The sequence below is a fragment of the Ascaphus truei genome, chromosome 20, assembly GCF_040206685.1.
Source record: "Ascaphus truei isolate aAscTru1 chromosome 20, aAscTru1.hap1, whole genome shotgun sequence".
Classification (NCBI taxonomy): Eukaryota; Metazoa; Chordata; class Amphibia; order Anura; family Ascaphidae; genus Ascaphus; species Ascaphus truei.
Window position 1 is genome coordinate 12542333 of NC_134502.1, and position 72089 is coordinate 12614421.

Here is a 72089-nt window from a genome sequence, read left to right on the forward strand (position 1 = left end):
TATGTATGTTCACATTTATGGTTATCACTGTACTGCACTTTTATATGGGTGTTGTTTGTGCCACATCTCACATGCTTTTTTATTGCATTGACTAGCCTAGGATGCCATTAGCTGATGTTGCTAGTATTGACATTGTATACACTCTTTAACATTATTAGGCATTTACATATGCCTTATTCAGCCTGCTTAGGCTTATTTCTCTTTCCCTTTGACTTTAGCCAGTTGTTACATGGGTTAACATATGTTTATTTGCTACCACATCAGTTATTTAGCATCACAACCAATAGTCTTGCTCTGAGACGCTCAGATCGCGAAGGTCCACTTCGCCTGCAGTTGCGCTTATTATTTATTTCCCGCGGTTCGCGCATGCGCAATGGTCATCTAGTCAGCTCCACACGATTTTCCTTCTCCCTTTACCAGCTCGCGGCTCGCGCATGCGCAGATATGCATTTCAGTAGTTACATGCGCCCCCTCTGGCTTTTTGACACGCGACGGAGCTGTTTTGACTTATAGCCTATAACCCTTGACCCGCGCATGCGCAGTGAGTGCGTTTCACGGGATAGAATCATCATTGCGTCTCAGTTAACGCCTGACTGCCTGGTTGCAATGGGAGGGTCCTGCATTTAGCATGTAAGTTTTTGTTTGAATTAAATTATGTGTTGCACCTGTCTGTTTTGGTTTGTTAGGGTATATATATATGTGTTCTATTGCACTCTGTATGTACATCACCTTGAGAAAGGTCCCGTGTGTAGGACCGAAACGTTGGATTTGATGTCTTACTAAATACAACTCTTTTTTTGACTACCTCGTGGAGTGCTACCTCTGATATTCGCTCATCCGGTATCGTATTGCATATATATATATATATATATATATATCACACAGAGTTGGTGCCGCAATCAAAACCATCCCCCATAAATCAAAATAAATCACTAGGCCAGATGTAGGGGTTAAATTTACCCTCTGGCGGTGCTAACAACCCAATATGATATACGAACACAAAAAGAAAAAGAGGGTTTGTTGAAAGCACACGAAAAATATGTGAAACTACAAAATGGATTTTATTAGCAATACAAAATTAAAAAAAAAATAATATTAAAATATACCTAAACACATACTAAATGAACACTGCTGAACCAATGAATACACAATAAAAATGTGGAGACCCAAAATATGTAACATGCAAAATACATAGGTATGATAATGCAAATCCAGGGGAAAATAATTTCCCCTGGAAATGCAATGGAGATCGGCCGATCAGCAACACATGATAATACAAATGACTGAAAAAAAACGCACCTTATTTCTGAATTTCACATGTCTAAAATCGGGGTGCGCCTTACAATCGATGTATTAAAAAATGTAAGTTAAAAAAAGTGTCTACAGTACTAACCCACTCTTTTCACTTACCCTATTTCAGGAGAGGTCCCATGTCAGCAGAGGACAAATCGGGCGGTGGCGGCATGAGAGGTCCCACGTCTGCAGATGGTTGAAGATGGTCACTGGGCAGGAGTGCGGCGGCAAGCCAGGTCCCAAGTCTGCAGCTGAATGAAGAGAAGAAGACAGCAGGCGGGCGGTGGCAGGAGGAGATCATAATAGCAGGAGAGCTGAGCAGGAGCAGAGCGGCATAGGGGAACGGCTTGGGAGGTGCACACTGTAACACCGGACGTTGACCGGTGTCTGACTTCCGGTTACAGTGTGCTCCTCCCCACCCGTTCCCCTATGCCGCTCTGCTCCTGCTCAGCTCTCCTGCTATAATGATTTCCTGCCACTGCCACCGCATGCCCGCTCGCGGTCGTCTTATCTTCATTCACCTGCAGACTTGGGACCTATCCTGCCACTGCACACCTGCCACACTCCCGCCGCATTCCCGCCCACTGTCCATCTTCAACCATCTGCAGACGTGGGACCTCTCCTGCCGCCACCCGCTTCGTCCTCCGCTGACATGGGACCTCTCCTGAAACATGGTAAGTGAAAAAGTAATTTTCCTCAATTGTAAGGGCCACATCGATGGTGCGTCTTACAATCGAGGAAATACGGTATATATGTATATATATATATATATATACATACATACATACATACATACATACATACATACATACATACATGTATACATACATGTATACATACACGTGCACAGTGGCTTGCAGAAGTATTTCATTTTGGATATATAGGATACCGTTCGGATCAAGGTTAGATTAATGATCAAATGTGCAAAAATGTGTGCGAATAAATTGAAGCAATTGAACATTCTGTGTCATGCGGTATTATTTATTAAGCTCCATTAGACGTTTAACACATTCGAACGAGCGTCAACTCTCATTCAAGTCAATGGGAGTTAACGTTCTTTGGACACGTTAACCCGTAACAGATTTTGTAGCGCTGGTTCCCCCTGTCCTGTCTGTCTCCACTAACCCCCCTCCCCCCCTGCTGCGCACAGGTGATTGAACATTTGTAATTGTTGCACTTGTTCCCCCTGGTCTCTCTCCCCCCTCCTGTGAGGTGATGTGCAAGCGGATGATGTTTGGTGTGGTGGGGGGGGATTCAGTAATCATTTATAATTGGGCTACTTTTGGGCTATTTCCGTGATGTTATTGGGCGGGATTTTTAGGAACTATCTGGCAACACTGGGCATACCCCACTATACGGACCTTCACTTTACAGACACTCACGAGTACGGACATATTTACCATAGCACCATTCCCCTGACTCCGTACGCTCACTTCGCAAGTACGCACAATTCAGCCTCCCAGACCGCCGTAGTTGTGTGATGCACTGATTCCCCTCGTCCAATTGGAAAATGGCAGCTCGCGCATGCGCCTGTGAGTAGGACACAGGCACGTCCTGAATAGCAATACCGGCTCCTTACCTCTAACGAAGTGAAAAAAGATAGTGCTTCACTTTAAAGTAGATTTTCGCATTACATACACGCTCTGGAATGCGGGCTATGCCTGTATGTATGTATATATAATATAGCGAGCATTAGCTTATAAGGGTTCCATGTAAAAATGGATTTCAGACAAAGGGTGTGCTCATTTGCATGCCATTTCCCAGAATCCCTTGCTACAGTTGGAGCACTGTATGCTAGGTAATAATGGTGAAAAGCAGGGTTGCAGACCTGCCTAAGACATGTGAATGTGCTCACACGATCTTTTTATTTGATATACATACACACACAAGCATAGTGGAAGCGCCGTTCCTAAATCGCTTTCTGGATATCTATATTTAAAAAAATAAACTCTGCCAGGGTTTTCTCTATCATTTCAATGGGCAGCACAGGGAAGAGTAGAGCCAGCAACCCACTCAGAGCTCCCACCCAGGGATTGTCCCTAAAGCCTAATTCAGTAGTTTATAAAACAATGCATGGGAAATAGAAAGCAAGCGACCCAGTTACAGAAGGAAGCTACTGTATGCATGTCTTCAGCCTGCTCCAGAGCCCAAGCTATCATCATGTTCAGCTTCCTGCCCTTTCACTGCCTGCTACCAAGCCATTCTTGTATCAACTGTTTTGTTTTCCACACTACTTAATAAAGTTTGTTGAAGAAAAATACTCGCGAAATTTCCTTTGAAACGTCACTGCAAAATCAGCCAATCGATATGCGAAGAGCAACCAACCGAGAAGCAAGAAACCACGCCCCCTAGCAACACATGAACACTGCCTCTAGCAACGAGCTGCTGCCCAAATGTCACGCCCCTCCAGTAACGGTTTTTACCGCCCATAGCAACAGTGATGCTTGGGTGTAAACCACGCCCCTAGTAACCGACCGCACTGCCCACAACGATAGAGTGGAGAAGTGATGTATCCTCTCTCGCCATTGGCCGGATGTCCTCGCCCCCTAGCAACTAAACCCCGCCCCCTAGCACCGGGTTTCCTGCCTCTCCCATGAAGTCACGGGCGGCTATAGCATCACAACCAGGAAGTCGCCAAGGCATACGGGGGACACCATACGATCGGCGGTGGCGGGACAAGATGGCACCATCCGGGCTCAAGGCGGTGGTTGGGGAGAGTAAGTCTCTGCTTCCACCTCTCTACCCCCACCCCGGGCGTGTCTGTTTACTTATGGCGTCATTCGTTACCGACGTCACCGCCGATTGGGTGGCAGCCGGCGCCTTTGTTTCCTATCGCAGTGACGTCACCCGCTTAACCGTGATTGAACCCCTTGTTCGGTTATAGTGGTGTCCCGGTTGGGCTAAACCCGGATGTGACGTCACACCCATAAAATATTGGTTGCCTTAAAGGGGCCGTAGTTAGGGGAAGGGGTGGTTGGGTCGCACCAGGGTGAGATTTGGGGGATATGGGCAGAGTAATGGGACCACCCCCTCTTCCCCCCCCGGTCATCACTCTCTACATTTGCACTGTCAGGCTGTGATGTCACTGGTTCAGGCAGAAAGTGACATCACAATCGGAAACAATAATGACGTGGTGGCTGGTACCCTCGATACACAGAGCAAAACAAATGGTTTAATTTGACATGTTTAAAGGTGTATTTTGACATAAAAAAGGGAATATTATTATTTTTTTCTTTAACCCTTTGGGTGCTCCTACGTCATGGGGTCGGGTAGTCCAGTGCCCAAGGAGGATCTTTTTCTTCCAGCTTTGATGGAGTCTGAATGCGCTCAGCGAGGACTCTTCCGTTTTCATTTAAAGGGCTGCCGCAGCTCACGTGATCGCATTTTCAAGGGGTTAATATGTAAACGGCTATTTAAATACAGTACAACTTACAAGATAACTCTCTATCACCTTTATTGCTCCCATCCCAGTAAATTCTCAGTGTCCACAATTAGATTTTAAGCTCTTCGGAGCAGGGACTCCACTTCCCGAAATGTCACATTTTGGCTGAAGCACTTCTTCCCATTATGTGTTATTGGTATTGTTTGTTATTTATGTGATTGTCACGTGTGTTACTGCTGTGAAACGCTATGCACATTAATGGCGCTATATAAATAAAGACATAGATACTGCACTGTTAGTTGGTGACAGTCCTGCTGTTTTCATCCTTCACGTTGTCTCTGTCCCTATAATTCTGCCCTGCGCACAGGGATCTCTCTCTGTCCCTATAAGGGCTGTTATATAGTGGCCGCGCGCGCTCTGCCGTGATAATTGGCTGAGGTTAGTCAGCCTTTCTATAATAGCGCCGTGCGCGCGCACGCAGTGAGCGTGGAGCCAGCCGACGGGAGAAGATGGGGAAAATAATGAATTTGTGCCGCTACCGGCGCTGTTTTATTTAATCTTTAATCATTAATCTTTAATGATCAAAGATATTAAAATAATGGGGGTTAAAATCATAGACAAAGGACACACACTTACAATCCTATGGCGAGTACATATGGTGCTCTGGATCCAGAATTAAAATGAGACAATTGAGTGGTATTAGATCAAAAAATCTCTAGGGTTCTGATATGCAGATTGCCCTTGCAAAATGGTATCTCTAACCAGTAGGGGTGTAGGAAGAAAAGGTGCTCAGAGGAACAGTTAGGCTTTTCCTATAGTAGGTGCGGGTGCACGCCTGTGCGAACACGCGTGCACGTTATATATATATATATATATATATATATATATATATATATATATATATATATATATATATATATAAATATATATATATATATATATATAGTGGTTGACAAATCACCCAAAAATCTACTCGCCGAACCAAAAAAAATCTACTCACCACCTAGTCCCACCCCCAATCCCGCCATGCTTGGGCAGCCATGAGGAGGTCGCCACGGGGTCAAATCCAGTCGCCATGGGCCTGTAGGTGAATGGATTTGTCGAACATTGTGTGTGTGTGTGTGTGTGTGAGTGTGTCAAAGTTAAAAAAAATAAAAATTATTTTTATTGTGCAACTTTTTTATTTTAAAAATATTATTTAACTCATTATTAACTCACACAATCTCTATACACACACAGTACCTTCACTCACAGCATACACACAAAAAGCGTGCGTAACGTGTACGCGTGTTCGCACAGGCGTGCACCCGCACCTACTATAGGAAAAGCCTAACTGTTCCTCTGAGCACCTTTTCTTCCTACACCCCTACTGGTTAGAGATACCATTTTGCAAGGGCAATCTGCATATCAGAACCCTAGAGATTTTTTGATCTAATACCACTCAATTGTCTCATTTTAATTCTGGATCCAGAGCACCATATGTACTCGCCATAGGATTGTAAGTGTGTGTCCTTTGTCTATGATTTTAACCCCCATTATTTTAATATCTTTGATCATTAAAGATTAATTTTTAATTATACATTAACCATTCAGAATAGGGATCACGAGTGCTGACAAGTGAGTTTCTTTCTCTTCTTGGTTTGTTTGTAATTCCTGCATCTGACATGAGTCTGTTTGATCCCGTTACATAATACACATTAGCAGTGTTCGACAAACCTATACATTTGCACGCCCCGGGCGAGTGGATTTAACATCGTGGCGAGCTCCTATTGGCCCAAGCAGCACACGTGTGGTACTAGGTGGCGAGTAGATTTTTTTGTTCGGCGAGTAGATTTTTTGGTGATTTGTCGACCACTGCACATTAGTCTCCGCTCCCTGTATCAGACCAAAAAACAGGATTTGAGCTGTATGGGTCCCTTATTGATGTAAAGAAACACGGAAAAAATTAGTAATATACTAATTTTTTTTTTTTTTTTTTTTTTGAACCAACAAAAGTTGTGTGTAAAATCTTTCTTAACGCATAGGGCATTTCAGTTATGTATGTGTACGTGTACACAAATACACATACATTTTATAGTGGGTAAAAAAAGTCACAAAATAACCTCTACTGTACACAGTGTACAATAAATAAAATTACCACTTGTGGGTATATTTGCATGTCTCGGACAAGTCTGCTACCCTGTATTTCACACTGATGAGGCCCCAAAGGCTGAAGTAGCTATCTTTGAGTAGGTTTACTGGCCATGCACGTCTTTTACCCAGGCTTTGCTGAAAAGACATGTAATACGGCAGGCATAAGGTTAAAAGGGTCCATGTTAAAATGGACAGGAAGCAAAAAGTGACACTGTGCTCATTTGCATGTCATTACCCAGAATGCCTGGCTGCAGTGGAAGCATTGTATACTAAGAGATAATGGGGAAAGACCAGTTTGCAGACATGTCTGGGACATGCAAATGTGCTCATACGTGCTATATGTGATGTTTATGCTGTTCTAGCTAATAAAATCTTTTTTTTCCAACTTATCTACTGTGTGCTGTCTCTACTTTATCAGCCCACGGATGGTAACGTATTTCCTATTTATGCACCAGGCCATTACACCATATATAATTGGAGTGCTGTGCTGGCGTATATATGGCTTTATTTATTCTCAAATGGAAATATTACTGGATGCTCATTTGCATGTCTTGGACTGGTCTGCAACCCTGCCTTTCACCATTATCGCCCAGCATACTGTGCTTCCACTGCTGCAAGGGATTCTAGGAAATGACATGCAAATGAGCACACAGTAATATTTCCATTTGCAATATGCTTTACGGTGGAGGTTTTTTTTGTCACTTTTTTTGCCCACCATAACTTAACGGTGCGCAAACTGGGGGGGGGGGGGTGCAGGGGGAGCTGCAAGGCCTCTGTAAACCTTTACTTACCTTGGCTCCACATGCGTAGCGATGGCAACGCGGTGTGAAATGACGCCGCGAGGTCATGTGACGTCACGTTGCTATGGCAACGTGACGCCGACGCCAGTTGGGGTGTGGGAGGGCACGAGGGTGAGGTGACCGCCGGCAGGGGAGCGCGGGGAAAAAAGTTTGCGCCCCTCTGACTTAACTATTGTGTGGTGGATATTTATTTATTTATAAAATGTTTTACCAGGAAGTAATACATTGAGAGTTACCTCTCGTTTTCAAGTATGTCCTGGGCACAGAGTTAAGATGACAAATAATACATGGTTACAAATACAGGTACATAAGTGAACAGGGTATACATTATATACATGCACAGTTAGAGATAATATATATATACTAGCTGAGAGCCCCGGCGTTGCCCGGGATGTTTGTGGTGTGGGTGTGGCATTTGGGTGGGGAGTGGTCCACGCGGCCCATGTGCGGTGGTACTGCTGCTGTGGCTGTACTGATGGTGATTGTATCGGTGTGCTGATTTGGGAGGGTTTGGTGCTGATGTGGGGGTGCGGATGTGGGGGTGCCGATGGGGGAGGTGCGAAGGTGCCAATGTGTGGGTGCTGATGGTGTTGATGGGGGCAGGGAATGGTGGGGAGCCGAAAATGCCAGTGTGCTGGGGGGGGCATGGGATACCGGTGTTCTGATGTGGTGGTGCTGGGGATAGTGTGTGTGTGTGTGTATACATGTGTGTATACATGTTTGTGTGTATACATTGTGTGTACGTGTGTGTGTGTGTGTGCGTGTGTGTGTACATTTGTGTGTGTGTGTACATGTAAATGTGTGTGTGTGTGTGTGTGTGTGTATACATGTGTGTGTGTATACATGTATACACACACACACACACATGTATACACACACACACACACACACATGTATACACACACACACACATGTATACACACACACACACATGTATACACACACACACACATGTATACACACACACACACACACACACATGTATACACACACACACACACACACATGTATACACACACACATGTATACACACACACACACACATGTATACACACACACACATGTATACACACATGTATACACACACACATGTATACACACACACACATGTATACACACACACACACACATGTGTACACACACACACACACATGTATACACACACACACGTATACACACACACACACACATGTATACACACACACACACACACATGTATACACACACACACATGTATACACACACACACGTGTGTGTGTGTGTATACATGTATGTGTGTATACATGATGTGTGTGTGTGTGTGTGTGTATGTATACGTGTGTGTGTGTGCGTGTGTGTGTGTGTGTGTGTGTGTGTGTGTGTATGTATACGTGTGTGTGTGTGTATACGTGTGTGTGTGTGTATACGTGTGTGTGCGCGTGTGCGTGTCTACGTGCGCGTGTGCGTGTCTACGTGCGCGCGCGTGTCTACGTGCGTCTGTGTCTACGTGCGTCTGCGTGTCTACGCGCGTCTGCGTGTCTACGCGCGTCTGTGTCTACGCGCGTCTGCGTGTCTACGCGCGTCTGCGTGTCTGCGTGTCTACGCGCGTCTGCGTGTGTATGTATACGTGTGTCTACGTGTGTATGTATACGTGTGTGTATATGTGTGTACACGTGTGTGTGTATATGTGTGTACACGTGTGTGTGTGTGTGTGTGTATACATGTGTATGTATACGTGTGTGTATACGTGTGTGTGTGTGTGTGTGCGTGTCTACGTTCGTGTGCGTGTCTACGTGCGTGTGCGTGTCTACGTGCGTGTGCGTGTATACGCGCGTGTGCGTGTCTACGTGCGTGTGCGTGTCTACGTGCGTCTGCGTGTATACGTTTGTCAACGTGTGCATGTGTGTATACGTGTGTCTACGTGTGTATGTATACGTGTGTATGTATACGTGTGTGTGTGTGTGTATGTATACGTGTGTGTGTGTGTGTGTATGTATAAGTGTGTGTGTGTGTTTGTGTGTGTGTGTGTGCGCGTGTGCGCGTGTGCGTGTCTACGTGCGCGTGTGCGTGTCTACGTGCGCGCGCGTGTCTACGCGCGTCTGCGTGTCTACGTGTATACGCGCGTCTGCGTGTATACGTGTGTCTACGTGTGTATGTATACGTGTGTGTACACGTGTGTGTACGTGTGTGTGTGTATACATGTGTATGTATACGTGTGTGTATACACGTGTGTATACGTGTGTGTGTGTGTGTGTGTGTGTATACGTGTGTGTGCACGTGTGTGTGTCTACGTGCACGTGTGGGTGTCTACGTGCACGTGTGCGTGTCTACGTGCGTGTGCGTGTCTACGTGCGTCTGCGTGTCTACGTGCGTCTGCGTGTCTACGTGCGTCTGCGTGTCTACGTGCGTCTGCGTGTATACGTTTGTCAACGTGTGCCTGTGTGTATACGTGTGTCTACGTGTGTATGTATACGTGTGTGTACACGTGTGTACGTGTGTGTGTGTGCCTACGTGTGTGTGTATACGTGTGTGTGTACGTGCGTGTCTACGTGTGTGTGCGTGTCTACGTGTGTGTGCGTGTCTACGTGTGTCTGCTTGTCTACGTGTGTCTGCGTGTTTACGTGTGCCTGCGTGTCTACGTGTGCCTGCGTGTCTACGTGTGCCTGCGTGTCTACGTGTGCCTGCGTGTCTACGTGTGCCTGCGTGTCTACGTGTATACGTGTGTCTACGTGTGTATGTATACGTGTGTGTGTGTATACGTGTGTGTGTCTACGCGTGTGTCGACATGTGTGTGTATACGTGTGCCTATGTGTGTGTGTGTATATACGTGTGTGTACGTGTGTGTACGTGTGTAGGGCAGGGAGGGTGGGGGCGAAGGGCAGGGAGGGTGGGGGCGAAGGGCAGGGAGCGAAGGGCAGGGAGGGTGGGAGCGAAGGGCAGGGAGGGTGGGGGCGAAGGCAGGGAGGGCGGGGGCGAAGGTCGGGGGCGAAGGGCAGGGAGGGCGGGAGCGAAGGGCAGGGAGGGCGGGGGCGAAGGGCAGGGAGGGCGGGGGCGGTCGAAGGGCAGGGCCGGGCGAAGGGCATGGCCGGGGGGGGCGAAGGGCATGGCCGGGGGGGGGGGGGGGGGGCGAAGGGCATGGCCGGGGGGGGGGTGAAGGGCAGGGCCGGGGGGGGGGGTGAAGGGCAGGGCCGGGGGGGGGGGGTGAAGGGCAGGGCCGGGGGGGGGGGGGTGAAGGGCAGGGCCGGGGGGGGGGGGGGTGAAGGGCAGGGCCGGGGGGGGGGTGAAGGGCAGGGCCGGGGGGGGGGTGAAGGGCAGGGCCGGGGGGGGGGGTGAAGGGCAGGCCCTGGGGGGGGGGTGAAGGGCCGGGGGGGGGGGGGAGGTGAAGGGCAGGGCCGGGGGGGGGGGGGGGAGGTGAAGGGCAGGGCCGGGGGGGGGGGGAGGTGAAGGGCAGTGCCGGGGGGGGGGGAGGTGAAGGGCAGGGCCGGGGGGGGGAGGTGAAGGGCAGGGCCGGGGGGGGGAGGTGAAGGGCAGGGCCGGGGGGGGGAGGTGAAGGGCAGGGGGGGGGAGGTGAAGGGCAGGGGGTGGGGAGGTGAAGGGCAGGGCCGGGGGGGGGGGGAGGTGAAGGGCCGGGGGGGGGGGGGGAGGTGAAGGGCAGGGGGGGAGGTGAAGGGCAGGGGGGGGGAGGTGAAGGGCAGGGGGGGGGAGGTGAAGGGCAGGGGGGGGGAGGTGAAGGGCAGGGGGGGGAGGTGAAGGGCAGGGGGGGGAGGTGAAGGGCAGGGGGGGGAGGTGAAGGGCAGGGGGTGGGGAGGTGAAGGGCAGGGGGGGGGAGGTGAAGGGCAGGGCCGGGGGGGGGGGGGAGGTGAAGGGCCGGGGGGGGGAGGTGAAGGGCAGGGCCAGGGGGGGGGAGGTGGAGGGGAAGTGGAGTGAGGGGTGGGTGAGGGGAGGTGAAGGCCGCTCACTCACCCGTCCGGCCGTTCCCTCACCCGTCCGGCAGCTCCCACGTGGATCTGAGGCGGGAGGCAGCGTGTTGTGGCCGCTCCCCCGCTGTGTCCCTGGCGCGCGCTCGCTCACTCCGCTCCCCCGCTGACTGTAGCGGCGCCGGGGGGGGGGGGGGGTGGAGGGGAGGTGAAGGGGGGGGGTGGAGGGGAAGTGAGTGAGGGAAGGTGAAGGGGGGTGAGGGGAGGTGAAGGCCGCTCACTCACCCGTCCGGCAGCTCCCTCACCCGTCCGGCAGATCCCACGTGGAGGGGGGGGGGGGGTGAAAGCGCGGGAAACGGAGAGGCGGAGGAAGAGGCGGAGCCTCCGGGACCGGTGGGGAAGAGAGCGGGAGATGTGCTGCTAACACTGTGAGCCCCGCTAATGTATGTAACACCGTGTGTGTGGGGGGGTTGTGTGTGTTTAGTGATGTGTGTGTGTATAGTGATGTGTGTGTGTGTGTATAGTGATGTGTGTGTGTGTGTGTAAAGTGATGTGTGTGTGTGTATAGTGATGTGTGTGTGTGTATAGTGATGTGTGTGTGTGTATAGTGATGTGTGTGTGTATAGTGATGTGTGTGTGTGTGTATAGTGATGTGTGTGTGTGTGTGTGTGTGTGTGTGTGTGTGTGTGTGTGTGTGTGTGTGTGTGTGTGTGTGTGTGTGTGTGTGTGTGTGTGTGTGTGCCCTTCACTCCGCCTCAGGCCAATGAGAGGTGTGTGGGGGCGGGCGGGCGGCCCAAGGGAGCAATCTCATTGGCCTGGCCCAAGGTCCAATGAGATTGCCGCTAGGGACACGGGGAGGGGCACAGGGAGACACATACAGACCCGGACACATAGGACACTTTCAGAAATATATAGTAGATAGACGCATGTAACGGTTACAGACCAGATTAACATGTGAGACGGCTTTAGTTGAAAGAACTTAGACTGGTGGCGGCTGTGAGTCTCCAAAAACAGATAGTCGATACCGTTCTGTGGCTAACTAAATGCTTTTATTTGTGCAAGATTCGAGATACACTGATCTCTTCTTCTGGCGACGTTACAATGGATTAAGCCAAAAAACTTTATTGAAACAAAGCATCTGTGGGTGAAGCCTATCCCTCCCCCATGTGCAGTATGCGATTTATGACCTGAGGTGTTAAATGGTCCCTGAATTGTGTGTGTGTGTGTGTGTGTGTGTGTGTGTGTGTGTGTGTGTGTGTGTGTGTGTGTGTGTGTGTGTGTGTGTGTGTGTGTGTGTGTGTGTGTGTGTGTGTGTGTAAAGATACATTTATGCAACATATCATGGGACCCACAATAAAATCTGAGCGACGATTCGCATATCTCTCACACACACCCTCGCCCTCCATATCTAAATAGACTGTACATCGGTTGTCACAGAATTTCCTTCCAACCGCCACCTCCATCCTGTCACCAACACCCAGCAGAGCACTTCCTCATTTTTACTTTGTTTAGTATTTCTCTTCCCTTTTTTTTTTGTTCTTTTTATGTATTTTTTAAAACTTTTTCTTATTTTTCCTCTCCATTTTGTTTGTATTTTTTTTTGCCTGTTTTTCTTCTATTCTTTCTTTTAAATCCACTCTTCGTTCCCCCTCCCCCACTTATTTTTAAAATATTTACTCTGTCCCATTCTCCTTTTTGCTAGTTTTAACATCTATTATGGCTTACTAATTAATTACACAATTATTACTGTGAAGCCGGCCGACAGGGAAAAGCACATTTTTCGCGCTGCTACCGCCGCTGGTAGTATGTGTGTATGTATATTTATCAACATTGCACAATAAAAATAATTTTTATTCATACATGTCGTTTTTTTTTTGTTTTTTGTTTTTTTTTAAATATTATTTAATAAATTATTAACTCACACAATCCATATATACACACACACACAATTACCCAGTGACACACACACACACAGTACCTTCCCAGCCTGTCGCTCCCGGCAGCACGGACCGTACACACAAAAAGTGTGCGTCACGTGCACGCGGGTTTGCACCGTCACGCGCGCCCGCACCTACCATAGAACAAGCCTTACATAAACCTTGGCCCCTTGCAGACACAATTACGAGAACGCCCTCCTACTGTCTCTGTACGTTCTTCCTACCTACCAATTAGATTGTAAGCTCTTCGGAGCAGGGACTCCTTTTCCTAAATGTCACTTTTATGTCTGAAGCACTTCTCCCCATTGTGTGTTATTTGTATTATTTGTTATTTACAGTATGATTGTCACGTGTATTACTGCTATGAAGCGCTATGTACATTAATGGCGCTATAGAATTAAAGACATACGTACATACATACTCTTTATGTGTGGGGGGAAGGAGCGGCTCAGTGAGTAAAGACACCGACTGTAAATAAGGTTGCCAGGTGGCTTCTCCAAAAATACTGGACACAATGGTGAAAGGTGCAACAGGTCACCATGTCCAGGGAGGAAAATACCAGACACATACATGTCCAGTATTACAGTTCCTCTCATTTTTTACTAGACAGAATATCCCAATACAGGACAGTCCAGTTCAATACCAGACACCTGGCAACCCTAACTGTAAACAATGACAATGCGTTTGAATCTGGAACCTGGTTCAAATCCTGGTGTCGGCTCCTTGGAGCGTAGGGCAAAGGGAGTGCCTTATGCACCGAAAACATAGATTGCAAGGTCACCTGTGGGCAGGGACTGTAACATTCCTATGTGCTGCGTACCATGCACTATACTGTAATTGTGAAGCGCTTTGGGTCCCATTGGGAGAAAGGCGCTACAGGAGGGCCCCGCTCATACGGCGGGTCTCGTTCCAGGCTGCCGCCGTAAAGCGGGGCCATACTGTACTGTATTGTACCTTTTGAAAACAGAGATGCAAAGCTGTTTCGCTGACAAATGGCATCTGACAAGGAGTTGCGCATGCATCAAAACTGTTGTTTAGTGACAGCCAGATACTTTGCTGCTGTGCACATCATGCCGGAAAAACGGAACAAGCGCCGAACCTAATGAATATGGGTATACATTGGGAAACGCCGTATGAGCGGAATGCTGTAAAGCGCGGTCCTACTGTATATGAAATAAAGATATTATTATTATTATATCTTGGCTAAGTAACAATCAAACTGCTTAGAGCTCTTAGGCCCAGATGCACAAAAGGGTATAAAGCTCTTAGGACCAGATGCACAAAAGGGTACTAAGGACACCTTTGCTCCCATTAAAATGAATGCGAGTTAAGACGTGCTAAACAGGGTTGCCACCACTCCAGGGACTACGGAGACACCCGGAGACCACGGGTTTAGCGGGGTAAATCTCCCCCTGCAAATCCCGTCAACATGGCTGCGCGACGTCAAACGGTGCCGCGCTGCCAGCAACGGGCGCTATGTGACATCGCGGCATCACGTGACGCCCAGTTGCCATGACAACTGCACGCTGTGCGACGTCACTCAGCATTATGTCACCACGGCAGCGGGGCGTCACGGGGGCGCCATACGGCACCCCGTTGTCATGGCAACTTGATGCGTGTGTGACGCCGTGACGTCACATTGTCATGGTAACGTGCGCCATGTGAAGCCGTGCTGACTGAATCTCGCAGGGAACGAGAGGATGCTGCCGGTAAGAGAAATACATATATAAAATAAATAAATGTTAAAAAAAAAATGATTTTAAAAAGTCATTAGCCTTCAATATAAGGTGGCAACCCTGGTGCTAAAGCTTAGCACCCTTTTGTGGATCTGGGCCTGTATTGATTGTATGTGAGTTTAACCGGTTAATGAAAGGAGCTCTTAATGTGCTATAAGTGAGACAGAGGGCAATGAAACTGGTTAATGAATGAAGCTGTGAATGTGTTCTATGTGAGCTACAAAGTATTTACACATGTCAATGAATTATTTACATAATCGTAGCACTCATCCGTTTTATCTATCATTTCTTTTTGCAATGTTCCTTTTTTATTTAATTTGTGGATGATTTTGTTTTGATCCGGTTGTAGCATACCATGTATTTATTCTGTTTTTGGTACCGGGGTGCATATAAGTTGCTCATTGGCTGAACTGACATTGTTCTCCTGCTGCCCACAGAAATCCTGAGCGGCGTGATCGCCAGCGTGAAGAAGGACGGGGAGTGGAAGGTATGACGTGCCGTATAGTGCTGTGCCGAGTATCACCGTGCGCTTTTCTCCTTTAAAAACTGCAAAATAGACAATTATGGAGCCCCCCAAAAATGGAAGTGCTCTAACTCCCTTTTAACGCCCAAAGATGCACCTCCAATGGGGAGCAGGTATACAGCAGTGTCTGCTTCCCTATCTAGAAGACTAATGTTGTTTACAGCTGTGACATCATCAGTAAGGCCTGATGTAATAGATGGGCCTGGGATACAGCAGAGAAGGTAAGGGGTGGGTCTGATGACATAATACTTTGAGATGTGTCTGATGATCTAATGAAAGGGCTAGAGTTGTCTTATGACATCATGTATGTTAATTGTGACACCATCAAAGGAATAGAGCAGTAGGCCGCGCTTACAGTGCCGGCAATGCGACGTCGCCCGAAAACAAACGCATTTCCGCCGCCACCGCGTGCACTTATACAGCTGAACCCCGTTATAATGCGATCCTTGGGGTCCACAGAATCAGACCGCGTTATAACCAGGATTCCGTTAAAATGTCACCTTTAACCGGCATCTAGATCTCTCTCTCCTCAACCACGTGCTCTCCTCTCTCTCCTGCGCTGCGGGCTCTCTGCTCTCCTCTCTCTCCCCCGCAGCTGTCGGCTCTTGTGCGCGGCGTCATCTGTGGTGTAGAGGTAATGTATTGGTACCAGTATATGGAAGGTCCTGAGTTCGATCCCTGCATGTGTAAAATGTTTTGTCCATTGTCAATAAAGCATTGAATGTTTAAAAAAAAAAAAAAAAAGACGCAGCGCAGTAGAGCCGAGAGCTGCGGGGGAGAGAGGAGAGAGATCTAGATGCACGTGGACACAGCACTATGAAGTGAGGAGAGACCTGACAGCTGAGAAGAGAGATGTAAGTTCTCGCACCGCGCCAAATGGAGGCTTTCAAATCGGAAGCCACACTCAGACCGCGTTATAAGCGGATTCGCGTTGTAGCAGATCGCGCTATAACGGGGCTGAGCTGTAGTAAGTGCGACGGAGCGACGTCGCCGTCGCGAAAACTGGTAGCCGGCAAAATTTGATTTTTCAAGGGCTGTCGTCTCGTGACGGCCCTTGAACCAATCAAATGCCCGGAAACCCGCGACGCTGCCGCCCGGCGAAATATAACTTTTGCCGGTGAAGACGGCAATGGGTGACGTCACCATCGACGTCACTAGACACGCGGCCTTATGATATCAGAAGGGTAGCCGTGCATGTGAGGGGGAGGCTGGCACTACCGCTGAGTGTGCTGTTTGTGTATATGGAAGGTGTAGCAGTGTATGTCGCTGCCCGCACTATCATCTCTGCTCTCTCTCCTCCCCCCTCCCCCCAGGTCCTGCTTGTAGATCACACCAGTATGCGTATACTCTCCTCCTGCTGTAAAATGTCAGATATACTAGACGAAGGCATCACAAGTAAGTGTGTACAGGGCAATGACATCATGAGGGTGTGATGTCATAGACGAGCTGGGTTGGTGTGCAGTGGTCTGATGACATCATAAGGAAAATGAATGTGTGGTGGGAAGGGGGGGGCTGATGACATCATAAGGACTGTGCGAAATCATGGGCAGGGAACTTGGAGAAGGGAAAGTATGATGGCATCCTACCAAGTTGGCATCCTCTCCAACTTCCCCGCTCCTCACTGCACCATTATTTATACACCTCTCTCCCAACAGCTTCTTTACCTGTCAATAAACAACACCCACACAAATCCTCTATTCACACCCTCTATCTATGGGATCTCCCCATAGCCTGAAGCCAGACATACACACCTGATCTCACTCATGCCTCCCTGCCACCTCTTCCCCTGTAAATGGTGTTAATCTTTTCATTTAACACTGACCTTCCTTAAATTTTACCCCACAAATCAAGCATCCCAATAGCCTGCACTCATGGCTATTGTCCCACATTCAGTCACTCCTACCACCCATTGTGACCAAGCACTGCCATCTGCAGCACTTACTCCCTCACCTGCTGTCTCTGTAAGTTTCCCATTAAACCTCTTAGATTGTAAGCTCTTCGGGGCAGGGATTTCCTTTCCTATTGTCTGATTTTGCTGCACTTATTGTATAATTATAATTCCCTGTACTGTATTCTTTGTGAAGAGCTGATACACTTTTAGCGCTATATAAATAAAGACATACAATACAAGAGCAAGAGCTTGTAGACAGGAGATTTGCGATGACAGGGTTCTGATGACGTCATTAGGATAGATGGGGGATGGTGACATAGAAAGAAGTTGTATGCAGAGGGGGTCTGTGGCATCAAAAGGGCACAATGTGAGCGATGGCTTTATACGTAATATCAGCGCGCTGAACCTTGTGACCTCTGCATTGGCCTGAGGTATCATTGTCTCCAGAAACCACTGGGTAGAAGTATAGACGGGGACACTGTTTTTGTGTGCATAGTATTCTTATCTTCTTATCAGATTTTTGTGGTGTGTTCTCTGGGAGGCTTGTGACCTCCCTTGGGTAGCGAGACCCTGTTGCCCTTAGAGACCCCAAGGTTGTGACGACCCCTGATACCCTGCAGTTACCGGGTGTGGGTAGGTGGTACACCAGATATAAGCGTGTAGCTCTGGGGTGGTCCCAGTTGTTGGCTCTACCATTGTAAAAAATACAGAACACCAATAATCTCATATTGAACCCCCCAAATAACCACTGTATGTATGTATGTATGTATGTATGTATAGGTGTCAAAGAGGAGTAAAATAGAGAAAAACCTGGCGCCAAATTGTCAGTGGAATGTCCTGTACTCCTCAAGGGATCCGCACACTTGTTCGACAGACCATGCAAAGAAATAAACACAAACAAACAAAAATCATAGCGCAACACTGTAGGGTGAGCAGTAATGCACTAATATATACAAACAATTAAGAATCCTAGCGACAATTAAAACAACTATTTATTAAAAAAAAGGAACTATGCCAAGACAAAGGACCGCAGGTCATCTGGGACACAAAAATTGGAGCCCTACTTACAGACAGCAAGGCTTAAACTCGCATGGTAGGAACAAGTCCTAGATAGAGATGGTCTCCCTGCCGGGTGATGTCTCTGCTCCACTGCGGCTCAAACTCCAGTCAGTCCCTACGATGGTGGCCGGAACCTCTCCGGCCGTGGAGGCTGGTGTGCGGGGTCCACAGCTCTGCACCGCGTGTAGACACACGCCTCACTTCCTCCTCCGGAGCAACGGGAAGTCTCTGCGCGCCCGCGCGCGATAGTACCCGTGGCCTTAAAGGGACAGCTGGCTGGCAGAATGAAAAGCAGGTCTCCAAAGCCAAATGACCTTAAACGTCCAAAGTCAATCAAACAGTGGCTGTGCCACTAGCCCTACGCGTTTCGTAGATGTCACTCTACTTCCTCAGGGGCCAATAACACAGGCTGAAGATCTCTGTGCAGCAGGGGGTGGGCAATGTGAGGGGGGCACAGGAAAAGGGACTTAGAGGCTTCAGAGCCTATTCCTCAGTTTGTCCCCCCCTCAGTGCCTGAGATGTGCACTTTATCCCCCCCTCACTGTGTGTGTACTTCCTTTTTAATAAATAGTTGTTTTAATTGTCGCTAGGATTCTTAATTGTTTGTATATATTAGTGCATTACTGCTCACCCTACAGTGTTGCGCTATGATTTTTGTTTGTTTGTGTTTATTTCTTTGCATGGTCTGTCGAACAAGTGTGCGGATCCCTTGAGGAGTACAGGACATTCCACTGACAATTTGGCGCCAGGTTTTTCTCTATTTTATGTTATTCTGTTAGTACTGGCAGTATCACCGGGCAGCCATCCTTTATTAGAAGTTTTTTTTTTAATATCACACTGTGTTTTACACTTTAGCGCTAGTTCACATTTATTTTCACCATGTCAAAGAGGAGTGCTACTGAGCATGGCAATATATATTTAAAACCAGAGACAGAACATGAAACACAGACAGAGCTTAGTGCTACATCCATTAACACAGATACACGGTACTGTGTGTGTGTGTGTGTGTGTGTGTGTGTGTGTATATGTATATGTGTGTGTATATATATATATATATATAATATATATATATATAATGTGTATATATATGTGTACAGGTTTGTCGAACACTGTATGTGTATATATATATATATATATATATATATATATATATATATATATATATATATATATATATATATATATATATATATATATATATATATATATATATACTGTGTATATATATATATATATACTGTATATATTATATTATATCTTTTGAATAAAATGGTCTTTTAGTTTAACTCTTTGGCCGAAGTGTTGTAAGCCCTTGAGCCCCTCCAAGGCAGACCACGTCTCAAGGGTCCTAACACTAATATAAATTCTTAATAACCTGTGCATTACCAGGAAGAATGATTTATAATAAATCTGTCAAAATTAGTTGCATAGTTCTAAGTCTGATTGAAGCTTTTATTAACCTGTACATTACCAGGAAAAGCACTCTGTATTACATTTGTCACAATCAAAAAGAAAAGTGTCCCACTAAAAGCACTCAAGCAAATAATTATATGGACAAAATGTTTATTCAAGGACATGGACTACACAAAAAAGATACAAAAATGTAAAACAGTCCCCTAGGGATCCCTACAGCTATAGAAAATACACAACATAGAAAGGCAATGCTATACTCCTGGATCTATGTATAATAAGATCAGAGTAATACTACCCAGGAGAAAAAATGAACCCCTTTGGGGTGGTCTTTGTGTGCACTCCCCTACGATCCCCCTTATCTGATGTGAACTTTGCTGCAATTATACCAGAGATTTTCTGCAATCCATGCCATTTCAGGATGCAACCATAGGACAGACCTCATTGATTATTTGCAAGTATATATAGTGCTCATCTATTCCCACAGTGGTTATTTCTCACATATTCATTTGCTTGTTTTGGTGACCGAGGTGGTATTGTATTGGCAATCAATATTATTTGCAGTGTAGAGTTCACAACATACAGCTTTACACTTTTTGACCAGCCGGTCTTTATATACATTTCAGGAGTTCATTTTTTTTTTCTCCTGGGTAGTATTTCTCTGATCTTATTATACATAGATCCAGGAGTATAGCATTGCCTTTCTATGTTGTGTATTTTCTATAGCTGTAGGGATCCAATGGGGACTGTTTTAATTTTTTGTATCTTTTTTTGTGTAGTCCATGTCCTTGAATAAACATTTTTTCCATATAATTATTTGCTTGCGTGCTTTTAGTGCGACACTTTTTTCTTTCTCTTTTTTTCAGTATTCCTATTATTGTCCCCTGCACCGTCATTTAGCTGCTATTCTCTACTTGGTTAGCATTACATGATAGATTTTTGATTTAAGCAATTCAGTGTTATTTTTCAGTTAGTTGCAGGTTAATACCTTTTGTTGTTTTATATATATATATATATATATATATATATACACACACACACTGTACCGTGTATCTGTGTTAATGGCTCCACCATTGTAGTAGGTTTTAGGCTTGGATTATTTTCTTGCATGTTTGGCCACCTCTTTGCAATAGCCCGGGTGGGATTCCCTTGCGGTCAGTAGGACCAAGGTGCTTTTCCGCCAGCTGGAGTCTGGATATACTGGTGTAACGATGACCTACTGGTTTTGGATTCCGGTGGTCTGACATTACGTCACAGGAAGTGTTGTCTGAGTATAGAAGTGTCTGATGGCATCCTACGGGTGTGATCCTCAGATGTGTGATCACATGGGCTATAGATAGACGTGGTTGATGACATCACAAAAGGGAAAAATGTCATCTAATGTCATTAATTTCTGTATCCCAGTTGTTGAGGATGTTAATAAAAGAAGGGAGCCGATCCCCAGCCTGGAGGCTATATACCTCATCACCCCCAGCGAGAAGGTAATTCATGTATAATTACTTTATTTTACTAAGTTAATAGGTTTTAGTGGTAATAATATGAATATACTGTATTAGTGTGGGGTAATAGGACATCAATGGGGTAGTCATTCTTTTGTAATAGGATATATTAGTAGAGGGAGTCATTTCTTGTAAATAAGACAGATAGTTACAGAGAAGGATCGCTCTTTGTGGTGTCTTAAAGCAGCAGTTCAAGCTTCCATTTAAAAAAAATATTTATTTTCTTTCCATTCAATATGTGCATCAATACAATCTGCACACTGACAAGCGATTAGCTAAGTTGCCGATCGATCCGTTCTTCTGTAATTGATCGGCAAAGATTTGGCTCGGGGGGTTCACTAAATCATTACATGGCAGCAGAAGAGGACCAAAATGCAAAGGGCTGTAGGGAAGATCATGTGACCAGGCAGGCACTACATACAATTGGTGCACTGCTAGAGAGAGGGCAGGGCTCAAAAAGGGGCGTGCCAGAGCCTGTCTCAGAAGGGAAAGGGGATGTGACTTTGTAAATGGTTGCTATAGAAACAAAAATGCTTGTTACATTATTTAAAAAAAAAAAAACAATTTAAATGCTACAAGTATTTTCTCATAGTACAGAACTGATTTATTTAAAAAAAACAAAAAAAACCCACATGTTGGATATTGCTTGGTCTGCAGCCTCAATAGGATGTTAATAGTATTTCAATAGCACAAATAGTTTCATATTAATAGGGCTTCTCACTCCCCCCCCGCAGTCCCTCCGCGCTCTTATTTCGGACTTCAAGGACTTGGCAGCCCCCATGTACAAAGCGGCTCATATATTCTTCACAGACAGTAAGTGCAAGGGGAACCTCTAGGAGTATACAGCTCGGAAGAGGAGGGCAGAGCCTTTCACCTTTAGGGCTGGACGGGGGGGAGGATACAGTGAACGGCACCTCCTAGGGCTGGACCGGGATAAACAGTTGGCACCTCTAGGACGTCATAGGAGTGGGATACAAATCCTGGCACCTCTAGGAAGGGGGATCTCTAGGGCTGGGTAGGGGATACAGAGCCCGGCATCTCTTGGCCTGGCACTTCTAGGACGCGGAGAGGGGGGTTCCCTAGGGCTGAATAGGGGATACAGAGCTCGGCACCGCTAGAGCTGGCCGGAGTACACAGAGCATGGCACCTCCTCTGCCTGGGTGGGGAGATAAAGAGCCCGGCCGGCATCTCTGTGTCAAGTCTTCTCCATCTCTCTCCCCAGCCTGCTCTGAGCTGCTGTTTAATGAACTGGGAAAATCCAAAGTCCCGAAAATGATTAAAACCTTAAAGGAAATTAATCTGGCTTTCCTCCCGTACGAGTCACAGGTGAGATGCATGTTTATCAGCATCGGGACGGTTTATATATACACTGCAGCTGCACGATACACATTTATCACTATCTTGATGAGTTATATACACACTGTAGCTGTGAGATTCATGTACCTCTGTGTTATATATGCACTGAAGCCATAAAGAAGGGCTGATCTGTCGCTGTAGACAAGGGCTGACCTGGATGTTCTATAACTATGCTGCTATGAAGGAGGGCTGATCGGGATTTTACATACCCACCGGAGATATAGAAAAGGGCTGATCTTGTTGTTGCATACACTTCCCACCTCTAGGTTTATTGCCAGGATGCACAGGACTCTTTCCACACACTGTTCAGCCCGTACCGGACATCAGATCGGAACAAGCGTCTGGAGATGTTGGCGGAGCAGATCGCCACACTGTGCGAGACCCTGAAAGAGTACCCTGCTGTCAGATACCGCAGGTGACCCTGCCACTACCCTGTCCTTTGACCCTCCTGGCTGCTGGGCGTCATAATGTATGGCCTTAGCAGTTTCTCTCTCTCTCCCCCCCCCCCCCCGCCCCCCTCTCTACACAAGTCTTCAGAGGTCATTGACTCCAGTACAGAGAGAGTGTGACCTTTTCCTGTTTGAGGAACTTCTTCCCTTACCCTGATCTCCCTCTCACCCTATCCTACGTCTAGGCTCCTGCTGACTGCGATTGTTATTTGACCTGGGGTTAATGAGTCCTCTGCTTCCTTCCTAGACATACCTTTGACCCCCACACAAAGCTTTGATTTGGTGGGATCGACATCTGACCCTTCTCATTGGCACTTCCTTAATGACTTTTGACTCTTGGTCAAAGTGTCACCATCTACTACTCCTTTTAATACCCATGTCTGCATTTTCTCAGTCGGCTCTTCTTTAGTAGCTTTTTACTTGTGGCTAAGGTTTTGCAATCTTCTCCCTGTATCCACCTTTGACCTCAATGACCCTCCTTGTGAATGACCTTAGATCTTTCTCATCGGCTCTTCCTTTTTAAAGGAATGACCTGTGTATTGTATTGTATGTCTTTATTTATATAGCGCCATTAATGTACATAGCGCTTCACAGCAGTAATACATGTGGTAGTGAAATAAATAACAGATAATATAAATAACAGATTATGGGAATAAGTGCTTCAGACATAAAAGTAACATTAAGAAAGAGGAGTCCCTGCATCGAGGAGCTTACAGTCTAATTGGTAGGTAGGGAGAACGTACAGAGACAGTAGGAGGGAGTTCAGGTAAGTGCGTTTGCAGGGGGCCAAGCTTATGTATCATGTGTTCAGAATTATCCACAGTGCTATTCATATGCTTGTTTAAGCAAGTGTGTCTTAAGGTGGATAGAGTGGGTGCTAGTCGGGTATTGAGGGGAAGGGCATTCCAGAGGTGTGGGGCAGTCAGTGAGAGAGGTTTAAGGCGGGAGAGGGCTTTAGATACAAAGGGGGTAGAAAGAAGACATCATTGAGAAGAACGCAAGAATCGGGATGGTGCATAGCGAGAAATTAGGGCTGAGATGTAAGGCGGGGCAGAAGTGTGTAAAGCTTTAAAAGTGAGGAGGAGAATCGAGTGCGAGATGCGGACCTGTGGACAGGGTGGTCTCATCTACCCAACGTGGCGTATCTCTGATCTCCTTATGTCCCTCGCCAGATCCCGGGGCTTTGGGAAGGGCTAAGCGCAGTTTGATATTAGGCTTGTCACATTACTGTCACTTTCTGTCCCTAGGGGCTACGAAGACAATGCCACGTTAGCTCACATGGTGCTGGACCGTCTCAACGCCTTCAAAGCTGATAACCCCAGCATGGGAGAGGTGAGGTATCAGTATGTCGCCCTACCATTGGAGGGACAGACCCCGTGGGGCATAGGTCCCATTTGTCTTTGTCAGTGTGTCACCCTGTGGGGGGAGGGACAGACTGCATGTGCATTCCTGTGTCTTTCACTTTATGGCCCCTCTAAAAGCTTTGACACACAACTCTTGAGATTTAAGAGATTTACTTTACCCCTTCTCTCTTTCTCCTGCTCTTCCCCCCCTCACCTTTTTCTCTTTCACTCTTTCTGTAATTCGCCCCCCCCCCCCACCTTCTCCCTCCCAACTCTCTCTCCCCTCCCCTCTCTTTCCCCCTCCCCCCTCTCTCTCCCCTCCCTCTCTCTCTCTTTCCCCATCTCCCCCTCTCTCTCTTTCTCTCTAGGGCCCAGACAAGTCCCGCTCCCAGCTCCTAATTGTGGATCGTGGGTATGACCCCGTATCTCCCCTCCTACACGAGCTCACCTTCCAGGCTATGGCTTATGACCTCCTAGACATCAAACAAGACATATACAAGTATGTGTTCCAGCGGGCGGTCATCTTTATACAGATAGATGCATTTTAAATATCATATTTATATGCATACATTTTAAGACCTTTAAAAAGAAAATATATACATATCCGTATATATTACAGTTTATAAAACCCATTTTGTCTGTGTATGTATATATCTATCTCAATGTCTTGTATAGCGCATACACAAAGCAAAGCCTGCTCCTATGTGTTTTAATTTATTTAAAAAAATATATATATATTTAAAGCCTTAAAATATATATCTTTTTAAATACATTATATTTCCTCACTGTCCATCAGGCAGCACACCAATGGTTTAATGGGCTCCACCTCCTGAGGTAGGACAGGAACGAACTTGCATTTGGAGGTATAACGGTGATCCCCTTCCTTAGCCGTGTTTTTTCCCCTGTAGTACCCACATCCCGTTGTTTTGTAAAGGCTCTCTCTTTTTGATTTTGAGTTGGAGACTGATAAGAGATTTACCTGGGGGAAAGTGGGCTGTAGGCCTGCCCTATCCTAGGCTTCCAGGGGTATGTGTGGCTTCATCTCATAGTGTTGAGGCTGGTTTTCTATGAAAAAGGGCAGCATGCTGCTTCCCGGTAGGCAGGGGATTCAGTATCTTTACCCAGTCTCCCCAGAGGTCCTCCGTAGCCATGGAAGAAAGGGGGAAGCTGAGTGCCACGCACAACACGCAGTCTGCCAGGAGTTACCTCGTATGTGGTGTCTGGTGTCATCCATGGGCCCCGTCAGGCGCGTACTGCATGGAATAGACTTGGAAGCTGCATTTATGGCTGTACTCTAGGCATTCTGTTTTGCCATATTGTTTATTTTTGAGGGATTCGTGTCAGACCTGTTTGATTGTATATTCCCACAGATGTCTGCTTCTCAGAATGCAGGAGCCCAAGTGTGAGTCCCCGGTGGTTACGGCGGGCCACTACTATGTGCGCGTCACACACCACAGCCCTCTATGGGGCAGGCCCCGGTGGCTGTGTGCGTGTGGGCACGCAAAGTGCTGTGACAAGAATTTTGTCTTCCCGTGCAGAGACGTGGTCAGCGCGCAGCCAATGGCAGGGCAGATATGCCGTAGCCCAATACTGGTGATAACAGATCGAAAAAATGTACCTCAGAAACAAAACATTTGGCTTGTTCTAGCTGGGAACAACTCTTACCAGATAAGTCAAAGAAGAAACCTTGCAAGCTATGAAACAACGAGCATTGGAAGAGAATTCAAATCCAGAGTTTTCTAGGATGGTTTCAATCAGTGATGCAACAAACATTAAGCCATTTCAAGTCGGTTAACACATATGCCCAAAGTCTCAGGTTTATCTTATGGACTGTGACAGAAACCAGGGGATGGTAATAAATTCCATATATAGGGCTCCCAGGATACTGAACAGTTTCGATCCTGTTTGGCCTGGGAGTGCAGCCTTATAATACATGCACTCCATCCCACAGCTTGGCAAGCGCTGGAACTGAGGGATGAGAGATCCAGACCAGAGTTTGTCTGCTGCCTGATTTCTGTCACCTGTCATGCTAATTAGAAATCAGGTATGTAAGACTGATTTCCTGTTTGCTCTTCCCTCTCCCCCAAGAGCCTGGAGGCTGGAAGGCTGCTGAAGTACAGAGGGGAAGAAGCCTCTTCCCCAAACAGGTTCAATCATTCTGTTCATTTATCTAAGACTGCAAAGATACTTATTTTGTTGGTGGAAGTGGACAAGCCACTTCCAACCCTGAGTCAGGGAATATCTAAGTTTAAGTTATCGCTCAGATAAGCAGCTTTTTGTTTGGCTTTGTTTATACTGTTTGCACTGTGGCAGTCTCAGTGCCTGGGACTAAATAAACCAGGCATAGCCTGTTTAAAGGAACAGTACGTGACGTCTCATCATTTAACCTACCCTAAAAGACCGTGTTCTAACAGTCCCGGACAGACGGCGGAGCCTCGGAGTAAGCCGGTTGTCACGGGACCAAGAGAATACCAACAACGCTTTATAGGGTCTTCACAGGAATCCGATTGGGATTTTTATGTGGGGACAGAATTACCTGATTTTATCCTGGATGAAGGAGAGCTATACAAACTCTGCAGCAAAAGACAAGCTGGTGAAAGCAGGGAAGTCCGTAATGGAAATTGAGGCTGTTAAAGAGGCATTAAGGAAGCAAAATCTAGACTCTTCCGGGTTCATTACACAGTCAAGAAAGTGATTCAGGGGGAGTGGCAACATCCGGATCAAAAGCCATAATTATCCAGAGGCTTCAATGTTGTACCCATTCGACCCAAAAGATTAAAAAAAAAACTGGGATAACCCATCAAAGTGGGATCTGCCAGATGCAAGATTGTCTAGGAAATCGGCTGTTCCATTAGCTGATGGTTCAAGCTTCAAAGATCCAATGGACAAGAGAGCAGAATGCGTGTTAGTGAATTACAGGCTCTCTCTATTAAAGAGCCTTATTTAATATTCATAGTTACATGGTAGATGAGGTTGAAAAACGACATACGTACATCAAGTTCAACCTATGCTAAATTTAGACAGATACTATATCCTATATTTGTGCCTACAGTATATTGAGCCAAAGGAAGGCAAACAAAAAACCCCAGTGAAATATCATCCAATGCTATCTCAGAAGGGGGAAAATAAATTCCTTCCTGACTTCAAATGTTGTCAATCAGATTACTCTCTGGATCAACCTACTTCCCATGTTTATTTATTTGGTATATCCCTGTATCCCTTTCCTTTCAAAAAAGATGTCCAACCTTCTTATCTTTTTTTTTTCTTCACAAATCTATCTGCCATCACAGTCTCCATGGGTAATGAATTCCACATTGTAACTCCCCTTACTGTAAAGAACCTTTTCCTTCGTTGCTGGTGACATTTCCTTTCCTACAACCTTAAGGGATAACCCCATGTCATTTGTACTGCCCTTAGGATGAACAGTACTTTTTGAAAGCTCCTTGTATTGTCCCCAAATATATTTGTATATAGTTATCATATCACGTCTTAGATGCCTCCTTTTCTAATGTAAACAAATCCAATTTAGTTAGCCTCTCCTCATAAATCAGATTATCAATCCCCTTTATTAATTTGGTGGCTCTTCTCTGCACTTTCTCTAGTTCTATAATGTCTTTTCTAAGGAGTGGTGCCCACAATTGTACTCCATATTCAAGGTGTGGGCTTTATAAAGGGGCATATTTATCTTTACTTCCCTTCCATCCATTGCCTGTATAATGCAAAATAAGATCTTGTTTGCCTTTACAGCTACTGCATGATTTGGGGCACTATTGCCAAGCCTGCTGTCTACAAGCACTCCTAAATCATTCTCCATCAAGGATTCTCCTATTTTATCCCCATTTAATTTGTAAATTGGCTGTTTATTCTTGTTTCCTAAATGCATAACCTTAATGTACATTAATCTGTATTAAACCTCATCTGCCATTTACCTGTCTAAGTTTCCAGTCTATCCAAGTCCTTCTGGAGAGAAATTACATCCTGCTCTGACCCTACTACCTTACACAGTTTTGTGTCATCAACAAAGATGGAGACTTTGCTCTCGATGCCAACATCCAGGTCATTTATAAACAAGTTTAAAAAAACACGGGTCCCGGTACCGATCCCTGAGATATTACACCAACCTGAAAAAGTTCCATTTATGACAACTCTTTGTTGTCTATCCTTCAACCAGTTTTTAATCCAGGTGCAAATATTTTTTACCACGTCCAATTTGCTTTATTTTGTACACTAACCTCTTGTGTGGAAACGTATCAAAGCCTTTGCAAAATCTAAGTAGACCACTAGACTAAGTATTCCATGAAGAGTGGTACTTAAGACGATTCCTCAATTCCGTTCAAAAGTTACATCATTCTTCCATACTAACCCAAGAGCTGGTGCTACCAACACCTTGTCCACATCCAAAGAATGATATGGAAAATGACTTACACTTTCTAGAAGTTGAGGTGCCTAGGTGTATTTTGAAGCAAACACAAGAATTCATAAAATTAGACAGCCTGTTTGCAGGGAAAAGGGATCTACTGGAAGGTGGATCACACAATTTCCATAGCTAAAAATACCAGTTTCTAAAGGGTCGAAAGCACAACTCCATGAGAGCGGTCACAAATTCCTGGGCAGAAAAAGCACAAGCTTCAGCAGAGCAGGTCCGTAAAGCAGGCACATGGAAGGATATTCACACTTTAATTAAGTATTACAAGCTCGACACCCAGGCGTCCCAGGGTGCGACTTTCGGCATGAAGGTCCTTCAGGCTGTTAAAGGTTATTATGTTTTCCTGCTGTTTTCCCTCCATTTCTATTGCTGTAATAAATCCCATTGGCGAGCTTCCTGATGGACTGTGACGAAGAAGAAAATGTGGCTTTCCGAAAATGTATTTTCCTTCAGTCCATCACTGCAGCACATAGCATTCCCTTATGGGGTTTTTTTTTGCATGGAAATAAAGATCATGGCATGATTTACATTATTTAGCCGTCAATTCTTCTTCTGGGTATTCATGTCAATAACACTGCTAAGGAAGGGGAGGGGGATCACCTTTTATACCTCTGGACGGACACAAAAAAAAATGTTGTCCTACCTCAGAAGGTGGAGCCTATTAACCCATTGGTGTGCTGCTGTGATTGATTGAAGGAAAATACATTGTGGTATGCGTGTGTGTGTGTGTGTGTGTGTGTATTTATACTGTACAAGGAATTTACCGTCGAGAAATAACTTGCAGATTTAACTCTTTTCTACCGTTTTAATGCATCATAGATTTCCAATAAATGTCTTTCTCTCTCTCTCTCTCCCTCGATATCCCCGTCTCCTCCCTATATCCCCGTCTCCTTATCTCTCTCCCGCCCTTCCAGTTATGAAACCACTGGAATAAGTGACTCCCGGGAGAAGCAGGTCCTTCTGGATGAAGATGACGATCTGTGGGTGGAGCTTCGTCACATGCACATCGCTGACGTGTCCAAGTAAGTAACATTCCTGTCCCCAGCACTCTGATGGTGATAAAGAATAAGTTGAAACACAAACAATGGATTCATTCTTCATCTGGTTTTGACTAATTAGTAAGGTGTGAGCCTTACCAAAGGATATGCTCACATAAAGCGACAAATTGAATTAAAAACAGTCTAGTCTCCCCATCTATGGGAGTGGCATACATTTAGTAACTTGTGATTGCATAGAGTCATACATCTATGACTCATGCTAGTATCTGATTGGAGGATACAAAAAAGGCATCTCCTAATTTGAAATAGTACTGTATGTAAAGAATGTGTACAGTATGTTAATATAGTGGGTTGTCTTAGGAGAGAGAAAAAATGACATCTGCCCAAGACCACTGCCCCATGTGCAAAAATACAAGTACTATCCAGAGACAGACACCAAACAAAAGCTTTACAGAAAAAGTTTCTTAGGCTAGGTCCCCGCTATGGTGTGCGCTGCAGGGACAAAAGATGCCCCTCAATGAGGCCGGGCCTGCTACCCACCTTGTCCGCTGCGTTGTGCGAACAGATTTCTCTGAAGACAGGAAAACTGTTCACAACTTGTGACTGAGCGCTGGCCACGCCCCCCAGCGGTTCAGCCAATGAGGGCAAACCTGCCAGGTGATGTCATAGCCGCACCCCTGCTACGCCCCCCGTCTTTCCCCCCTGCAGCTCACCTCAGACCGGAGATTTCGGCTGCACGCGCCGCCAGCCTGGCAGGCGCGCGTGCAGCGTCGACACCGGGGCCTCGGCCATAAAGAGACAGTCACCCGAATCCTTTCAAGGGGACAAATGTCAGTGTCCGTGTGACCCTGCAGGGGGAGGGGCAGACTCCACGGGGCATTGGTCCTATCTGTCTGTTTTATTATGTCACTTCTCTTGGACAGGAAAGTAACAGAGCTCCTGAAATCTTTCTGCGAAAGCAAAAGAATGACAACAGACAAGGTATATACAGATATATTCACACTGCTCTGCGCAAAGTACACATACACACGGCTCCGCGCTACACATACTCGCGCTCTGCGTAAAGTACACACGCATACATGGCTCTGCATAAAATACACACTGCCCTGCGTATAGTGCAGACGCGCAATGCCCTGCATATAGTACAGACGCGCGCTGCCCTTGCATATGGCACGGGCGCGCTTGCCGCCCTCTGCAGAAGACCGACACATTGCCCTGTAGAGCAGTGGTTCCCAACTTCAGTCCTCAAGAACCCCCAGCAGGTCAGGTTTTAAGGATATCCCTGCTTCAGCACAGGTGGCTCAATCAGGTGCTCAATCATTTTGACTGAAAAGCCTGTGCTGAAGCAGGGTTAACCTTAAAACCTGACCTGTTGGGGGTTTTTGAGGACTGAGGTTGGGAACCACTGCTGTAGAGTGAAGTTTAACAGTAATTGTATCTTTATTTTAAGGCAAACATCAAAGATTTGTCACAAATGCTGAAGAAAATGCCCCAATATCAGAAGGAATTAAGTAAGGTAAGTAGTGTGTGTGTGTGTGTGTGTGTGTGTGTGTGTGTGTGCGTGTGCGTGCGCAGGAATAGCAGAGGGGATTGCAGGGCAGGTGACACTGGATGAAAACATAAACCAAAGGTCCCCATGCGAGGTGCCTGAGAGTCCCAGTGCACAAAACCCAGGTCTGAGCAGCTCTTTGGAGAGAAGACCAGAACTGTGCCCGTGGAGGATTTAGACAGGGAGAAATCCAGAGCACAGAGCCCCTGCAGTGTCCAGCGTCTGAGATTACACGCCAGGGAGCAGCGACTGCCGCATATGGAGAGTCTCCCAAACACAGCTCCCTGAGACTCGCAGATCAGAGATGGAGTGTGAACAGCGAGAGACAGAACTGCAGCTAAAACAAACATACACCTGCCCATAAAGTTAAAAGTACAGAATGTGTGTCTGTATTAAGTGAGACCTCACTGTCAGAGAGCAGCCTGTGTGCTGCGAACACTGAGGAGCATGCACAGGAGCCAGCGAAAAGCACAGCGAGAGCACCACATGTCAGAGCAAAGAGAAGAGCTTCAGCTGTAGCCTGTGCAGTCTCACAGAGCTGAGAGAACTCGGAGTCCAGCACGGATAATGCAGGAAGGAGAAACCCCTCAGAGGAAGGAAATGCTGAGAGAGGCCATCACAGTTGTTTTTTGAAGTGAAACTTCTTTAGTGGCACCTATTCTGATGGGGCAAAACGGGAGAGATGGAGACGAAATGCGAAACGGAAGTGACGTCACAGCTCCCCCCCTCCGCTCCCCCCACACGTCTGCTGTCGCCGCCGGCGCTGCTCCTAACGGGCGCCGCTCCCCCCACACGGCCGATCACATATGCGGCGGCCGCTCCTAACGGCCGCCATTCTCCCCATACGTCCGCTGCAATGGCGCGCATGCGCATTACTAATGGCGACGACTACGGACTTCTGCGCATGCGCAGAAGCGGCTGGCAGCGGCGCCGTTCCCCCATCATGTCCGCTGCCATGCCGCGCATGTGGTGTAGTCATGGGGACGCAGAGGAAAGACGCCTGCGGCTGGCAGCGGCGCCGTTACCCCCACACGCCCGCACCGCGCATGCGCAGTAATGACGCAGCACCGTCGGGACGGAAGGAAGAGTGCCGCGTGAGCGCACACGCGCGCGTTACCATGCCCTGTCGCCTCCTGCTCTGGTACAGTAACGGGGGGAGGTTGAGCGTGCGGTGTCCCCAGCAGCACCAACAGAGGGGGGAGGAAGAGGGCAGAGCGCCCCACGCGCGTTAAAGTGCCCTTCAGTACCCCTCCCCCCCCCCCCCCCCCCATGGCCCTGTACCTCTGCCGGGGGGCTGGCTGCAGCCGCTCCGCCAGGGGGAAGAGAGTGGGGGCTGCTCCAGGCATGTACCTCTGCTAGGGGGGGGGGCTGCTCAGGAGACTCAAACAGAGCCCCCCGTGTCCGCAGCTCTGCCAGGGGGTGGGGGGAGTCAGGAGAGAGAGAGGGTATGTGTGTCGTACACTGGCTGACACACATACACACACTGACTGATACACACACACACTGTGTCACACACACACACACAGTGACTGACATACACTGACACACACATACACTGACACACACACACACACTGACTGACACACATATACACTGACTGACACACTACCTCCGCAGGGGGGCTGGCTGCCGCAGGACACACAGCCCGCAGCTCTGCCGGGGGGGAGAGTTTCAGACAGAGCCCCCCCCCGTGTCCGCAGCTCCGCCGGGGTGGAGAGAGTCAGGAGAGAGGGGGGCAGGACACAGAGAGAAACACACACACACACACACACACACACTGACTGACACACACACCCAAGGAATTCAGTTACTATAAATATAGACGTGCAAATAGCTAAAACACGCGGTCAAACTTCTTTGTGTTTTTTGGAACTGAAATTGTGTTTTGATTTTTAATTAAAAACATCACCATCACAAATACAATTTCTGCGACAAAAGACAAAGAAGTTTCACTTACTATGCGCGTGCTCAGCACACACAGCTTTTTTTTGTTCCCCACTGTCGGCCACAGCACAGGAAGCACTGAGGCTTTTCAGGGAAAAGAATCCCTGGGGAAATTGGGACTTTTCTGTGGTTGATAAGTCACAGGGAAACGGTCGGGGCAAATTTAAAGCACAACAAAGAGCCGGGTCTGACCCAAGGAGCAGTGTGTAGTAGAACTGGAGACCGCTTTTGAAGGACTGCAGCTTCTCCTAGGTCATTTGGGAGAAAAGGAATTCACAGAAAACTGAGCACATCATACGTGCTAGAGGTGTCATTAAAAAAATTGATCTATGAAATGATCACTCAAAGTTTAAATAAGAGTGTTTGAGTGTGGTGTGTATAATATATAATATATATATATATATATATATATATATATATATATATGTGTGTGTGTGTGTGTGTACTTTTATGAATAGTAGAGGGGACAGTGAAAAGAAATAAGGTGCCATGGCAGTGACCTCTCTCCTTCCTCTCCCCCACCTTCTTTCTTCGTACCCCCCCCCCCCCCCCATTTCTCTCTCTCCCCATCCTTTCTCTCTTTCTTCCCCTCTCTCTTTCTTCCCCTCTCTCTCTCCCTCTCCCCCCTTCTTTTTTTTGCCCCTCTCAGTATTCCACACATCTTAACCTGGCAGAAGACTGCATGAAACGATTTAAGGGAACAATAGAGAAACTGTGTGCAGTGGAGCAGGTAAGTGAAGTACTGCACCTTTTTATGTGCCCTGTAGCCATAGCTACAACATCCTGGAGTCTGGCATTCCAGGGGCCTCATGACATAGTAGCTACGTCATCATCTAGTTTTTGTAGGGGAGATCGCCTTCAGCGCATAACGCAATCTATTGGGAAGTGAAACAGAAGAGGACCCCTCTTCCGTTCCATCATCCGTGATGGAGAGATCATGGGATCGCGAGCGATGGAGGGGCCGAGGCACGCTGGTGCTGTGGCCCCTACAGCCCTCGAATGGTTAAAGCAGCAATCCACACAGCTCGATATTTTTCTTTTATCTGAAAATGGAAGTCCTCCAAAGGCAATCCATGGTTCCCCGAGTTCCCACCTGGTTCCTGAGACACTGGAATAGAGGGACATTCATGCACACGGGCTAGCAAAACTAGTGAAGGCTCACCTTGATAAAGAGTGCGTGGCAGTCGAAACGTCGGTTTCTCTGGTTGAAATAAATTGCTACTTTTGCTAGTCTGTGTACCCTGGATGTCCCTCCATTCCACAGACCTCTGGGAACGGCAGGATTTCCCCTACTTCTAGCATCACCGGCATATTGCATTTTGAAGATCTTTGGGATGTGTGCCTGGATTTTGTCGCGTGACATTGGCACAGTCCAACAATATGTGTCCGCCGGACACAAAATGGCCAGGAAGCAACCAATAGAAAGCTGCAACAATCCCAATAATGTCACAACAATCTATTTGTGACCACTTTTTTGTGTGACAAAACCAGCACAAAAAAACTACAAATATCTTGGGAACTGGGTTCAGGTAAGGGTAAAAATATATATATTGTTTGCGATTTGCTGCTTTAATATATACACACATCTGTAAGTGTGTAAAATATATATGTGCAATATGTATGTTTTTGTGGGTGTCGTATGTATGTATGTACACCATGCAGGATGCTGTATTAGTATTAAATGCTGCAATACAGTGAAGTATTGCATAAAGCAGAGGTGCGCAAACTTTTGGTGCTGCGCCCCCCTGCCTGCTCTCCCTGAGTGTTCGCGCCCCCCTTACCTTTGTGCCGGCATCAAATGACGTAGCGGGGTCATGTAACGTCAACACGCTGCGTCATCGCTCGAAGCCGGCTGAATAAAGGAAAGTGAGTTGCAGAGGCCTTGCATTTAATTTAAATGCCATGGGGAATAGCGCGGGACCTCCGTAGCCGCCGTGCCCCCCCCCCCCAACAACAATCTCATTACCCCCCTCGTAGGTTTGCGCGCACCCCTGGCATAAAGACTAAAGGAATCAGGCACCCCCATTTCGAATGAGTTTTTATTCAGCGTTTCGGATCCTCCGGGTGCCTTTGTCACGAACACCGAGGGGACACCGCAGTGAACCTTAAACACGCACAGAACCTTTTGGGGGGAAAAGATGGAAACTGGGGAAACATTTTTTTGAAAATGGCACAAAACATATGTTGCTGAATCATGATATCGTAGATAGAGAGTAAGTCAGACAAAGTAACAGAAAAAGTATCATCAATACACCACATCCGGTGGTACATAAAAGCAACGAGAAGCAGGAAGTCCAGGGTTGCATGTAGACACAGCATAATGTGGGGCCCCGTTCTAATAGAGCAGCCAATGAAAATTCAAAAATGTATGTTGCCCACCAGTAAAAAAAATGATAAGAATATGCTACATTTACAGGTGCTCCTAGTTTCAGGGAAGACCTGCGACTCAACCAACATACCCATTGAATTGATGAACCAGGGCACTGCAGATTTTCCAATAAATAGTTTTAATGTGCTAAAAGCAAACACATTTGGCCAAATGGCCTTTCTCAAGTGAAGTGGCAATGATTACCCCATCACGTGAGAAAGGCTATTTGGCCAAAATGTTGCGTTTGCTTTTGGCACATTAAAATGCATTGTGCAGCAGCCGCGGGACATGCACCGTGCAGCAGCCGCGGGACGTGCAGCAGCCGTGGGACATGCACCGTGCAGCAGCCGCGGGACATGCACCGTGCAGCAGCCGCGGGACATGCACCGTGCAGCAGCCATGTGTGAGAAGGGGAAGTGGATGCTTTGCCATTTCACCCACAGGAGCGTGCCGGCGGTTGCAATAACATTGCCTACATTTGTACATCCAACATGGTCTGTGCTATTCATTTGCAAATGCAACTATTATTGGCTACTAAACAATACTGTTTTTTTTTTGTTTTTTGTTTTTAATTCATAATGGGATATAAAAAAAATAAAAACCTTCAGGCAATCCCGAATCCATCTTTAGTGAGGATTTACGTGACTAAATGCTAGCAGTTATTACAATTCCAGTATATGTTGTGTGGCGGGACTGAAGATATTGCCCTGTTGGCCTGTTTTCAGGGTGACTGCCCTTTCATTCGTTGTGCTGTATGGCCTGTTGCCGTGTTGATGAGGGTAGAAGTGGCTTGAGGCCTAGCCATGATGACTTGAGATATTCATTGCCCCCCTGTCTTATCATATTCCCCCAGGACCTGGCTATGGGCACAGACGCAGAGGGAGAGAAGTTGAAGGACTCCATGAAGATTATAGTGCCAGTCCTACTGGACCCTAATGTCAAACCCTATGACAAAATCCGGATTATTTTGCTCTATATCCATCTGAAGCATGGTAAGCGCCCCCCAGAGGGGGTTTATAGCTCCCCTTACTGCCTTGGGGTATGTGACTGCCCCAGTGAACACCAGGAGTATAACACCTAATATAACCCTGCCTCCAAGGTGCATTCTGACCAGTCTACTACCAGACATACTAATTGGCATAACACCACCGACGAGCAATCTTCCTGACCAATCTGTTGCTATAAATATACTCATTAACATAACTCCTACCCTGAGGAATATTTTCGATCTATTCACAGTAAGGAATATACTTAGGAGGAATCTTACCTATCAAGTCACAGCCAGGAATATACTCCTTAACATAAACCCGCACAATGACTTTGTCATATGTGGTCGCAGCCAGGAATTTTCTTAGAACCCCACCCGTGAGGAAACTTCTATTCACTATGTCACCTCGCCCATGAGGGACCTTTCTGGCCTTTCTTTCTGCCACGTATACTCTCGTGAACACAATTCCACCCCTAATAAACATGTCGAACCCACAAAATAACAGTGATCAACTAAATAACATAACCCAGCTCCTGAGGAATCCTTTCATATCAAGTCACAACCAGGATATACTCATTAACATTACCACACACCAAGGAATATTTACCACACACCAAGGAATATTTAATCTCCATTCACAGCCAGGAATATACTCCTTAACATTACCCCACCACCAAGGAAACGTATATTCACCATGTCACCTCGCCCCTATGGAACTTTCTCCTGCCAGGAATAGTCTCATGAACACGCCTCCACCCATGAGACATGTGGCAGTGATAAACTAAGTAACATAACCCAACCCCTGAGGAACTTTTCAGATCTGTTCACAGCAGGTAATATACTGATCAACATTACCCCTTTTCCAGTGGAATCGTTCTAAACCATCTACTCTCTGGGATATAGTCGTTAACATAACTATGCTCCCGAGGAGTATTTAATATCATCACAGCCACTAATATTCTCATAAGCATAACTCCACCACTGTGAAATATGTCTAAAACCACAAAATAACAGTGATCAACTCCATACCATCCACATGTTGTTGTTTGTTTTTTGTTTTTTTAATACATAAATCAGTTCTGTACTATGAGAAAATAATTGTAGCGTTCTTTTTTTTTTTTTAATTTATTTTTTTAATATATAAACCACTTTGAATTAAAATTTTAATGTATTATGTAACAAGGTTTTTTTTTTTTTTTCTATAGTCACCATTTGCAAAGTCACATTAACTGCAGAATGCTCCTCTGCAGTCATTTAGGGAACCCCCCAGCCGAATTTTTAGCTAATTACTTATCATTGTGTGGATTGTATTGATGTACATATTAAAAAGGGGGGGGGGGGGGGAAATGGCAACTTGGACGCTGCTTTAACATAACCCTGTCCCAGAGGATATATATATATATTTATATATATATATATATATATATATATATTTATATATATATATATATATATATATATATTTATGTAGATAAAAACACAGCCAGGAATATATTTATTAACCTAACCTCGCCTCCGAGGAATCAGATGTGAAATGAGTTTGACATCCTTATTTGTCACTGTGTTCACGTGTAGGTATCACGGAGGAGAATTTAGCCAAGCTAATCCAGCATGCGAATATCCAGAGTGACAGCAACATTATCCGAAACCTGCAGAACCTGGGGACACGTGTGCTGACAGGGGTATGGCGTCATGCTTAAAACCTTCCCGTCTTGTTAAATGCTGTGCCACAGCTTCAATCTTCCTCTAAATCCATGGGACAGTCTCTCTCCTTTTTTGAGATTCCTCTAGTCCATTCAAATTGTGCCATGTATCTCGATCCACGAGTGCCAGAGCTAAGATAGTTCCCCAATCCGCTGGGTTCCATGACCAAATTTTTTTTTTTCCATCTGCGCAGTGTCGCGTATGATGCCTCTGTTTTATCCCGAGGGCGGCTGCTGCTGCTGCTGCTGCTGCTGCTGCTGCTGCTGCTGCTGCTGCTGCTGCTGCTGCTGCTGCGATTGTTCCCTGATCCACATGGTGCCACTGTTTAGAACGTTTTCCTAATCCTCAGAATGCCAATATTACAACTTTTTCCCCTGATCCACGTGGTGCCACTGTTTAAAACTGTCCACAGGAATTCCTCTGCTTCATTCACTGAGGTTCCACGGATAAGGTTGTTCCTCGATCCTGTCAGTGTTAAGACTTACCCCTGATCTACATCTGCCCCCCCATGTAATATCTGCCTCTATTCCGGTGCCACACTCAATTCCTTCCTCTAATCCAGCGATGCGCAAAGTGGGGGGCGCGACCCCCAGGGAGGGCGGGAGATTGTGCTGGGTGGGTGCGGGCAGTTACCTTGGGCCCCGCGCTCTTCCCCCAGGCATTTAAAGTAAATGCTGGGGGATCGTGTGAGGCCCCTGCAACTGTTTACTTACCGGGATTCAGCCGTCTGCGTTGCGTCGCCATGGCACCATGTGACCTGACATCACACGCTCACGCAGCGTCATCTGACGCAGATGAAGGTAGGCGGGGGGTGGGGGCGCGAGAGCCGGGGCCAGAGAGACAAAGAGCGCAGCACAAAAAGTTTGCACTCCCCTGCTCTAATCCACGAGTGACATAGAAAATACCTTCCCTCATTTCAAGGTGCCACATTTTATTTTTTCCTTCTATTCCAGTGTGACAGATATTACCTTTCCCACCTCTGGTCTATGCTGTGCCACACTTAATAAATTCCTTCATTCATTCGACTCCTAACAACTTCTACTCCCACACCGTTTGATGCATTTGAGTGCCACACCTAATATGCTCCCCTCAATCAGAAAGCCTCCAATTCTTAAGCGGAAGTGTCACATCTATTTCCTTCCCCACTGCAAAGGGTGTCATCCTAATAAGTTTCTCCCCCCCCCTTTTTTTTTTTTATCTTCACCCTCCAGCAATCGTCCTCTACACCCAGCAGACCCGAGAGGAAGATACGTCCGGAATCGACCTACCAAATGTCACGTTGGACGCCGACTCTGAAAGACGTTATGGAGGTAACATCAGGGAGGCACCAGTGTGGGGGTGTCACTGTGCGATACACACACACAAATATTACGTGTGAGCACATTCACATGTCTTAGACAGGTCTGCAACACTGCTTTTCACCATTATCACCTAGCATACAGTGCTTCCACTGCAGGAAGGGATTCTGGGAAATTACATGCAAATGAACACACAGTGCCACCTTTTGCTTTAAATCCATTATTACATGCTATATTTCATGCTATGTGATGGAGGGTTTTCAGTCACCTTTTTCACCCACCATAACCTAAATTAATTAATTAATTAATGGTGTGTGTGTATATATATATATATATATATATATATATATATATATATATATATATATATACATACATACATACATACATACATACATACATACATACATACATACACACCACCCCCTCCCCCAAATACTAATGGTAATTTTAAGGGTAGATTCTAATTGGAACTACCAAGGTACACTTGTAAATAATGTGAAATATAGTAAGTGTAGATATATATAAATAATAATATTATACCAAAAAGACAAGAGGAGAAGTGGGTATATAGTAACAAGAGGAGAAAACTACATCCAGTAATAAAACATAATGAAAATGTGATAACTAAACAATAGTAAAATTAGCTGCTACTAAAAAGTTCACGGAATGATCAAAAAATTTATAAAAAATTACTGATGAAATGGATAAAAAGGTGTAGATGGTCCTTGGAGACTCCAGGCAGCTTCCCGCAGGAACAACCACTTCCTATCGCGGCAATCTATAAAACAAAAGGGGAGAGCGCCCGCTCCACAGTGTAACACTATATAAACAATTTAATCAGACCAAGAATCTAAAGTCGTCGCACTCACAAACGCCAGAAAAGGAATCGCATTTCTGAGATCATTCTCAAGGAAATGCTGCTAAAATGAGTGCAACGGGAGTCCAGCCGTGGAACAGTGGAGTTTCATCCGATCCGGGATTAGGGGTAGATAGCATAACCTCCACAAGCGTCCTCTGGGAACTCGGTGATTGTTAACTGTGTTCCTCCAGCTCGTCCACTTGATGACGTGTGAATGCGTAACCAATGTCCCTACGGGTTTCGTCGCGAATAGCGTGACTTCATCAGGGGTTACCGTCGAGATAGAATGACGGCTATAGTAGCTATAGCAACAAATCCGGTAAATTAACCCTATATGTACTACTTTCAATGGTATCCATGGCTTAGTTAAAAACCACCACTAATCAAAAATAGAACAAGTTGCACAATGAAAAGGAGCGCAACATGGATAGAAGGAAACATCTAGCTAAATTAGCCCATAGATAAGTGTATACAGGAGCAATAATACTGGATAGAAGACAATACAAAAGGTTAACAACAGCTACCCACATTATACAAGGAGGAAATTATGATAATCACCTGCATAAATTTTACAGAGGCAATAATACTAAATAGAAAATAATACAAAAGGTAAACCGCTATCAACATTATACAAGAAAGACATTTATAATATATCGCCTATGTAGATAATGAATATTCCATATACAGCTCAACCCCATTATAACGCGATCCGTTACTACACGAAACCACTTATAACGCGGTGCAAGGGTGGCTCCCAATTTTTGTATTTATGAATACTTTACAACACGATTGTTGGTGTCTTAAATACTTTATTGTGCAATGCATAGAATTGTACATTATTTATAACGCGATCCGCTTATAACGCGATGTGATTCTTTGGACCCCAAGCACAGCGTTATAAGGGGGTTGACCTGTAGCATGATAATGAGAAAGGGAATAAGGTGAGTGAGATCATATCACTAACAGCATACACATGGGATAAACATCCTACCAACATTATGCAAGGAGAATGATCATATTACATGTTAGATATCATATTCTCAATGTATAAGTAACCAGAAATAGTTTGTATTGTATAGTATGCCAACAATAAGGTATAGGTGTAAATGACCAGATTAACACCATAAAACAGCCTTGAAAAAAAATCAGGGAAACCTCAAATAAAAGATAGAACCAGGGACATATGATAATACAGAGTGGGGGGAAATGTCAGAGATATAGAGAGCTAGGCTCTAGACTCCGCAGTGAATCGCAGGAGACCACCAGAGCCAATTCCACTGCAGAACCAACAGGATCGGAGACTGGAAAATCCACTGGACTACATGAGGGTACTGGTATCCCTTGGAGACAGGGTGCCCAATATATAGATCCAGAAAGTCTCCATTCACAGGGTGCTGCACCCTGTCTCTCCTTCTTCCTCTTTTTTAGGGAGGTCCTCTCAGTAGGACCACCTAAGGAAGGGGAATTTTATTTTGAACACGTTTTTATTTGAAAGCACGTACTATATGCAAGTCTGTGGAACAGCCATGGGACCAGGTTCGCCTCAGTTATGCCAACCTCTATATGGGAGCGGGCCATGTGTTCTATGGCTGTTTCATTGATGATATTGTCATCTGGGAAGTTAAGGGGGAGTTATTATTCCCTTTCTCATTATCATACTACAGCTCAACCCCGTTATAGCGCGATCCGTTACAACGCGAATCCGCTTATAACGCAATGCAAGCGTGGCTCCCAATTTTCGTATTTATGAATACTTTACAACACGATTATTGGTATCTTAAATACTTTATTGTACAATGCATACAATTGTACATTATTTATAACGCGATCCGCTTATAACGCGATGTGATTCTTTGGATCCCAAGCACAGCGTTATAAGGGGGTTGAGCTGTATATGAAATATTCATTATCTACATTGGAGATATATTATAAATGTCCTTCTTGTATAATGTTGATAGCAGTTTACCTTTTGTATTATCGTCTATTTAGTATTATTGCTTCTGTAAAATGTATGTAGGCAATTATCAAAATTTCTCCTTGTATAATGTGGATAGTTGTTATCCTTTTGTATTGTCCTCTATCTAGTATTATTGCTCCTGTATACACATATCTATTGGCTAATTTAGCTAGATGTTTCCTTTTTAGGTCTATCCATGTTGCTCGCTTTTTCGTTGTATAACTTGTTCTATTTTTTATTAAATATGTTTTTTAAGCTGTGGATGCCATTTGAAAGTAGTACACATAGGGTTAATTTACTTGATTTGTTGCTATGGCTACTATGGACTATCTAAAGCCGTCTATCCAACTCTAGACCCGGATCGGATGAAACGCCACTGTTCCACGGCTGGACTCCCGTGTGACCCATTGTAGTGGCGGTTCCTTGAGAGTTATCTCAGAAATGCGATTCCTTTACTGGCGTTTGTGAGTGCGATGACTTTAGATTCTTGGTCTGATTAAATTGTTTATTTAGTTTTACACTATGGAGTGTGGGCTCTCCCCTTTTGTTTTGTGTGTGTGTGTGTGTGTGTACACACACACTGTATATAATGAGATGTTCTTGTATATCCCTGTATCACACGTCTTTCCACGTATCGCCCTGTCGTGTAGGACGCCATTGACGATAAGTTGGACAAGAAGCTATGGCCATTTGTTTCGGAGCCGACTCCTGTAGGAACCACTCAGACTGTGGTCAGGTGAGAGGTCTGCCCCCTTCTCTCCAATCCATCTCTCTCTCTCCCTCTCTGCGCTATTGGGTTTTTAAGGGACCATGGAACACTACACTTGTTCACTGCATCTGACTAAAAGACTGTATCCCCAAAACGTCGTGCTTTTTTTGTTGCAAATAAATTATTATTTCTGAATGTCCATGTGACTCAGTTAAAATTTTCTTCCTGACTGCAGAGACATTTTTTGCTATAAATAAATATTGCTTTAAAATAAATGCAACTATGAGATCACTATATGATACTGGTGACCCTTACTGCAGAATTAGTTTAACAGCAGTTACATAGTTACATAGTAGATGAGGTTGAAACAAGACATACGTCCATCACGTTCAACCTATGCTAAATATAGACGACAGATACTTTATCCTGTATCCGTACTTACAGTATATTGATCCAGAGGAAGGCAAACAAAAAAAACCAGTGACATATCATCCAATGATATCTCATAAGTGGAAAAATAAATTCCTTCCTTACAACAAACATTCCGATTTCTCCCTGGATCAACATCCTTCTCATGTTTACTTATTTGATATATCCCTTTATACCTTTCTAAAAAGATGTCCAACCTTTTTTTTGAACATATCTATTGTATCTGCCATCACAGTCTCCCTCCGTAATGAATTCCACATTTTTTACTGCTCTTACTGTAAAGAACCCTTTCCTTTGTTGCTGGTGAAATCTCCTTTCCTCCAACCTTAATGGATGACCCTGAGTCCTTTGTACTGCCCTTGGGATGAATAGTTCTTTTGAACTACAGTAGAGTCCTGATTACCCAACCTTCAGTTATCCGACCTTCCGTTTTATCTGTCATCCCCCTCCCTTCTCACCGGCGGCAGTAGAAGAGGAGGACTGTAGACCACAAGAGCGGCACCGGAGGAGAACAGCCAGCGGCCGAAGAAGAGGACCATGTCCGCGGAGGAATGGAGTTAAGACACCGGTCAACATCCGGTGTTACAGCTCGCTCCTCCCCGGCCGTTCTCCTATGACGCTCTACTCCTGCTCCGCACACAGTGTCTGATGGTCTTCTCCTGCCTGCTGCCGCCGCTGCCCGCTGACATGGTCCTCTTCTCCGGCCGCCAGCTGTCTTCCTCCGGTGCCGCTACTGTGGTCTGCAGTCCTCCTTTTCTTCTTCTGCCGGTAAGCAAGAAGGAAGGGGGGGAGGATAATACTTTCCCCATATTATCCATCATTTTTGGGTTTCCGCCACTGTATCGGTCCCGTTTTAAGTTGGATAACCGAGACTCTACTGTATTTATAATGTCTTTTCTAAGGAGTGGTGCCTAATATTGTACTCCATATTCCAGGTGTGGTCTTACTAATGCTTTATTAAGGGGCATAATTATATTTACTTCACTTCCATCCATTGCCCGTTTAATGCAAGATAAGATCTTGTTTGCCTTTGCAGCTACTGCATGACTTTGGGCACTATTGCTAAGCCTGCTGTCTACAAGCACTCCTAAATCCTTCTCCATCAAGGATTCCCCCAATTTATCCCCATTTAATTTGTATGTAGTCTGTTTATTCTTGCTTCCCAAATGCATAACCTTACATTTATCTGTTATACACCTCATCTGCCATTTTCCTGGCCAAGTTTCCAGTCTCTCCAAGTCCTTCTGGAGAGAAATGACATCCTGCTCTGATTCTACTACCTTACACAATTTAGTGTCATCAGCAAAGATGGAGACTTTGCCCTCTATGCCAACCTCAAGGTCATTAATAAATAAGTTAAAAAGCAGGGGTCCCAGTACCGATCCTTGAGGTACTCCACTCACAACTTTAGCCCAACCTGACAAGGTTCCATTTATGACAACTCTTGTGGTTTATCCTTAAACCAGTTTTCAATCCCGGTGCAAATATTTTTACCGAGTCCAATTTGCTTTATTTTGTACACTAACCTCTTGTGTGAAACCGTATTCCTGAATATTATCCCATACTAAACCTTAAAGTAGCTTCCCCACTATTGATGTCAGGCTTACAGGTCTGTAATTCCCCGGTAGTGATCTGGCTCCCTTTTTAAATATAGACACCACGTCTGCTTTACGTCAATCTTGTGGTACTGAGCCTGTGGAAATGGAGTTGTAACTTCACCTCACACAGTACCTGAGCCTTAATACAGGCAACCGTTATGAATATCAATGTCCAATCATTCTGAACTTGACGTACATTCCTTGCAGGTTAGCAGTGCATGCTTTTTGGAATAAAATAAAAACATTAAAAAAGCCAACAATAATAATGTAAAACTTGGCCCACCTGAATGTATTCAATACATTTTAGAAGCTTTTCTTTTAAACAAAAATTAAAGAGAAGTAATTTCTACTTCTTTGTTGGTTACTTAAAAAATCACTCTACATATAAACAAAAATGTTAATTGTTTCTTTTCATAATACTTAAGCTGATTTCACTTGCAGCTTCTTCATGCCTTTTTCGGAAAACCAAAACTCAGGACAAATTAAACCTCATCAATTAGTCCTTTTAAATACACATTCCCCTTAGTTTCTGATCAGATTCCATCCTATAGTCTGTCAATTTTAGATTAGACTGCGTGGCGGAACTCGATGAGCCCCAGTGCAATATGTCGGCGATGGAGGGAGCCCACCCAGGTGGTGATTACGGAGGTTGGTCCAGACTTCCATGTTAGGACCACCTTGGTGGGTTCCCTCTTCCATCGCCATTTGGTAAGGCCCTGTACCACAGGTAGGGCCCAGAGAGGAAGGGTGCAGAGACAGCCTTTAGAAATGCCGGAATGCTGTTCCGGCTGCCAAAATAAAATAAGTACCGGAACAGCGTTGTAGCATGTTGAGGATGGGCCCCTAAAGGTGGTGGGCCCAGCGGCACATTATGGTAGTTCCACAGATTGGCAATTTGGATCACGGGAATCAAGTACCCAGTGGCAGATTTTCAAGGTACTTGGCTGTGGGGCCGCCTCCTTGCTGCCGTCCTTCTCCTGAATCACAGCATCAAATGATGCCGTGGATGTCACCAACGTGACGTCGCATGGCGTCACGTTGCCATCGTAACGCAACACGTCATCAATACCTAGCATTATGTCACTCTTAACCACCCGTATAGCATTTCATGGCTTCTCCCATTGTTACGGGTCTGTTGGTTTTATCTGAGGATCCTTCCGTATTTTTCACAATCACTTCAGGGTTTGTGATCTTGGCAATCTTTTCCATCAGCCCATCATTATAAAATACATTGAAACTGCTACTTAAATTGCTACACAAACTTAATTGAACAGCGGATTGATTTCTCATACAATGCTATTCACTTATGAATACGTATCACTGACACCCTACGCCATGACTTGGCTCGCCAATCTGTAAAGCTCACGTATTTCAGATTTTTTTGGGGAAGCGTGACATAGAAACGTCACACACGAGAATATACAAATATTGTGTTGATGTAAACAAATCAAACTGCTGTTATAATATATAGTTATCATAAAATGACAAACGGCATAATGATGGCAAATAAAAATCCCACTTTCAGGTCTGCAACCTGTCTTACTGGCCGTGCACTTCTTTAACCCAGGCTGTGCTGCAAAGCTGTGTAATACGGCAGACATAAGCTGATAGGGTTCCATGTTAAAATGGACAAGAAGCAAAAAGTGACACACTGAGTGTTCATTTGCATGTCACTACCCAGAATCCCTAGCTGCAGTGGAAGCATTCTAAGCTAAGAGATAAAAGAAAGTAGGGTTGCAGACCTGTCTGCGACGTGTGAATGTGCTCACAAGTGGGGGATTTGTTTGCTGTACACTATGGTGGAGGGGTTTTGTCACTTTTTTTTTTTTTACCCACCATAACTTATTTTGCGTCATGTTATATATAGGTAGATATTACCAGTAGTACTGGGAGGCTGTAACAAGTTTTCCTCATATCCTCCCGTCTATGTTCTTGAAGCTCCTTCCTCTTGGGGCTTCTATTCCTTGTAACTTGTTGTCAGATCTTCTACGCTGTTCAACCAAAGTGTTCATAATACCAGCACTAGAAACAGATTAAGTGTAAAAAGGGTACAGTATTATGTGTTTATTTAATTCTTATTAAAAAAAATAATAATAATTAAATGAAAAATATTTATTACAAAAGGTCAACGTTTCAAGAAAAAATGCTTCTTGGAGGGCCCAAACGGTAACCTTTGTTCTAATAAATATTTTTTACCAGTCCTGCAGTGCCTGTTACTATTTTCCTTTTATTCCTAATCTTTTTGGAGTTAATGCACCCGGGCAGTATATAATCACTCAAACCAGGTTTGTAGAAGAAGATTCAGCACTGCAATGTTGACTATCAAAAAGAATGTATTAAAACATCCATAAATATCCAACGTTTCGGTCCACTATATGACCTTCCTAGATAGATAGAATAACCAGCACTCCAGGTCTTGTGAAAAAATAGCAAAAGTGTAATACACAGGTCAACGTTTCGGCCCTCTCTCGAACCTTTCTCAATATATATTTTATACTCCCGACCAAGCTGAATTTGGTTGTCCACCTGTGCTGGAATGTTTCTTATGACTATTTGTGCTTCCCGGGGATTGTAAATAACTGAAAGTGACAAATAGGTTCCCTCTGTAAGAGTAATGTTACCCGTTTCCTCTTGTCCTGTGTGACATTTGCAAGCAGCTATTGAACATCCATGTTTTTCTGGCCCAGATTTACATATACAGTATACAGTACAGGGTAATATAATATGGTTAAAGCAAGATTATTCATATATCTACAAAACACCAGCCTCCTTTTCTTACACTCTCGCCTCCCATGACCTCTCTCCACCTTGCTCCCTCTCTCGCTCCCCCCTGCTCCCTCTCACACCCCACGCCTGCTTCTCTTCACCCCCCAAACCCCCCACTCGGGCTCTCTCTTATTCCCAGGTCTCTCTCTCTCTTCCCCATATTTTTCTCTCTCCGACCCCCTCCCCCTGCTTGCTCTCTCTCTCTCACCTCACACTCCCTCTCTCCTCAGCGCTCGTTTCGGTCACTGGCACAAGACTCGCGGTGCTGCAGAGTATCGCTCCGGCCCTCGGCTCCTAGTCTATGTCCTGGGTGGAGTGTCCATGTCCGAGATGAGAAGCGCATATGAACTCACCAAGGCCACTGAATCCAAATGGGAGTTTCTGATTGGTCAGTTCCCTGTACCATTTGTCTCTTCCCCGTTTTATCAATCTCTTTCTTTCTCTTTGTAGCTTTATATCACTCTCTCACTTACTCTCCCTCTCTCTCTCCAGGTTCCACTCACATTCTCACCCCCACCATCTTCCTGGACGGTCTGAAGTCTCTGGATCAGCCTCTCCCAAGCAGCGAATAACCTGTACCTCTCCTCCACTTACCCAGTCCCTCTTTCCAAACCCCACCCCCTGCCACTAACACTCCACAAGGCAGATCCTTGTAACCCCAAACCAAAGACTCACAAAACTGCCACAATGTAACCTTGTACTCCTCCCAAAGCCTGGGACATACCCCATATTTCTACCCCTGACTTCGTGAGGGGCAGTTAATCCTCTTTTTCTCAGTGTCTATGGGACCAAGAACAGCCTTATTAAACCCTTGTGTATTAACAGTATCCTATGAAAATTCTAATTATCCTAAAAATCCGATATGAAGCTGCAATTAAATCTATTTTATTCCAATCCACATTCACGGGATCCTATTTATCCTACAATCCCCTGTAAATTAACAGATCACCCTATTTTATTTCCATTAACATTTATTAAAGCACGTCCCCTCTTATAAAATAGACTTCATAGGGGATTTAAAGGGGATTCAGCATTCTCTTTACATAGGCATTTAATTAACGCCATCCTATAAAAATCCCATATATTTTTCAAATACCCAAATCAACGAACAGCCACCCTTAATATATTTTTTGTTGTAGGTTGTTAATCCTTTCAGCGGACCAACATATGCGTTTTCCGTTGTTGACATTAAAGTGTACAGGACTTGAGAGAGATCTCTTTTGATATGTCTATATATAATTTCATTGCATGTGTGTATTTACAGTGCCTTTTTGTTATTATTATTCTAAGTTTTAAAAGAAGTACATTTTTGTGATCTGTGCCTTTCAAAGTTTCATCGTGTGTGTGTGTGTGTGTGTGTGTGTGTGTGTGTGTGTGTGTGTGTGTGTGTGTGTGTGTGTGTGTGTGTGTGTGTGTGTGTATATATATATATATGTGTATGTGTATGTGTATGTGTATGTGTATGTGTATGTGTATGTGTATGTGTATGTGTATGTGTATGTGTATGTGTATGTGTATATGTATATATATGTATATGTATGTGTATATGTATATATATGTATATGTATATGTATATGTATATATATATATATGTGTATATGTATATGTATATGTATATGTATATATGTATGTATATATGTATATATATATATGTGTATATATATATATATATATATATATATATATATATATATATATATATATATATATATATATATATATATATATATATATATATATATATATATATATATATATATATACACACACACAGTGGTCGACAAATCGCCAAAAAATCTACTCGCCAAACAAAGAAATCTACTCGCCACCTAGTACCACACGTGTGCTGCTTGGGCCAATAGGAGCTCGCCACGATGTTAAATCCACTCGCCCGGGGCGAGCAAATGTATAGGTTTGTCGAACACTGTATATATATATATATATATATATATATATATATATATATATATATAATGTGTGTGTGTGTGTGTGTGTATATATATATATATATGTATGTATGTATATATATATATATATATGTGTGTGTGTGCGTGTATGTATGTGTATATATATGTGTGTATATGTGTGTATATATAAAAATAAAGAGCAGTTGGCACACTGAAAACAGATTATTCACTGATGCTTATCCCATATATGCACATACACAGAAAAATATTTTACCAGATGGGGACAGCACACAGTCGGGGAAATCCAAAGTAGATGTATTCAAGACAAATACATAGGCACTGCATCCAACGTTTCGGTCATCATACAGTGACCTTCCTCAGGGACGTGTATGATGACCGAAACGTTGGATGCAGTGCCTATGTATTTGTCTTGAATACATCTACTTTGGATTTCCCTGACAGCACACGTGTGGTACTAGGTGGCGAGTACATTTTTTTTGTTCGGCGACTAGATTTTTTTCGTGATTTGTCGACCACTGTATATATATGTACATACATACATATATATACACACACATACATATACACACATAAACACATATATATACACACATACATATACACACACATATAGATCTGTATTCTTAAAACTGTGCCTTAATTTTCTGTATTTTAAGGGAATAAAATAACATTATTGGGATCTTTGTCATCCAATAAATCTGACCATAACTGCCTATTCCTGTAGCTCTCATACCACCTTCCCATTTTCACCTCATAAAGCGCTTCATATAAATCGTTCTGCAAATGCTCTGATTACAACTCAAAAATATTATTTGGGATGTTATAAAATGGCTGCCACCACCGGTCTACCTGTAACATTGGCAAGCCCTGATCCTCACTTTGAGATCCTATGAGGCCCATAACCAGAGTTGCGTGGTAATTTAAGCAGCGTTTATGCTTCCTGGGCTTATTCATAGTTGGGTTGTGAGGCCTAGACTCTCAATGTGAAAGAATGGGTCTGCAGAGCCCAGACATACCCTGCCGAATACACTGCATTGCACATCCATACCCTGCAGAGCATATACATATACTGTAGAGCACCCCCATAATCTGCAGAGCCTTTCTCTTTTAGCTAATAATGCTGCCCTTGTTACTCATTTATAAAGTGTCTTTAATTACTCTTTTGTGTAATGAACCAGCTTTATGATATGATTATTGTGATAATGATTTAATAAAGAAAAAGTGTGTGGTTGTACGTGTACACTGTCCAAGTATGTAACAGTGACACAGACAGACAAGACCTATGTCCCATGGTCCTATGACCCTTCCCACTTACATGGTGTCACACAGAAGGGGCCTATGTTACATGGATGTCTGTCCCTCCCACCACATGGTGACACAGAAGGGACCTGGAACAAATGTGTCATCTCTGCAAAGATCCAAATAAATTGAAGGGAGCTGGGAAAGTCAAAGTAACAATGGATGGAAATATTTTGAATGCAATCAATAGAAGAAGGAAGATGGGAGGGAGCACATTTGGAAGAAACAAGACAATCTTTCAAGGGAACCTTCCACTGTGCCTTTTAAGAGGAAAGTTTTACTCCAGTGTATTCTGCCCGTGCTCACGTATGGAGGTGAAATTTGGACCCTTAATGCGATGACAACTCAGAAGCTTCAGGCAACGCCAAGAAGTAAGAAGAGATGTATGCGGGTTTTACCCAAAGACAGGAGAAAGACTAACCGGGTCAGCAAGCAAAAAATAGTCCCCGATGGGTGAAGAAATTAAAATGGCACTGGGCCGGACGTATCTCAAGAAACTGCCATTGGTAGAGATGGCACTCAGCTGGATGCCAAGGTATCAAAAGTAAGATGGGAATATGAAATCAGAAAATTAGTTGAAGCAACATGGAAAGTGCCCACCTGCCCTTTCCAAGCAAACCTAGTTTTATTTATTTATAAAATGTTTGACTGAAAATGATACCTTGAGAAGTTGCCTCTCGTTTTCAAGTAGGTCCAGAGTTATGGTGACAATACATGGTTACATTAAATGAACAGATACATTAAATTCACAGATATTTCATGGACCGTTTCACAGACATTTTCTCATACAGACTCACGGGAGACCAGAACTTAACCCAGGGATCAAGGCACCAGACAGGTCAAAGCAGTTAAATATATATATTTTTTTTCAACTGGAGCCAGCAAGCACAACACAAAAAAACAGTGGGAGCTATACTCACTGAAATGGGCACACAGTGGGAATCCTAGCTGGCTAGGTGCTGAGTGCCATATCAGAGGCTTGCCCAAGGTTTTCTTCCATTTTCTGATGAAATAGGGACTGCCAGACCTCTCTGGTACACTTTGCAGCAGAGCACTTTCAAAAGTCCTGCTGAAAAGTCTTGCTCTCTGCTCCTCCGGCACAGCTGCAGGCCTATAGCATAAAGCACCTTTGAATTTCCTGCTAGTAAAGTTCTCTGCCTCATTTTTGGGTGTCTCACACCGCTTATATCACCTCCACGAGAGGATCCGAATTAACTTTGTAGTGTGGATGGGGTTCCCCTTTTTCTAGCTTCCCTGCTGCCATAGGAAAGCATAATCGAGGGGCTGGTGGCCAATCACAGCGCGGATGCTGCTCACGGACCAATCAGGAGCCAAGCGTTCACCTGCATTAGCCAATCAGGGCTGGGACTGAGCTTAAGGAGTTAAAGGGCTTTGTAATAACCGGATATCTCAGGTTTGGTGGCCAGATGAACCCCAGGGGAAGACGGACAGGGCCTGGGTTTAGCCTTTCTTTTACTGGACCCTACCTCCCTTTTCCATTACAAAGACTACATAATCAGAGTTACAATTTTATAGATATAGATATATATAGTTGTGTGAAAAAGAAAGTACACCCTCTTTGAATTCTGTGGTTTTACATTTCAGGACATAATAACAATCATCTGTTCCTTAGCAGGTCTTAAAATGAGGTAAATACAACCTCAGATGAACAACAACACATGACATATTACACTGTGTCATGATTTATTTAACAAAAATAAAGCCAAAATGGAGAAGCCATGTGTGAAAAACTAAGTATACCTTATGATTCAATAGCTTGTAGAACCACCTTTAGCAGCAATAACTTGAAGTAATCGTTTTCTGTATGACTTTATCAGTCTCTCACATCATTGTGGAGGAATTTTGGCCCACTCTTCTTTACAACGTTGCTTCAGTTCATTGAGATTTGTGAGCATTTGTTTATGCACAGCTCTCTTAAGATCCTGCCACAGCATTTCAACCGGGTTGAGGTCTGTCATGGGAGAGGGGGTATGGCCCGGTATTAAAGGGGTTACACCCCATATGGCCACCCCCTGCTCTCACTTGGGAAACAAGGGGTTAACTGGACTGCGGTCCAGTAATGTGTTTTTCCCCTGCTTCAGCAACCAAATGTATATGTCCCTGTAAATGTGTATTGTTCTCATCCCAGTGTTTGCACCAACACATACACTGGGGTTGATGCGGGAGGGAAGGGGTTAATGTTAATTCAGTGATTATAGCCCTTTGTTCCCTTTTCCCGCCTTCTCAGGCTCCATTTTGCAGCCTCCCATAGGTCGCCATTGCAGCTCCATGCATTCCAATGGCAGATCTGGCAGTTTTGGGCCTGTTTCCAGCAAAGACCAGCAGGTGGCGTCCGAGAGGAGGAGTGGCGGTTTCCCATTGTAAGTCAATGGGGCCATTGACTTCAATGGGGATTCCTCGACGCCGACCTCAATAGATCATCAATGTAGCAGCCATAGTATACCAAGCCCTCCCCCAGTCGTGCATTGGTCCAGATGTAATTGGCTTCCTAAAACCCCATTTAGAGGTTAGCATAGCTGGAGGTGAACCTGGTACCCATGGTCGTGCTACAGGTCTGAAGATAGGTGTCACCGAACAGAAAATAATTATTGTTTAAGATGCAACTGATAATAGAGAGAACAAATGTACGTTGGACTGGCAATATAGTATTATCTCCCTTCAGAAAGGGCTCAATTGCTGTCACGCTGTGCCTACCACAAACTAGACGAGACCCTCGGTACTTAGGTGGGAATAGAGTAAACACCACCGACAGGCACGGGAATCTGATCTGGAGTGTGCGTAGTTGCTCGCGCCGGGTCAGGAGCAGGGAGGGTAGAGGAGTAGTGAATACTTGCCGAGTTGAGGGTAATAGAAGTACGGAACGTTGGAGGTACTAGTCGCTGGGGTCGGTGCTGGAGAAGGTAGAAGAGTCGAGGTCCGAGAGCCCAGTTCAGGTTGCGGAGGGTCGAGGATAGCCAAGGTCGGGGTTCCAGAGAGGCGGTGGTCCAAAGGCAAGCCAAGGTCGGTACACGGGAGATCAAACAAGACAAGGCAGGATATTAGGAGACAAGAGAGGTAAGCACAGGAACAGGAAGCTTATGCTCAGCCAATTTGCCAGTGGCACAGCTGAGCCTAAATAGGTAAGGCAGCCCAATAGGAGCAAGAGGCGGAACCAGGGCGTGTTCGTGCAGAGCCTGTGGTAGGCTATGGTAAGGAAGCCAGGTGGGAGTGCTGAGGCAATCAGTGCCTGTTGCCACAGAGCTTGGGTACGTGGTACGCGCACCGCGCACAGGGAGTGTGCACCGTGATCCGGAGGCGGGAACTCCCGCTGTGACTTCTGTCCAGCGCAAGGAGGAGCCGCGTGCATGCGCGGAAGTGGGAGTGCACATGGGAGCGCGCGAGTGATGGGCTCCATCAGCGGCTGTCAAGACAGGTAGGGGAGTAGTGCGCCTGCGTGTGAAGGTGCGTGGCACCTGGCTCCTGACAGTAACCCCCCTTCAGGAGCGACCTCCGGGTGACTCCGATAAGGTTTAAGGGGAAACTTCTAGTGGGACCTCTTGAGAAGGACAGGAGCATGGATGAGATGATGAGGGATCCAGGATCGTTCCTCAGGTCCGTATCCCTTCCAGTGAACCAGGTATTGTAGAGTTCTTCTGGAAATTCTAGAATCAATAATGGATTGAACCTCGTATTCTTGTTGACCATGTACGAGTTGCGGGATTGGAGCTGAGGATGAAGGATCTGGGAAACGGGTACTCTGAAATGCAGGTTTGAGGAGAGATACGTGGAAGACTGAGGGAATCTTCATCGCGGGTGGAAGTTGTAGGCGGAAAGCTACCGGATTGATCTTCTCCACAATGGGGTATGGCCCCATTATTTGGGTGCTAGCTTGAGGGTAGGCACTTTGAGTCGAATGTTTTTCGAAGAAAGCTATACCTTGTCCCCAGGTTTAAATTCTGGAGTCCCACGGCGGTGGCGATCGGCCTGAAGTTTCTGTCTAGAGATGGCCGTCTTAAGGTTCTCCTGGATTCCTCTCCAGGATCTTTGTAAGGACAAGATCCGTTCATAAGCCGCTGGAACATCGGAGGGTGAGGAGTCGATGGGGAGTCAGGATGGATGGAACCCAAAGTTGATGAAGAATGGTAAATTTTGAGTGGATTCATTTCGTAGGGAATTGTGAGCGAATTCAGCCCAGGGCAGGAGGTCCACCCAATCGTCCTGTGTATCCGCAATGAAACAGCGTAGGTACTGCTCCAGCGTCTGGTTGGTTCTCTCCGTCTGCCCATTAGACTGTGGGTGATACCTGGAGGAAAAATGAAGGGAGATGCCTAGTCTTTGGGAAAACGCACGCCAGAATTTGGAAATAAATTGGGGACCCCGATCAGACACGATGGTTAATGGAACACCATGAAAGCGAAAGACCTCTTGGACAAAAATATCAGCAAGGGAAGAAGAGTTCGGTAAACCTTTGAGAGGAACAAAGTGAGATTGCTTCGAAAATCGGTCGATGATTACAAGAATGGTATTTTACAATAAAGTCCACAGCCAAATGGTTCCATGGGCGATCGGGAATGGGAAGGGGGTGTAGAAATCCTTGGGGTCTGTTACGGGGTGTCTGAATTACTGGGTTTACACCTTGATAAAGGGCGCACAGCCCGAAATGCGGTGGTGAGCATTTTCTTGGTGATCCAGGGGTGATGTTTGATCCCTTCATTCATTAAAAGGATTTTTTTGCTACAAATAGCCTCCTCCATCATTTGCAGGCAGTGCACTGCCTTTGTTTACCCATTCTACTTTTCCTGTAAAGTATAACTAGTTTGGCATAGGTTTTGGATGTCAGGGTATCAATGTGCATCCCGAATGTTAAGTGGGAGTCAAACCACATGCCCAGGTATTTAAAACTAGTAACAGGAGTTAGGGTGGTGTTAGCGTTGGTTCTGATCTGGAGCTCAGTCACTGGAAGCTTTAAAAATGTAGTCTTGGTCCCAAATACCATTGTTACAGTCTTGTCAGTGTTTACAAACTGTTTGTTTTGGGAAATCCAGTTTTTGAGTCTCAAAAAGTCAGTCTGAAGTATGTGTTCAAGGTCGGAGCGGCTATGGCTGTGTGCATATAGGATTGTGTCATCTGCATACATGTGTATTGAAGCTTCCTTACAAGCTGTGGGAATATCATTGATGAACACTGAGAAGAGTAGGGGCCCCAGAACAGAGCCTTGCGGGACGCCACAGGTGATATCCAGGGGGTTGGAGTTAGAGCCTGAGATGGACACATGTTGGGATCTACCTGATAGGTAGGACTGAAACCAGTTTAAAGCATGTTTCCCTATTCCAGAGCTCTGGAGTTTGTTAAGCAAGATAACATGATCAACAGTATCAAAAGCCTTTGCAAAACCTAGGAATACTGCACCAGTGAGTTGTCCCCGTTCCATTCCACACTGGATCTCATTGCAAACTTTTAGCAGGGTAGTTACGGTGGAGTGTTTGGGGCGAAAGCCAGATTGGAATTGGCTAGGGAAATTTGTCTTGGTATAGTAATCGCTTAGTTGGGAGTGGGCACATTTTTCCATGACTTTGGATAGAATTGGGAGAAGAGAGATTGGCCTGTAGGTTGAGACAGTGTTTTTGTCCCCACTTTTGAAGATTGGGACAACTCTGGCAGTTTTCCAGGTCTTAGGGATATGGCAATTGGTTTGGCAATGGCTGGGGCACCAAGTCTTAGGAACTTAGATTGTAGTATGTCAGGTCCACATTGGCTGCTTATATAAATATATATACACCTCACCTTAGAAAAACAACAGCAAGATGTCCTTAAGAACATACTAGTGTAACGGTTATTCCAACCCCCCCCCCCCCCCCCCCATCGCAAATAGGGATCATGTGGGGAAATCTACATGTTACCAGTGTGGTGCAATACCTGTTAGGCTCACAGGAGGCCTGAACCTCCGCCACTGGGAGCCTGGGGTGTATCCTGGAACATATACTTACAGCGCCTCCACCTGTGCAGGGATTCCAGGTGTATAGAATGACCCCTGACACATGACCCACAAATAGGAAACACATACAAGGAAGTATATATATGTAACTTTTACTATATGAGCAAAACAATAACATCACATCACATATAGCAACACAGCCGTGTCACCCTTTGCCACTAGCTGACTACTATAACCTTGCCCCTAACTGGGCTATACCCTTACACCCCCTTCCCAACCCCGTGTCCAGAGCGTCCAAGCCCACCCAAGTGTGTGAACAGGCCTGTCACATGTGAGGAGCAAGTTAAAGTTGGTGCACGTGTGGAAGGTTGTAAATACCTGCCCAGGTGCCCCTGCACCTGGTTGTCTTCGCAAAGGGTCTACCGGATCTGCTTGGTCCAGCGCTGATCTGTACCTCTGCGTTTGATGGGGTCCAGCCAGACATCCCACCTTAAGGACAGTCTCTGGATCAGCAACACAGCATACAGGAACATGCAGCAAACACTATCACTGGTCACTGCACAGGGTCTCTCTCTCTCCTTCCCTGCACTAAGGAACTGCACAGGGTCTCTCTCTCCTTCCCTGCGCTAGGAACTACACAGGGTCTCTCTCTCCCTGCACTAAGGAACTGCACAGGGTCTCTCTCTCCTTCCCTGCGCTAGGAACTACACAGGGTCTCTCTCTCTCCTTCCCTGCACTAAGGAACTGCACAGGGTCTCTCTCTCTCCTTCCCTGCACTAAGGAACTGCACAGGGTCTCTCTCTCCTTCCCTGCGCTAGGAACTACACAGGGTCTCTCTCTCTCCTTCCCTGCACTAAGGACCTGCACAGGGTCTCTCTCTCTCCTTCCCTGCACTAAGGAACTGCACAGGGTCTCTCTCTCCTTCCCTGCGCTAGGAACTACACAGGGTCTCTCTCTCTCCTTCCCTGCACTAAGGAACTGCACAGGGTCTCTCTCTCCTTCCCTGCGCTAGGAACTACACAGGGTCTCTCTCTCTCCTTCCCTGCACTAAGGAACTGCACAGGGTCTCTCTCTCCTTCCCTGCGCTAGGAACTACACAGGGTCTCTCTCTCTCCTTCCCTGCACTAAGGAACTGCACAGGGTCTCTCTCTCTCCTTCCCTGCACTAAGGAACTGCACAGGGTCTCTCTCTCCCTGCACTAAGGAACTGCACAGGGTCTCTCTCTCCTTCCCTGCGCTAGGAACTACACAGGGTCTCTCTCTCTCCTTCCCTGCACTAAGGAACTGCACAGGGTCTCTCTCTCCTTCCCTGCGCTAGGAACTACACAGGGTCTCTCTCTCTCCTTCCCTGCACTAAGGAACTGCACAGGGTCTCTCTCTCCCTGCACTAAGGAACTGCACAGGGTCTCTCTCTCCCTGCACTAAGGAACTGCACAGGGTCTCTCTCTCCCTGCATAGCACACAGCTGAAGGGGCACAGGGTCCTTACCTAAGGGCCTGTCCCTATGAACACCCACCCTCACTAGTGGGGAGTCAGGGCCTCAACTCTAGCCCGGGGTACTTCTGGCCTAGGGCAGAAGCTCGCAGCTCTCTGCCCCCCTTCCTTCCCCCACTTTTTCCTCAGTCTGACTGACTTCCAGCACATTGCCCATACAATGTATCCACTCTCTGCAGGGGAAACTGCAAACACTATTGGCTGCCTGCAATCATCTGATTCGCCTGCCTCTAAGCCTGCTGGGAGTTGGAGTCCTCTCTGGGGCTTTTCCCTATGAGGACCGCATGGCCGCCTCTCTAATGGCTGCCTACCTCTCTCTATCTGGGCCTGCCCTAGACTAATGGCCGCCGCGCCACTTTCCTGCGCATGCGCAACAGCTAGGGGGCCTTCCTGCCTCCCTACACTTTCCTGCGCTAGGTGTAATCGCCGCCGCAACGGCAAAGTCGCACCGCGCATGCGCGAACGCGCACAAGATGGCGGCGCCCTGTCACTGATGCCGCCGGGAGCCGCGTTCGCCCCTGCAACTGCCTGACATACCGCAGGGGTCCCCGCTACTCCGCGGAGGTGTGTGGGGCCAGGGGGAGACCCTGCTACACTAGTTTATATTTAAGGTAATAATAATAATAATAACTTTATGTAGCGTTTTTTTCTTCATGGGACTCAAAGTACTTCACATTTACAAAAAGGGAAAAAGAAGAAAACATTTAATTGTTATAAAAGATACGAGGAAAGATACAATACAGAATGGGACTGTACTGTAGCTATTAAATACCGGACAAGTTGTGGTTCATTCATTAAATGCCTGGGTAAAGAGGTACAGTAGATCTTGGTCCTGTTTTTATTGATTTCCAGAGAGGGGGCCTCTCGAACTGTACAAGGCAGACTCTTCCTAACAGTAGGAGCAGTGTGGCTAAAAGCTCAGGCCCCAAAAGAAGTCATGGAAGTCATTAGCATGATTTTGGGAACTGCTAGGACTCCTTCATCTGTCGATTTTGAAGTGAGCTTGTTTTAATTATCTAAACACTACTGTGTTAAACTCACCTTACAAAGAAAGCAGCAACATTACATGTGAAAGCTGTGTCCCTTCAGGACTATTTCCAGTCTACTGGCTGTCTGTAGAATAGAAAAACCCTTTTAGAAAACAGATAAGGTATAGTGTATTGTGGATAATGTCCCATTCCCCTTCCAATTTTTTTACATCAGGAAGATAGGTGAAGATGTGTTGCACTGCCTCATTTTCCAACTCCCATTGAGACCGGAAAAAATACAAAGTGAGCACTCAGCTGAACAACAGGTCAGGTTTATTGCAGGGTGGTGCAGCAAAGGGACAACAAAGCCACACGAACGCACCTACGCGTTTCGTGCACGAGGCACTTTATCAAGGTGACTAACAAGTGTAAAACTGCATGATTTATACTCACCTGTACTGTGCCTCGCGCAACCGGGTGTGACGTCATCGTCACGCGTCGCAACGGGTCGCGGTGACGCGGCGTGCACAGCCATTGGCCAGGTCAGTCAGGTGGTATGGTAATGTTATCTGACTGTCTTTTTTTCTCTTTTTTTTCCTAAAACAAACTTTATTAACAACACATAAATGTACAATGAGGTAAAAACAGGTTAAAAACGCATTTCAATACTATAATAGCAGTAGATCTACATGGGCATAGACAATGAATGTATATAATATGTAAAGGGCATAATATTATAGTAATAAATTTACAGCTAAGTGCTATAAATGGCCCTCACTAGGTTCATAATGAACTATGCCTGTGTAGGTGATACTTGGTAGTTTGTGGATCGTGAACTGAACATGATCATGATACAAGTGCAGATTTGTATAATAATTATTATAATCAGATGCATATACATAAGAATGTAGTCCTAGCTAATCACTTTAGTGGACAACATAAGATACTTCTTATATAAGTCACCTATTTATGGATTGACCCTGGACCTAATAGTACATGATTAAGCAATTATATAGAGCAGCATGAACAGAGATTGGGAAAGCAAAGCAGAAAAAAGAATAAATTAGAAAAAATTAGAAAAAATTATCAATATTGAGGGTTAATGACAAACTTAACTAATAAATCCATATCCATAATTCTATTGTTGAAGAGATAAAAAAGAGTGCATCAGTGCATGAAAAATAATACAAAGTGCATCAATGCAAGAAAATAATGAACAATAATAAATGGACCTATCTATATGAATAAGCCCAAAATACAAATTAATTTATTTAATTAAGAAAATGACTTATTTAATTGAGAAAATGACTTATATCCCAATCAATGTTCATGCCAAAAGGTTCCCTAGTCCTCAGAGTAAAAATCCAGTAGGATTCCCGTCTATCTAACATCTTAACTCTATCTCCTCCTCTGGGAGGGGCGGGAATATGTTCAATGCCTTGAACTGTACAACGATTGGCATTACCATGCGGACAATTAGAGAAATGTTTTGGTACAGGGTGATTCTGATCTTTATTCTTAATCAATCGGAGATGCTCTAGGATTCTAATCTTTAGTTTTCTAGTGGTCCTCCCCACGTATTGGCGTCCACAACCACATTTGAGTAAATATATAATAAACGTGGAATTGCAGTTAATAAAGCATGGGACGTTATACGTGAATCTCGTGATTGTAGAAGTGAACGTTTTGCCCTGATTTATTGAAGCACACGCTTTACAATTAGTGCATGTGAACATTCCTTTTGGTAATGGGGATTTATTCTCGTCTGCTGTAGTGAAAAGACTGGGTGATAGTGTATTAGCTATCGTTTTGGCCCTTTTAAATATAATATTTGGGCCTAGCGACACATACGGTTTCAATACAGAATCAAGCGACAAAACACTCCAATGTTTCTTGAAGATGGCCTTGATGGATTGTGCTTGTTTGCTGAATGGTGTTATGAAAGACGGACTAAGATCGGATCTTGATCTTTTTATGGTTTTATGTCTAAGAAGACTGTTTCTGTCCATCTTCCATACCCCATCGAGCAGTCTGTCTAAATCAGATTTTTTGTAGCCTCTCTGTAGAAAGCGAACATATAACTCTTCTGATTTAATTTTAAACTCATCATCATTAGAACAATTGCGGCGGGTTCTGATAAATTGGCTTTTCGGTATCCCCATGAACGTGGCTTGAGGGTGACAACTATCTGGTCTTAAGAACGTGTTCCGTGAATTCGGCTTACGATAAAGTGTAGTCTGAATGGAGAGTGCAGTATCAATATATAAACATAAATCTAAGTAATAAATGTGCTGATGGTGATAACAAAAAGTGAAAGAGAGATTAAACTCATTGTCATTAAGTGACGAAATAAACTCCAAAAGTGTGGTGATGTCTCCTTCCCAAATAAACAGGAGATCATCTATGTAGCGTCTATAGAATATAATGTGCTCTCTAAATCTATTTTTATCTCCAAAGACATGGAACGACTCCCACCACCCCATGAAGAGGTTGGCGTATGATGGGGCAAAACTCGTGCCCATAGCCGTTCCACGTCTCTGGAGATAGTGCACCCCATCAAAAAGAAAAAAATTATGAGTGAGTGAAAAGTGAATAGCATCTAAAAGGAAAGTGACTTGTGCTTGTGCTAAATCAGATTGATTGAGAAAGTGACGTACTGCTGTCAAGCCATGTTCATGGGAAATGATGGTATATAATGATGTAACGTCTAGCGTCACCCACACCATATTATGGTTCCATACAATGTGGTCTAGAGTGGTTAATAAATCACTACTATCCCGAATGTACGAAGGCAATTGTTGGACAAGGGGCTGTAGGAAAAAGTCCACGTACCGTGAAACACCATCTCCCAAAGAATCAATACTAGAGACAATTGGTCTCCCAGGAGGGGACACCAATGTCTTATGAATCTTCGGGAGATGGTGAAACACGGGCGTGGTGGGCATGGGATTAAACAGGTAGTCAATATCATTTTCATTTAATACTTTTAACATAGAGCCTTCATCTAGTAGATGTTTGAGATCTCTTTGAAATGTAGGGGTGGGGTCAGAGGGTAGTGCAGCATAGGAAACCTGATCCCCAAGTTGGCGCAAGGCCTCCCTGTGATAGTCATCCCTATGCTGCACCACCACCGCCCCTCCCTTATCAGCTTTTTTTATTACCAGCATTTTGTTCGTTTGTAAATCTTTTAATGCCTGTCTTTCATTTACAGATAAATTATCATCATGTTTGTAATCATGTGTATTAGTAAATGAGAATCCTTTCTGTAGGAGTCTAAGGTCTCTCTCTACTAGAGACTCAAATGTAGATAAGAACTTTCCTTTAACAAATGTAGGGAAAAATGTAGATTTTCTCCTCAAACCTGTTTTGTAATTACCCAGGAAATTCTCAGGGTTAAATTCAGGGTCTGAGAATCCCTGAATCTCCTCCATGTCCTGGACCAGACACTGTTCCCTAAATGAATCAATGTTGACAACATTATTTACATAGGAAGAAGTACAGTCAGGATCAGATGTTGCACTGATATTAACACTTTCCTGATTATTCTTATCATGATAGAATTTTTTAAGAGTACACTTCCTAATGAACTTATTCAAATCTACCACAGTTTGAAAAAGGTTGAAATCAGTGTCAGGAACATATCCTAAGCCCTTGTTCAATAGTGATAGTTCATCATCTGAGAGTACTACATTGGAGATGTTTATCACACCGCATTCTTGATTTAAAAGTTTTTCTTTCTCTTTGATGGAGCTCCCTTTTGATTTTGTTGTTTTTTTTTGTTTTTGTCCCCCGCCTCGTCCTTTTGGGTTTTTTGGCACCTCAGACATTCTAGAGGACTCAGAAGAATGTCCTTGTTGGGGTCTTTGGTCTGATTCTCTTTCTTTATACTTCCTCTCCCAGAAGGGGCGTTGTTCTTTGGGGGCATCCACATCTGATTGGGAATTATCTTCCTCATGCGTGGTAAAGAAAGAAACTGTTTGTGCCATATTTTCAGTGTCCGCTGTATCAGAGTCTCCACTATAGGCAGTATTGGAGTATCCTCTAGGTTTCAGAATAGATTTTCTGTGTTGACTTGATTTACTGTCTGGTGTTGAATGATAGGGGCGTGTATCTTTATTTTTGCGTTTATTGGGTGTTGTCCTTTCCCATGTATACACTTGATGTCGTACGTAATCTAATTTGTCCCTCTCAAATTTTTGTTGTTTTTTGTCCATAATGGATTTTTCTATATCTTTAACACTTTTTTCCAGATTATGATCTAATTCTTTGAAACCCTCCATTCTACAGAACTTGGCCAAGTATGTTTGTAAGTCCTTAATTTCTTTTTCAAGAACCAGCTTTTCTTTAGTTTTTATTTTCACAATAAGTTCAATCAATTTGAATGAGCAATCATTTAAGATGCTTTTCCAGTCATTTTCAAATTGGGGACTTACAAATCCAAACGTAGGGGATTTTTTAACTCTCAGACCTCTCGGGATCCTTTTGACAAGCAAGTAGTTTTCGAGTGAGATGAGGTCCCACCAAATCCTGGTATCATTAATCATAAGTTTGCTAAGTTTCTGGAAATGATCTTCCAGATCTGTCAGATCCTCACAGTCCAAAATAGTTTGGCTTTCAAAAACTTTTTGTGCTTTTCTGAGCCTGTGTGTATTGTCAAAATACCCAGAAATGTAGTTAGTGGGATCATCAGGGTCAACATGTTCAGTCTCTTCGATGTCCATTGTTACAGCAAAAAATGGAGAAGAGATATTGAAAAAACTTTGGATTGATGTCTAATTAATCTATGTGTTTGTCTTTCTTCTTTATCAGATAATTAAATACTTTCCATTTATCAGCATGTAACTCCCCTTCTAACACGTGTAGAATAGGGGAAGAAAAAAGTGCATGCACCACCACTTATGCAATAGCCAATGATAGAATGACCTGTACAGAGTGTATCACTCAGGGTATAATGGAAATCAGTCCAATGAGCAATCACTGAAATGTGAACAGAAAACAGGAAAAAAGTGATGCATCCAAATTGGTCAAAGTTCCTCAATAGTATATATAAATGATACTGGATAGCAATGGAAAGTCCATGAATAATATGGCAATTGTCAGGTACGGGCTAGGAGTCTAGTGGGGTCCACATGACCAACACAGTTGAAACACCATAACAGCCCCCCCTAGTAACCAATATAAAATGAAAAAAGGCACTGGTAAACATATGCATATATGAAGGGCGCTCTGGCCCTGTTACCTTAGTGCTTGCAGGACTTCCAGATATCCAGGGCGTGCAGTTCATCCAGGTAGATAGCCAGCAGGAAGATAGGTGAAGATGTGTTGCACTGCCTCATTTTCCAACTCCCATTGAGACCGGAAAAAATACAAAGTGAGCACTCAGCTGAACAACAGGTCAGGTTTATTGCAGGGTGGTGCAGCAAAGGGACAACAAAGCCACACGAACGCACCTACGCGTTTCGTGCACGAGGCACTTTATCAAGGTGACTAACAAGTGTAAAACTGCATGATTTATACTCACCTGTACTGTGCCTCGCGCAACCGGGTGTGACGTCATCGTCACGCGTCGCAACGGGTCGCGGTGACGCGGCGTGCACAGCCATTGGCCAGGTCAGTCAGGTGGTATGGTAATGTTATCTGACTGTCTTTTTTTCTCTTTTTTTTCCTAAAACAAACTTTATTAACAACACATAAATGTACAATGAGGTAAAAACAGGTTAAAAACGCATTTCAATACTATAATAGCAGTAGATCTACATGGGCATAGACAATGAATGTATATAATATGTAAAGGGCATAATATTATAGTAATAAATGTACAGCTAAGTGCTATAAATGGCCCTCACTAGGTTCATAATGAACTATGCCTGTGTAGGTGATACTTGGTAGTTTGTGGATCGTGAACTAAACATGATCATGATACAAGTGCAGATTTGTATAATAATTATTATAATCAGATGCATATACATAAGAATGTAGTCCTAGCTAATCACTTTAGTGGACAACATAAGATACTTCTTATATAAGTCACCTATTTATGGATTGACCCTGGACCTAATAGTACATGATTAAGCAATTATATAGAGCAGCATGAACAGAGATTGGGAAAGCAAAGCAGAAAAAAGAATAAATTAGAAAAAATTAGAAAAAATTATCAATATTGAGGGTTAATGACAAACTTAACTAATAAATCCATATCCATAATTCTATTGTTGAAGAGATAAAAAAGAGTGCATCAGTGCATGAAAAATAATACAAAGTGCATCAATGCAAGAAAATAATGAACAATAATAAATGGACCTATCTATATGAATAAGCCCAAAATACAAATTAATTTATTTAATTAAGAAAATGACTTATTTAATTGAGAAAATGACTTATATCCCAATCAATGTTCACGCCAAAAGGTTCCCTAGTCCTCAGAGTAAAAATCCAGTAGGATTCCCGTCTATCTAACATCTTAACTCTATCTCCTCCTCTGGGAGGGGCGGGAATATGTTCAATGCCTTGAACTGTACAACGATTGGCATTACCATGCGGACAATTAGAGAAATGTTTTGGTACAGGGTGATTCTGATCTTTATTCTTAATCAATCGGAGATGCTCTAGGATTCTAATCTTTAGTTTTCTAGTGGTCCTCCCCACGTATTGGCGTCCACAACCACATTTGAGTAAATATATAATAAACGTGGAATTGCAGTTAATAAAGCATGGGACGTTATACGTGAATCTCGTGATTGTAGAAGTGAACAATTTTTTTACATACCTCGTATACCTCATTGACCCTCCAGTCCAGCTCCCATCCACGGTATCAAAACTTTAGGCCTAACTGGTCTTATGTTCACCATAGTACAACCAGGTCAGTCACAACACCCATTAGCTGCGGTTTTGGAAATGATTCTGGGTGTTCTATGCACAGATCATCCAGTATGTACGGTTTAAAAAACTAAGATGACTCAGCAGTAAGGAACCTGTAGAAAAAAGTAGGATATTACAAAACAGAATACAACGAGCAGGATTAGCCCCAATATGACCGATTTATACGTTAATTTATTTCAAATCTGATTTTAATTTTAGTTAGAATTTTAAAAAAATATGGAAACATGGAAAACGGGGTATTACTGTGTTACGTGGGTGGGTGTGGTGTAAATACAATCTTTTTGGCAGTGTGCCCTCCCATCCATTTTGTTTACATTATTGTTATTGTGCACAGATATATAGGTATAGTATACTATTTTGTGCCATCTACATTATGCATATTACATTTCATTCCATAAAGGATCTTCAAGAATCTGTGTTAATAAAGTTAACTTTTTTTTTAACATTTGAAACAGATATTATAGTGATGTATTAGGCAGCAGCACTGTGTGAAAGTGGTTGATGCAATGACATATGTATGGATTCTAAAGAGTATTTAAATTACTGGATTTACTGTATACCATACAAATCTCAAACAGCAATAGACAGTATATGTATTGACGCGCATCGGAACCATATTGTGCCATAATCCGTGATACGTATACAGTATATGCATTCCATGGTTTGCTGTGAAGTACCTGTGTGCAGTACGCACAGTACTGTACATACATATCTCTCTGGAGCGCACACAGCATATGCAATCCACTGAATTACAGTACATGGGATTCAGCATAATGAGACAGTGGGACACCTACTGGCCAATGCTGGTATAGCAAGTATCTATTCATGTTACCAAGTGCCTGTGAGCAAGGTCAGTATTGCGATATCATGCATATAGTGTGTGTTGGTTTGCAGTAACATTGGCTACATGTCTATATGAAGCAATAGGCTGAGTTATAGGGATTGAGCTATTTTGGGATCTTTAAATAGGTCCACTCATGTGGTTACCTAAGATAGAGCCTTCGTTAATACGATTAATGAACGTCATCTCGCATAATAATTTAATCCTCTTAAGATATTATCATATTCTGCATATTAATGAGTTTCCAAGCAGCACCGCCAAATATTTCTCATACACTAATTACTGGACCACAGCCAGAGATAAGAAATGGCCAAGGGTGAGGCAGGGACAGCTGCTGCCCTCAATACAGAAAACAATCTATACACAGACACTATACAGAGAGAAGAGACAGCAATCTATACACAGGTAATATACAGAGAGGAGCTGACAATCTATATACAAATACAATAAAGAGAGAGAGGAGTCAACAATCTATATTCAGATACAATACAGAGAGAAAGGAGTCAACAGTCTATATACAGATACAATACAGAGAGGTTCTGACAATCTACATACTGTTACAATAAAGAAGAGTCGGTAATATACACATATATATACAATACAGAGAGAGGCTGACAATCTATATACAGATACTATACAGAGAGAAGTGCTGACAATCTACATACAAATACAATGTTGTAGAGAAAGGTTGACCATCTATATCTGCGTCGCCCCAAAGCCGGACGCCTGAAAGGGTTCCCCTCTGCCGAAGGGCAGCTAAAGGGTGTGAGACATTTGCTGCTGTCTGGTAATGTTAAAGCTTCTCTATTTCAGTCTGAAACTCACCAGTCCTTTTATCCCCTGTACCCAATTTTCCAACGCTATCTGTCCATGACATGTCTGTGAATGGACTGTATAACCTCCTGCTCGTTTAATGTAACCATGTATTGTTATCATAACTCTGTGCCCAGGACATACTTGAAAACGAGAGGTAACTCTCAATGTATTACGTCCTGGTAAACTTTTTTTATAAATAAATAAAATATACAGATACTCTACAGGGAAAAGAGCTGAAAAATGATATACAGATGAGCTGACAATCTATATACAGATACTATACAGAGAGAGAGAGAGAGGACTCAACAATATAAATACAGGTTTAACACACAGAGAGTGAATATGTGAGTGGCAGAGACTGTGTGAGGGAGAGACTAAGGAAGTGAGTAAAGGCGCTGACACTGAAAACGACACTGGGTGTGAAGCAGGAGAGGCTGGTTCGAATCCCAGTGTCTGCTACTTGCATGGCCGCCAACAGAAATCGTGGGGCCCAGGACAAACATTTTAAGCAGGGCCTCCCCCCCGTGTCGGCGGTATTGCAAGCTGCCCCCCCCTTTCACACCTCACGAGCCCCCTCTCTTCCCCCCCCCTCTTCCCATGTATATCTCTCCCTTCCGTCTCACTCTCCCACCTCGCATGTATTTCTCTCCCCTGCGTCTCACTCTTACGTCTTCTTTTCATATCACGCGTCATATAAAAAAAAAAAACAACCCTCCCCGATACATATAAAAAATACCCCAACCCATATAAAAATACCTCCAAGCCCACCAAAACATATAAAATTTCCCTCAAGCCCCCCAATACATATAAAAATACCCACAAGCCCCCAATATATATACAATATATATACAAATTCCCCCAAGCCCCCCAATACATATAAAAATACCCCCAAGCCCCCAATATATATACAAATTCCCCCAAGTCCCCCAATACATATAAAAAAACAAGCCCCCAATACATACAGTATAAAAATACAGATAGAAAAGACCCCCAACCCCAAATACATATTTTAAAAAAAAACAACCCCCCAATACATATAAAAAAGCCCCCATATTAAAAAGACCCCCACCTCCTCAAAACATATTTTTAAAAAGCCCACCCCAATACATATAAAAAAAGACTCCCACCCCCCTAATACATATTAAAAGACCCCCACGATACATATAAAAAAAGTCTTAGCTTGTGGATGATCAGGCCGGGTCCAGTGGATGTGGGGGACCAGCAGCCGGTACTGCAAGTTGGGCTCGAACTCTGGCCGGGCCCGGTTGCCTGTGATCTCGCAGCCGGACCCCACGACTCTCCCCTCAGCAGCAGCATGCATGCCTCTATCCCTCTGTCCCACGCCGAGCATCCGACAGGTCTCCCTCTCATGCCGTCGCGCGCCGGAAGCAGAGAGTGCTGACGTCAGAGCGCTTCCGGCGCGCTGATGTCAGAGGTGCCCGTCGGCGTGCGACAGAGGGATAGAGTCATGCAGGCTTCTGCTAAGAGAGAGCCGGGGCCCGGCCGTGAGAGGACCGGCAGACTGGCCTGGCCAGAGGTCGGGCCTAACTTGCAGTGCCGGCCGGCCAGGCCCCCCCCCGAGGCCCGGGATGCAGACCCACCCTGTTGGAAAGTCACTCTATCTCCCTGTGCCTCAGGTACCAAACAGTAGAGTAAGCTCTACAGGGGCAGGGACTCGTGCCTACAAAAATTCTATGCATAGTGCTGTGTACACAGTTAGAGAAATAGACAAATGCATGAGAGAGACAGGAGAGAGCAGAAGGGAATCTGGAAGAAAGAGAGGAAAGCTCCCTAAGCTGGAAAGGTTTTTTTCCCGATCAGGGGATGCAGTTAATATCCGAATTACTCCAGTGTCTCTGGGATCTAAGTGGGGGGTTAAGCAACTTTGCACTTCTTACCATCTTCAAACTAATGGGCCCTGTGAGCGGTTCAATGGAACCCTGAAATAAATGCTGCAAGCATTTGTAAAAGCCGAGAGATCTGGGAAGCTCATTTGCAGCACCTACAGAGAGGTACCATAGGAGTCTACCGGCTTCTCACCCTGTGAGCTTCTTTACAGGTGCCGGGTCTGTGGACCGAATGATTTGTTCCATGAAGGATGGGAGGGGGAGACCACCACGACTGATACCTCGGTGATAAAGTACATGGTGGACCTCAGTGAGCGGTTAGAGGACCTCATGGGGTTAGCTAACCTCAGGGTGGCACATACTAAGCAGAAGTGTTGGTATGACTGCAATGCCCGTAGTGCAGAGTTTATCCCAGGGAAGCAGATCTTGGTTCTGAAACCCACTCACCAGACAAAACTGTAGCTGCCTGGTTCCACCCATGACGGTTAAACAAAACTAATTATGTGATGTTGTTAGATGAAGATCCCAATAGGCAAAGAACGTAGCACATTAATATGCTAAGGGAGTATTATGCGAGTGAGCCGGTGGTGATTGCTGTTTGTAGCCCACCACTGGAGATTAAGCGAGCCAGGCTCTGTCGACCTCTTTGGGGAAGCCCAGTAGGGAGGATCTGTGGATCAGGTGGGTATCGGTACCCAGCTCACTGTTCCCCAATGGGCACAAGGGACAGATTTTCTAGGGACATACCACATAGTAGGCACAGAATAAAGTAAACACAATACAAGATAAGTAACATATGGCCCACATAAGGCAAAAATTGGTTATAAACTGTGTACTGTAAAGGAAAAGGGGTCACATTGTGTGCTCATTTGCATGTCATGGAATTGTGAGGTCCAAAATCCTCTGTAGCCAATCTCTAATTTACTCCCACAGGGGCAGCACCCGAGGGCAGGACCACACCATATGTAAGAGATCTGCCTCACTTCCACATTGCTTTGGACACAATGGGGAATAACCTGGAATAAATGTAGATAACTTCAGCGGGGTGAGGTACCATCTCATTAATACTTTATATGCGTTCTCCCTTAGCGTCGTACAAATTGAGCTTTTAGCTGCAGCCGAAAATATCTCGTTCCACTTCTCTTCCTCTAGGGTCTCCCCCAGGTCTCATTCCCATTGGGATATGTATGTCAATTTTCTAGGGTATGTGACTCCTGAACAGACCCCTTCCTTGTACAGCCTAGATATAAGTCCACTTGTGCCTGTCTCTAATATACAGAGCTTTTCAAAATGTGTCAATGGGGGCGGGGCACAAATTTATTATAAAACGCGCTGATCTGGAGGTATCTAAAAAAAAATCTGTGTGTGTGAAGTCTTTTTCTGACTTAATTTTCTCAAACGTTTTGATATTGTTCCTACCCTCCAGATCTTTAGTCTAAGAAAACCATTCAGTTTCCAAATCAAAAAATCTCTGCTATTCACACCTGGAGCAAAATCCGGATTACCATATATGAGGGCCATTAATGATGTTTTTGTGGTCAATGCGCACCTAAATTTGGAAACCTCCCAGAAAGGAGTTGGTCATCGAGGACAGCGGCTCTTTGATTGATTGAAGAATCCGTTTTGGGTACCAAATCAGGTTGTGCAGTTCTAAGGGAATATATATATATATATATAAAACAAAAAGAGAAAGCGCACGGCCCATAGCGTAAAAAGCATTTGATTTAATAACAAATATAAAAATTGAGGGAAACAAGCTCACTCACAAACGAAAAAGTAA

The 72089-nt window shown here is 44.7% G+C and overlaps 1 protein-coding gene and 1 long non-coding RNA gene across 2 annotated transcripts; one reads left to right on the forward strand and one right to left on the reverse strand.

Annotated features, from left to right (window-relative positions):
- The first annotated feature begins 3780 nt into the window (after positions 1 to 3780).
- On the forward strand, positions 3781 to 49511 carry STXBP2 (syntaxin binding protein 2). Its single transcript, XM_075577274.1, has 19 exons — positions 3781 to 4010; positions 15615 to 15664; positions 17014 to 17095; positions 21465 to 21541; positions 22294 to 22372; positions 22782 to 22885; positions 23182 to 23330; positions 24612 to 24696; positions 25076 to 25206; positions 30048 to 30155; positions 31055 to 31112; positions 31582 to 31647; positions 34274 to 34354; positions 36846 to 36984; positions 38556 to 38662; positions 39896 to 39994; positions 43452 to 43537; positions 48534 to 48691; positions 48796 to 49511. Exons 1-19 carry the CDS (start codon positions 3887 to 3889, stop codon positions 48873 to 48875), a joined length of 1863 nt encoding a protein of 620 aa, XP_075433389.1. The 5' UTR covers positions 3781 to 3886; the 3' UTR covers positions 48876 to 49511.
- Positions 29832 to 60075, reverse strand: LOC142470667 (uncharacterized). The gene is made up of 4 exons (XR_012789305.1): positions 60000 to 60075; positions 57844 to 57954; positions 47416 to 47559; positions 29832 to 30182 (listed from the first exon to the last, which is right to left on the reverse strand). It is a non-coding gene; the product is annotated as an uncharacterized LOC142470667 (long non-coding RNA).
- Between the last annotated feature and the right edge of the window lie 12014 nt (positions 60076 to 72089).

Coding starts and splice junctions, on each gene's coding strand:
- STXBP2 (XM_075577274.1), top strand. CDS start 3,887: ATGAAGTCACGGGCGGCTATAGCATCACAACCAGGAAGTCGCCAAGGC. Junction 30,156..31,054: donor CACATCGCTGACGTGTCCAA/GTAAGTAACATT, acceptor TCTCTTGGACAG/GAAAGTAACAGAGCTCCTGA. Junction 39,995..43,451: donor CTCTGAAAGACGTTATGGAG/GTAACATCAGGG, acceptor CCTGTCGTGTAG/GACGCCATTGACGATAAGTT.